Raw genomic sequence first — 72,089 nt, 5'->3', positions numbered from 1 at the left:
GTTGAGGATGCAGGGCCGGATTTGTCTGTGCCCAATGTGGATGGACTTTGGGAGTTGATTCTGGAGGAGGCCCATAGCTCGTAGTGTTCCATTCATCTGGGTGCCGCGAAGATGTATCAAGATTTGAAGTAGCACTATTGGTGGAGAAGAATGAAAAAAGATATTGTGGGATTTGTAGCTCGGTGTCTCAATTGTCAGCAGGTGAAATATGAGCATTAGAGACCGGGTGGCTTACTTCAGCAGATGGATATTCCTGAGTGGAAGTGGGAGAGGATCACTATGGACTTTGTTGTTGGACTTCCACGGACTTTGAAGAAGTTCCATGCTATTTGGGTGATTGTGGATCGGCTGACCAAATTCGCGCACTTCATTCCTGTGTGTACTACCTATTCTTCAGAGAGGTTGGCATGGATCTATATCCGAGAGATTGTTCGTTTGCATGGTGTCCCAGTCTCCATCATTTCAGATAGAGGTACTCAGTTTACTTCGTAGTTTTGGAGGGCCGTGCAGAGAGAGTTAGGTACTCAAGTAGAGTTGAGCACAACTTTTCATCCTCAGACGGACGGGCAATCCGAGCGTACTATTCAGATATTGGAAGACATGTTGCGTGCTTGTATCATTGATTTTGGAGGATCATGGGATGAGTTTCTACCGCTTGCAGAGTTTGATTATAACAACAGCTACCAGTCGAGTATTCAGATGGCTCCATATGAGGCTTTGTATGGGAGGTGGTGCAGATCTCCAGTTGGTTGGTTCGAACCCGGTGAAGCTAGGCTATTGGGGACTGATTTGGTGCAGGATGCTTTGGACAAGGTGAAGGTGATTCAGGAGAGACTTCGTATAGCGCAGTCGAGGCAAAAGAGTTATGATGATAGGAAGGTTCGAGATGTGTCCTACATGGTTGGCGAGAAGGTTCTATTGAAGGTTTCACCCATGAAGGGTGTTATGAGATTTGGGAAGAAAGGGAAATTGAGTCCTCGGTTCATTGGGAATTTTGAGGTGCTTCGGAGGATTGGGGAGGTGGCTTATGAGCTTGCTTTGCCACCCAGCTTGTCAAGTGTGCATCCGATATTTCATGTTTCTATGCTCCGAAAGTATATCGGGGATCCGTCTCATGTTTTGGACTTCATCACGGTTCAGATGGATAATGATTTGACCTTCGATGTGGAGCCAGTAGCTATTTTGGGTCGTCAGGTTTGGAAGTTGAGGTCAAAGGATATAGCTTCAGTGAAAGTGCAGTGGAGAGGTCAGCCCGTGGAGGAGGCTACCTGGGAGACCGAGCGGGAGATGTGGATCAGATATCTTTACCTATTCGAGGCTTCAGGTATGTTTCTTGACTCATTCGAGGACGAACGTTTTTTTAAGTTGGGGAGGATGTGACGACCCGGCCAGTCGTATCATGATTTACCGCTCTGTTTCCCCCATTTCAACTTTGTTATGCTTCGTTATCTGTGTTTTGTGGTATCGGGTTTGGCGGATTGAGTCCGGAATGAGTTTGGTGAAGTTTGAGACACTTAGTCTCTTTTAAGAAGGCTGAAGTTGAAAACATCAACCGGATGTTGACCTATGTGCTAGAAGGCTCAAAAATGAGTTCTGATGGTTCAGTTAGCTTTGGGAGGTGATTTGTGACTTCGGAGCGCGATCGGAATGGGTTTTGGAGTTGTAGAGAAGATTTAGGCTTAAATTGGCGAAGTTGATATGTTGGTGATTTCCGGTTGATAGGCGAGATTTTGATATAGGGGTCGGAATGGAATTCCGAGAGTGACATTAGCTTCGTTGTGTCATTTGGGATGTGTGTGCAATATTTTAGGACATTCAGACGAGATTTGATAGACTTTGATCGAAAGCATAATTTAATAGTCCTTGTAGTTCTTAGGCTTGAATCCTATGTTAAATTGGTGATTTGATGTGTTGCGAGCGTTCCGAAGTTTTGAACAAGTTTGAACGATGTCATGGGATATGTTGGTACAATTAGTTTGAGGTTCTGGGTAGGTTCCGGGATATTTTAGGCCAAAAATCATAGCTGTAGCAGGTCCAGAAGGGTTGCAGGTCTCAGAACCCACCAGCGCGGTCAGCACAAATGAAGTGCGGCCGCGGTGGGGAGCATTTCACTGGTCCTATTTCGGAAGCTCATATCTTTTAAGCCACAAGGAATTTTGAGATGATTCAAAAACAAAAGTTGTAGCCCTTCGTGTCTAGTGTCTAGAAAGGTAAAGATGTAGCCATTTGGACATCTGTAGCAAACGTTATGACCAAAATACTAAATCCTATCACTGCATTTGAAAACTTGTGCGGCCGCGGTCGTTTTTCTGCGGACCGCACTGGTTTTGTGCGGACGGCGGTTGTTTTTGTGCGGTCAGTAGAGGTGGAAATCTGTGGGGTACTCTATAAATACGAGGTTTGGGGTTTTATTTAATATTTTGACCTACAGAGCTCGGATTTTGGTGATTTTAAGGTTTTTTCAAGAAATTCATCGGGGTAAGTGATTCTAACTCAGATTTGGCTAGAATACAAGAATCTATCATTGAATTCATCATTTAATTCGTGATTTGGGATGGAATTTGGGAAGAAAAGTTGTGGAATCTTCCAAAAATATAAAATGATGATTTGAAGGACCAAATGGTACCGGAATTGGATAATTTTGGTATGGTTAGACTCGTGAGGGTATGAGGATTCTAAAAATGTAAATTTTACCCAATTCCGAGATGTGGTCCCGGGGCTTGGGTTTTGGTAATTTAGATAATCGTGTCCTTTGTTGATTGTTCTCGCTTGGGCTTTGTTCCATTAACATATTGTGACGTATTCGTTCTGATTTGGGATAGATTCGACGCGCGTGGAGGCCGATTCGAGGGGCAAAGACGTCGCGAGCTACAGTTTTAGCCGGTTCAAGGTGAGTAATGATTGTAAATGATGCCCTAAGGGTTTGAAACCCCAGATTTGCACATCGTAGTGCTATATTGAGGCGAGACACGCGCTTGATGATGAGCGTGCGGTCGTATACTATTAGGGATTGTGACTTGGTTTGTCCCGATTGATGCTTTTACCGCGTATTTGACTGAAATGTATTTGCTATCATCATGATTTGGGCTGATTGACATATTTGGGCTTCGTGCTAATTATTTGAACCCTTCGGGGATGTTTATTACTATTTCCTCACTGTTTTGACTTATTACTTGAACTCAGTCCCGTTATTTTCCACTGTTTTACTACTCAGCCATTTTTACTCAGTTTTGAGACTTAAATGATATTTTAAATGATGTTTTGGGTTGAGAAATATTGTTCTTGTGATGATTTTTGGATTGAGTAAGGCCGAGGGCCTAGTTGTGAGGATACACTGATACTGATATGAGGCCGAGGGCCTGAGATGCATATATATGACACGATGTGGCTTGATTGATATGAGGTCGAGGGCCTAGATTTGATGCCACGAGATGGCTTGATATTGCGCTTGGGCCGTAAGGGACCCATCTCGGAGTCTACATACCCTCAGTGAGCGCAGGTACCCATTGTGATGTGAGATTGAGCCCGAGGAGTGGAAATTGTTGATGTTGTGCCCGAGGGGCGAACTTCTATGTGTTTACTTTATCATAATTGTCTGTCAATTACCTGTTTATTTGTTGTAAAAGTACTTTATTTTGCTTTTCATTGGTTTACTGCTTATAAATTACCTATTTAATTGCTTTAATATAGAATACCTTGTGTATACGTGTTTTCTTACTTTCAGTCATTATTTATCTTTATTTCTCACTGGGTCGGAGTACTCACATTACTCCATGCACCTTGCGTGCAGATCCAGGTGCCCCAGAGGCCGAGTGAGAACTTTTCAGTCGTTCAGCAATTGTCGGGGATTTCGAGGTAGCTGCATATCGTCCGCAGCCTTGAATTCTCCCTTCTATCTTATTACTTTTCCGCATTCCTAGATTATCTATGTAGTAGGTTGTTCAGACTTGTATTAGAGGCTCTAGACTTGTGACACCAGATCAGTGTGGGCTGTGTAGTTTTTTTGTCTTGTTGACTTCCGCATATCTATCTTGTTGTTTTAAACACTTATTATGATAATTGGCAATTAAACCATGTTAGCAAATGATTTATTTAAAATGAAAATGGGTTGTGGTTTATAATTGGTCCGGCTTGCCTAGTAATGTAATAGGCGCCATCACGACCGGTATTTGAGGTCGTAACAACGTAAATTCCGGGATATGAATTTTTCTTTATGCCTCATTATCAAACTTGTGTAATTACGAGATCATGCAAAATGAAAGAAGATCTTAGCCTTAACATACTCGGAGTAGGGAAAATCTGTATGATATCCTTGGAAAAAGTTACACCATACTTCATTAGAACAGCAAAAATTGGATTAAGCTTCTGCTTCTTCGAATTTCTTGAATGAAACTTCAAGCTTCATGCTTGTTGAGGTACTGAGCGAATTTCTTAGATTTTGTTCTTGAAATTTTCAAATCAAGAAAGAATTGCATTCTTGCTTCTTTCAATCATTACATGACTTTGTTCTTATTTTCATAAGGAATCGTAAACAAGACTTTGGATAATCATCTATTCCTTTTAAGCCTAGGTTGCCACCTAGGCATAAGTGACTACTTAGTCACTTCTTGGTTTGTGGCTCCTTTCCACGTGTTGGGGATAATTTATAAATTTTTATCCACTTATTAGTTAATTGGGTAATGTTCTGTTACCCGGTAATTAATCAATTACCCGCATAATTTAAAAATTGCCCCAAATTACTTAAAATTCTACTTATTTTCAATATATTTTATATATAATTTATACATTATACTACTGTGGTTATATGGTACCTTTCATGGTAGTAGTTTATAATTATCGGATATTATTACTTGATCCGTATTTTATCCCAAATTGGTCATTTTCAACGAAACTCGTTTTCTCTAATTCGTGCATCCTTTATCCTTCATGACACTTATTTATCGCCTGTTATAAATAGCATAAATATGTTAACGTCAAGATGATCTCATCCCCGAGTCTACGTTAATTAACCGAAGACGAAACTTTTAGCATACGAAAACGCGAGATGTAAGAGACACCCAAAGGTAGGTTTATTTCCTATCTGAAGGCGAGGAAAATGATCGCAAAAGGGTGCATTTATCATATTGTGCGAGTTAAAGATGTGAATGCTGAGATACCTACACTTCAGTCTATTCCAGTAGTCAAAGAGTACGCAGATGTATTTCCAGATGAACTTCCAGGTATTTATCCAGAGCGAGAGATTGATTTTGGTATCTATTTGCTTCCAGCAACGCAACTAATATCCATCCCTCCGTATAGAATGGCACCTACCGAATTAAAGGAGTTGAAGGAGCAATTAAAATATTTACTGGAGAAAGGTTTCATCAGACCCAGTACCTCACCTTGGGGTGCACCGGTATAGTTTGTACGGAAGAAAGACGGCTCGCTAAGGATGTGTATTGATTATAGGCAACTAAACAAGGTAACTATTAAGAATAAGTATCCCATTCCAAGTATAGACGACTTGTTTGATCAGTTGCAGGGAGCTAGATGCTTTTCAAAGATAGATTTGAGGTCGGGGTACCACCAGGTCAGAGTTCGGGAGAAAGATATTCCCAAGACAACCCTTAGGACCCGATATGGCCACTTTGAGTTCCTTGTCATGTCCTTCGGGTTGACGAATGCACCTGCCATATTTATGGACTTGATGAATAGCCTATTCCGATCATATTTGGATATGTTCGCGATAGTCTTTATTGATGATATTCTGTTTTATTTACGCTCAGAGGATAAGCATGTGGATCACCTGCGAGCGGTACTCCAAACCCTCTGTGATAATAAATTGTATGCTAAGTTTTCTAAGTGTGAATTCTGGTTGAAGTCCGTAGCATTCTTGGGGCACATTGTATCCGACGGAGGTATAAAGGTAGACACTCAAAAGATTGAGGCTGTGAAATCCTAGCCTAGACCTACCACTCCGACATAAATTCGTAGCTTTCTAGGCTTAGCAGGATACTACCGGAGGTTCGTAGAGGGTTTTTCTTCTCTTTCAGCACCATTAACAAAGCTGACACAGAAAGCGACTAAGTTTCAGTGGACAGAGGCCTGTGAGCAGAGTTTCCAAGAGCTTAATAATAGGTTGACCTCAGCGCCAGTTCTAACACTTCCAGAAGGTCTAGATGGTTATGCCATGTATTGTGATGCCTCAGGTGTCGGGTTAGGATGTGTCCTGATGCAACATGGGAAAGTAATTCTATATGCTTCAAGGCAGTTAAGGAAGCATGAGCGGAATTATCCGACCCACGACCTCGAGTTAGCTGCGATTGTCCATGCACTTAAGATATGGCCGCATTATTTCTATGGTGTTCATATTGATATATTCACAGATCATAAAAGCCTTCAATATATCTTCAAGCAAAAAGAGTTGAATTTGCGACATAGGCAGTGGCTTGAGTTATTAAAAGACTACGATGTTAACATTCTCTACCATCTAGAGAAATCTAATGTTGTAGTAGATGCCTTAAGTCGCCGATCTATGGGTAGCTTAGCACATGTAGAGGCCGAGAAAAGACAATTAACAAGAGAGATTCATCAATTGGCTTGTTTTGGGGTTCGGTTAGTAGACTCTGGAAATGGAGGAGTTGTACTCCAAAATATTGCAAAATCATTTCTCATAGCTGAAGTAAAAGAGAGGCAGTACGAGGATCCAGAGTTAGTCAAGTTGAGAGAGCGGGTTCCACAACAGAAGAAGCCGTTGTTAAAACTCAAAGGAGATGGGGTTCTCAGATACAGGGTTCGTTTGTGTGTCCAGATGTAGTAGGGCTACGAGACAGGATTATGTCAGAGGCACATTATTCATGGTATTCCATTCACCCTGGGTCGACAAAGATGTATCATGACATTAAGGATGTGTATTGGTGGAACGATATGAAGAAGAACGTTGTTGAGTATGTCGCTCAATGCCCTAGTTACCAGCAGGTGAAAATAGAGCACCAGAAGCCCGGAGGGCTAATGCAGACTATAGAGATCCCGATATGGAAATGAGAGGTGATAAACATGGACTTTATCGCAGGTTTACCTCGTTCCCATCGTAAGTTTGATTCCATATGGGTGATAGTCGGCAGGTTCACGAAATCAGCTCATTTCCTTCCGGTCAGATCTACATATACAACAGAAGATTATGCAAAATTATATATTAAAGAGATAGTGCGACTACACGGAGTACCAGTATCTATTATATCTGATCGTGGGGACCAATTTACAGCACATTTTTGGAGGTCATTTCAAAAAGGTCTAGGAACTCAGGTGAATCTCAGCACAACTTTTCATCCACAAACGGATGGACAAGCCGAGCGCACGATTCAGACGCTCGAGGATATGTTGCGAGCATATGTGCTGGATTTTAAAAGAAGTTGGGATGAACATCTACCCCTTATCGAGTTTGCATATAATAACAGTTACCACTCCAGTATCCATATGGCTCCATATGAGGCTTTGTATGGGCGCAGGTGCAGATCTCCTATTGGGTGGCTTGATATTGGAAAATCTAGGTTACATGGGCCAGACCTAGTTCAGCAAGCCATAGAAAAAGTAAAGCTTATCCGGGAGCGACTGTTGATAGCTCAGAGTCGTCAGAAGTCATATTCTGACGTGCGGCGACAAGATTTAGAGTTCGGGATTAATGACTGGGTATTCTTAAAGGTGTCACCTATGAAAGGTGTGATGAGATTTGGAAAGAAAGTCAAGCTTAGACCACGGTATATTGGGCCTAATAGGATCATTCGGAGAGTGGGCCAAGTAGCTTATGAGTTAGAATTACCCTCGAAATTGGAGCATGTTCATCTGGTTTTTCACGTATCTACGTTACGAAAGTGCATTGACAATCCTACCCAAGTGGTGCCCACAAATGATGTACAGATTATAAAGGACTTGTCATACGAGGAAATTATGGTTTCCATCCTAGACCGACAAATCCGCAAGCTACAAAATAAGGAGATAGCATCCATAAAGGTTTTATGGAGAAGTAGGAAGGTGGAAGAGATGACGTGGGAAGCAGAGGAAGAAATGAAGTCTAAATACCCGCACCTATTTCAAACTGGATATATGGCTCGAGATTTATGTGATACCTCAGCACAACTCTATTCAGGCTAGTAGATCATCAGGTAAGCTCTCATTGACCCTCAGAATTTATGATGAACAATGGTGTGAAGCCAAGTGTTGCTATTTATAGATAGTGACCATGTGTGGCATATATAGTATGTTTTCTGGCTGCGTACAGGTTGGTTTTAGTCTAATGTACGGAAAAGACTCCGGCAAAAAAAATTCCAAAAGTATCTAAAAGTAAACATTCGAGGACGAATGCTTCTAGGGGGAAGGATGTTACATCTCGCGTTTTCGTAAAAGTTTCGTCTTCGGTTAATTGGCGTAGACTTGGGTATGAGATTATCTTGACGTTAACGTATTTATGCTATTTATAACAAGCAATAAATAAGTGTCATGAAGGATAAAGGATGCACGAATTAGAAAAAATGAATTTCGTTGAAAATGGTCAATTTGGGATAAAATACGGATCAAGTGATAATACCCGATAATTATAAACTAGTACCATAAAAGGTACCATATGACCATGGTATTATAATGTATAAAGTATATATAAAGTATTAAAATAAGTAGAATTTTAAATAATTTGGGGTAATTTATAAATTATGCGGGTAATTGATTAATTATCGGGTAATAAAATATTACCCAGTTAACTAATAAGTGGATAAAAATTTATAAATTATCCCCAACACGTGGCAAGGAGCCACAAACCAAGAAGTGACTAAGTAGTCACTTATGCTTAGGTGGCAATCTAGGCTTAAAAGGAATAGATGATTATCCAAAGTTTTTTTTACAATTCCTTATGAAAATAAGAACAAAGTAACATAGTGATTCAAAGAAGCAAGAATGCAATTCTTTCTTGATTTAAAAATTTCAAGAACAGAATCTAAGAAATTCTCTCAGTACCTCAACAAGCATGAAGCTTGAAGTTTCGTTCAAGAAATTCGAAGAAGCAAAAGCATAATCCAATTTTTGCAGTTCTAGCAAAGTACGATGTAACTTTTTCCAAGGATATCATACGGATTTTTCCTACTCCGGGTATGTTAAGGCTAAGCTCTTCTTTCATTTTGCATGATCTCGTAATTACACAAGTTTGATAACGAGGCATAAAGAAAAATTCATATCCCAAAATTTACGTATATTTTGAAGTTTCGCAAATTGCGTATATTTTTATAGTTTTGTAAGTTACAATATTCTCCTTACCAGGACTTCATATTCAATTAAGTATTTTTTTATTCCAGTCAAGAGAGTAGAGAGTTTATATATACAGTATTAAATTATTTTCATTACCATCGAGCTATAATCGATAGGCAGGACCCTATTGGGTAATCTCTGATTAGATGGTAAGTTATATACCGAGGCTGCTGCGGCTGAGCGCCTATGAGTGAGCCCAGTTGGTCGAGATATAGATCATAGTACAGTCGAGCGCCTATGAGTGAGCCTACTACGGCAGAGCAGATATATATATATACCGAGCCTTATAGGGCCGAACAGTTATTTTACTCACTATATTGAGAGAGTTAAGTCAGTATCAGCTGATGAGCACATCCTCAGATTATCTTTGATCCCCAGTTGCTTCCAGTTATTATATTATCAGTTCAATTTCAGCTTCAGTATATTGCCTTACATACTCGGTACATTATTTCGTACTGACGTCCCTTTCTTGGGGGCGCTGCATTTCATGCGTGCAGGTCCAGACAGGCAGACGGGTAGACCTTCTCAGTAGGTGTTTGCCCGAGTTTATCTTTATCGGTAAGCTCCCCGTCCTTCGGAGTTATTGGGTCTTGAAGTTTTGTGTACATCTTCTATATATATATGTAGATAGGTTATGGGTAGGTCGGGGCCCTATTTCGATCACAGTATATCTATCAGTAGAGGCTTGTAGACATATCCTGTCGGTTAGTGCAGTATGTTGGGCTTGTAGGCCCTGTACATATATTTTGTTGGCTTATCAGTTGTAGTAATTATGACGACCTTGCCAGCCCAGCTTTATGTTGACATTAGTCATCGTTAGTCTCTATTTAGATTTATATTTTGTATCGCACATTATCTTGTAATGTGGCCCATAGCCAAAGTATGACATTACATGTTCAGAGTTTCTTAGTCGCAAATAGTACGCAAGGATAGATGAGGCACTTGGTGCCGGTCTCGCCCCCGGGCTCGGGGTGTGACATAAAGTACCAAAATATAAGGTATGTAATGCACTAAAAATATTTAATTATAGCCAAACATCAACCGACAATATCCATTCCCTATTTCATGAATGGCAAGGTGATAAAATCGAGGGTAGTAGCTCCCTGGGTTGATGGATCATCGATGCATATCTATGACAACCGTCACATCTTCGTACAAAGCCTCTTGTATCTTTCTCCATGTCGGTCCAGTAATAGCCGGCCCTGATTATCTTCCGAACCAAAGACTCTGCCTCCAAATGGTTTCCACAGGTGCCCTCGTGAACTTCTCTCAGAATGTATTCGGTGTCACCTAGCTCCAAGCATATGGCGAGTGGGCCGTAGAATGTTCTTCTATACAAAGTATCCTCCAACAAACTAAAATTGGTCGCCTTCGTGCGCAGAGCCCTTGATTCTTTAGGGTCTGATGGTAACTTCCCGATCTTAAAATAATCTATATATTTATTTCTCCAGTCCCAAGTCAAACTTGTTGAGTTTATCTCAGCATGTCCTTCCTCCACTGTCACACCTCCTTTTTCTACCCGGAAGGATATAAGGGAGTTTTTTCAATTAAAGTGACAATAATCGAAATGGGATTATTTATATTTATTCAGAGTTGCCACTTGAGATAATTTATGGTGTCCCAAGTCACCGATTTAAAATCCCGAAACGAGGAAGTTTGACTCTGTTTTTACAATTTACGAAACATAGAAATCCGGGTAAGGAATTATGTTAACTCGGGAGAAGGTGTTAGGCACTCCCGAGTTCTGTGGTTTTAGCATGACCGCTTTAATCATACTTGGATTAATTAAATTGTCTAATTACTTATTTTAGAACCTATGTGCATTTACCTCTTTTAATTAAGAAATTATCCTAAAACGAGCCACGTGTACGTGCACTCATTTGCGTCAAGAATCATGTCACCCGTAAATGTCCACAATTCCTAACACTTAGTTATGCAGGAAAAGCTTGGCCAAAGTTGCGCGAATGCATACCTTGATTTTTATTTTAAAAGAATCGTAACTATATCACGCAAACGTGTACATAATCATGATGATAGATTAAGTTGCGCCTAAAGCATTTTCTATGGAAATTTGTTAACATTTTTAGATCGTCACTTTTAAGAAAAAGGAAGAAGAAGAAATTGCCAATCCATGTAATTGAGCTTCTGCAATGAATGATTAGTTTCTTGCGGTCTTTCTGTATCTCTGTGTACTTAAAGAACGCCGACTACTAATTAAAAAAATTCATCCTATGCATGATTCAGTAGTAGCTACATCATTGTAAGGCATCATGTATTATAGAACAGTGAAGCACAAAGTCATTCAATAGAACAGAGCAACGACAGACAAAATAATAAAAGCAATCGTATGATATTAGGCATAAAATTGCAGAAGAAAGGGAGAAATAGACCTCGATTGCTGCAAATTTTCATCGTACAATGAAAGAGATTCTCCAAAATTACAAACCCAAAACGATTTACGGACGAGAACTTTGCCAAACCCGGCAACCTCGAATTGGCAGGGATTTGAAGATGTAGAAGATTATTCTGTCCGTTTCCCATGTGATTGCAAGGACTTTAAAATAAATCCACTACTAAGAGTAATCTTGTCTCTCAAATCCAGTTTCATACATAATAAGTTTCCAAAAAAATGATGAACAAGAAGGAACAAAGCTGTCGAACAAGCTAAAACCGACCGCTGACATCCATATCCAGCGAGCTAACGCCGGCGAAAGCGAAGATGATAGTGGGGTGACGCACGACAGCGACTAAGAATAGGAGAGAGATAAACGAGGGGGAAAGAGAAAGGAACGAGGGTGAGACGGGGTGAATCGCTGCTAGGTTCTCTAGGGTTCTTCCATTTTTGTTCAAGGAAGATGAAGAAGCTTCAGCTGTTGCAGGTGGAAGAAGAAGATCGGCAGTGAGGGGTCCTTAATTTTGGGGGTTGAGGGTCTGTGTGTGGTTGAAGAGAGCAGGGGTCGTTGGTTGTGAAATCCAGTACATGGAACGGTTGTTTTCCTTAGAGAAGAATATGGGGGGGGGGGGGGGTTCTCTGTGTGTGTAACGGCCGATCATAAGAAAAGAGCCTCTAGTCTTTTTATGGGTTAGATCTAAGTTATTATGTGGGTTTAAGGGTATTGGGCTCGGGAAATGGGCTAAAAACTTAGGCCTTTATGATTAGATTTGCTTAAAATTAGCCTAATTAACTAAAAATCTATCCATCCAACATCAAGTCTTGCCTATTAAATAAACAAAGATAGAAATATTACCAAAAATATAAAATAATTATTAAAATAAAACTAACCGTTAAAACAAAATTATTTTTGGTATTTTCAAATATCATATTAAAATAAAAATAAGGTACTATTTTTGTATTTTTTTAGTTTTACGAAAGGTATATAAAAAAGCAACTAAAAAGAAAAAATATTTTTGTAATTTTCATTTTTGTGATAAAATAAAGTAAAGAGTCAAAACTAATTGAAATAGTGATATTAGGCCTAAACTAAATATTTAAGCTAAAAATGTGTAAAATCTTGGGGAGGGTCAAAAATTACATGTCTACATCCACTACCAATTTCATGAGTTGAATAATTGTTCCTGAGCTGAAGTCATCGTCATTAACCGAAGACCCCAAGTTAGACAGAGCATCGGCTTCACTATTTTGATCCTGGGGTACATGCTGTAGGGTCCATTCCTTGAATCGATGCAGCATTAGCTGTAATTTGTCCAAGTACCTCCGCATTCGTTCTTCTTTTACTTTGAACGTCTCATTAACTTTATTTACCACAAGGAGGGAGTGGCACTTAGCTTCGACTACTTTGGCCCCTAGGATTTTAGCCAGTTCAAAACCTACAATCATAGACTCATATTCGGCCTCATTGTTAGTCAACTTTACAGTTCTTATGGACTGCCCTACTATGTTGCCTGTAGGCGGCTTCAATACGATGTCGAGTTCGGACCCTTTTACGTTCGAGGCCCGTCCATAAAGAGGGTCCAAATTCTCGAGGAAGTCCCTGAGGTTATCAACAATTCTTTTTCGACTTCGGCTATTAAGGTTGGCATGAATTCGGCCGTGAAGTCTGCCAAAATTTGAGATTTGATGGCGGTCCGGGGGCTATATTCGATATCGTACCTGCTAATTTCTACGACCCATTTGGCCAATCGGCCTGAAAGCTCGGGTTTGTGCATTATATTTCTTAACAGGTAAGAAGTTACAACGTATGGGATGGCATTGAAAGTATGGCTTTAATTTTCTTGAGGCGCTTAGCAAAGCCAGTGCCAATTTTTCTAGGTGAGGATACCTTGTTTTGGCCTCGCCTAGGGTTCTACAAACATAATAGAGAGGGAATTGCGCACCTTCCTCTTCTGAGACTAAAACTCTATTTACCGCTATCTCAGATACCGCTAAGTGTAGGTACAGCTGATCGTCTGTCTTTGGAGTATGGAGTAGAGGTGGACTCAAAAGATACCATTTGAGTTCTTCCAAAGCCTGTTGGCACTACAAGGTCCATGAAACGTTATTCTTTTTCTTCAATAACAAGAAAAACCAATGACTCTTATCGGAGAATCTTGATATGAACCGACCCATGGCGCCTATGCGTCAGGTTAACCTTTGAACGGCCTTGACATTATCCACTATGGTGATGTCCTCTATAGATTTTATTTTGTCGGGATTGATCTTGTGATAAATTCTGTGTTTCGAGGCCTTAGAAGACTCCTTTTTCCTTGCCTTGATTTGCGTGCACGTTCCGGGCACATATCCGGAATGCTTTTTTTGTGGAAATGTGATGAAAATGTTAATTTGGCTTTTAAAATTGAATTTAAGTTGGCTTCGGTCAACATTTTGGGTAAACGGACCCGGACCTGTGATTTGATGGTCCCAGAGGGTCCGTAGGAAAATATGGGACTTGGGCGTATGCCCGAAATCCATTTCCGAGATCCCCAAGCCCGAGAAATGAATTTTTAAAGAAAATTATTTTCTGGAATATATATGAGTTTTTAGAAATGAAAAATGTTTGGAAGTTTTTGGTATTGGGCCCATATTTTGGTTCCGAAGCCCGGTACAGGTCTTATATGTGATTTAAGTCGAGCCTGTAAAATTTGGTAAGAAACGGAAGTCGTTTGATGTGATTCGGACCTGTAGTTGTGAATATTGATACTTTGAAAGTTTTGAGATTTTTCTTAGAATTCTATACTAAATTCATTGTTTAAGATGTTATTTTGGTGATTTGATCGCACGGATAAGTTCATATGATGTTTTTGAGTTGGTATGCATGTTTGGTTTGGAGCCCTGAGGGCTCGGGTGAGTTTCGGATAGGTATCGGTAGGTTTTTAAACTCAAAAATGTTGCAGGTTTTCAGTTTCTAGTGCACAGGGATTTTGTGCTTCGCGTTTGCATGGCTTCACTAGCGAACGCGGAAGGCAATATCCCTCAGGTGAAAATTGTTCTTCTTGAACGCGGAGCTTGGGACGCAAACGCGAGACTGTAGGGGGAGTACCCTTCATGGATGCATACAGGCACGCGCGAACGCGTAAGGTTAATGGCTTGGGGGAGGGGTTTCACATTTGCTCTACGCGAACGCGGCCACCCGACCGAGAACGCGAATGCTCTGGGGGCTGAAGCTCCGCGAATGCGAGGCTGTGATCGCGAACGCGATGGTCAGCTGGGCCTAACCCACCGCGAACGCGACAGGACCATCGCGAACGCGATGAAGGCCTGCCCAGTGATTTTAAAACACAGGCAAAATCTGGCAGAATCCATTTATTTTCATATTTTTAAAATTTGGGAGCATTGGGGCGATTTTTAAAGAGCAGGTTCTTCCCCATAGCATTGGTATATGAATCTAAACCTTTTTCTTTAGATTTCCCATTGCATTTCATCAATTTTCATCCTAAAATCTAAAGTTTTTATGGTAGAAATTACGAATTTGGGTAGAGTTAGGGTTTTTTGACTAATTGGGATTTAGACCTCGTTTTGGGGTCGGATTTCGAAATTAATTACATTTTCGGGCTAGTGGGTGAATAGATCGGGGCCCTATCTCGATCACAGTACATCTATCAGTAGAGACTTGTAGATATATCATGTCGGTTAGTGCAGTATGTTGGGCTTGTAGGCCCTGTACGTATATTTTGTTGGCTTGTCAGTTGTATTAATTATGATGGCCTTGTCATCCCAACTTTATGTTGACATTAGTCAGCGTTAGTCTTCATTTAGTTTTATATTTTGTATCACACATTATCTTGTAATGTGGCCCATAGCCAAAGTATGACATTACATGTTCAGAGTCTCTTAGTCGCAAGTGGTACGCAAGGATAGATGAGGCACTAGGTGCCGGTCTTGCCCCCGGGCTCGGGGCGTGACATAAAGTACCAAAATATAAGGTATGTAATGCACTAAAAATATTTAATTATAGCCAAACATCAACCGACAATGTCCATTCTCCATTTCATGAATGGCAAGGTGCTAAGATCGAGTGTAGAAGCTCCCCGGGTTGATGGATCATCGGTGCATATGTGTGACAACCATCACATCTTCGTACAAAGTCTCTTGCATCTTTATCCATGTCGGTCCAGTAATAGTCGGCCCTGATTATCTTCCGAACCAAAAACTCTGCCTCCGAATGGTTTCCACAGGTGTCCTCGTGAACTTCTCTCAAAACGTATTCGGTGTCTCCCAGCCCCAAGCATATGGTGACTGGCCGTAGAATGTTCTTCTGTACAAAGTGCCCTCCAACAAGCTAAACCTGGCTGCCTTCGTGCGCAGAGCCATTGATTCTTTAGGGTCTGATGGTAACTTCCCGGTCTTAAAATAATCTATATATTTATTTTTCCAATCCCAAGTCAAACTTGTTGAGCTTATCTCAGCATGTCCTTCCTCCACTGTCACACCTCCTTTTTCTACCCAGAAGGGTATAAGGGAGTTTTTCCAATTAAAGTGATAATAACCGAAACGGATTATTTATATTTATTCGGAGTCGCCACTTGGGATATTTATGGTGTCCCAAGTCACCGGTTTAAAATCCCGAATCGAGAAAGTTTGATTCTGTTTTACAATCTGCGAAACATAGAAATCCAGGTAAGGAATTGTGTTAACCCGGGAGAAGGTGTTAGGAACTCCCGAGTTCCGTAGGTTTAGCACGATCGCTTTAATTATACTTGAATTAAGTAAATTGTCTAATACTTATTTAGAACCTATGTGCATTTACTCTTTTAATTAAGAAATTATCCTAAAACGAGCCACGTGTACTTGTACTCATTTGCATCAAGAATCATGTCACTCGTACATGTCGACAATTCCTAACACTTAGTTATTCAGGAAAAGCTTGGCCAAAGTTGCGCGAACGCATACCTTGATTTTCATTTTAAAAGAATCGTAATTATGTCACGCGAACGTGTACACAATCACGATGATAGATTAAATCGCGCCTAAAGCATTTTCTATGGAAATTTGTTGACATTTTTAGATCGTCACTTTTAAGAAAAATGAAGAAGAAGAAATTGCCAATCCATGTAATTGAGCTTCTACAATAAATGATTAGTTTATCGCGGTCTTTCTGTATTTCTGTGTACTTAAAGAACGTCGACTACTAATTAAAAAAAATTCATCCCATGCATGATTCAGTGGTAGCTACATCATTGTAAGGTATCATGTATTACAGAAACACTCAATATATAGCTTCATATTGTTCAAATGAAACAATTAGGAACCAAGTACACTAGTAACATATATGTGAAGTAGAGCCTATGCAAAATTAAATGAAGGGTAGCCTATGAAAAAAACTTCACTCTTTATATTTCTATGACATCTTTTCTTGATAATACAACTCATAGGGCACTTCTAGTACAAATCTCCATTTTACTTAAATAGTCTGCCCTTTTTAGAGTTAATGACCAAAACAGAACAGTGAAGCACAATGTCATTCAATAGAACAGAGCAATGATAGACAACATAATAAAAGCAATCGTATGATATTAGGCATAAAATTACAGAAGAAAGGGAGAAATAGACCTCGATTGCTGCAAATTTTCACCGTACAATGAAAGAGATTCTCCAAAATTACAAACCCAAAATGATTTACGGATGAGAACTTTGCCAAACCCGGCAACCTCGAATCGGCAGGGATTTGAAGATGTAGAAGATTATTCTGTCCGTTCCCATGTGATTGCAAGGACTTAAAAACAAATCCATTATTGAGAGTAATCTTATCTCTCAAATCCAGTTTCATACATAATAAGTTTCCAAAAAATGATGAACAAGAAGGAACAAAGCTGTCGGACAAGCTAAAACCGACCGCTGGCGTCCATACCCGGCGAGCTAACGCCAGCGAAAGCGAAGAAGATAATGGGGTGACGCACGACAGCGACTAAGAATAGGAGAGAGAGAAACAAGGGGGAAAGAAAAAGGAACAAGGGTGAGACGAGGTGAATCACTACTAGGTTCTCTATGGTTCGTCCATTTTTGTTCAAGGAAGATGAAGAAGCTTCGGCTATTGCAGGTTGAATAAGAAGATCGGCAGTAAGGGGTCCTTGTTTTGGGGAGTTGCAGCTATGTGTGGTTGAAGAGAGCAGGGGGCGTTGGTTGTGAAATCCAGTACAGGAAATGACTGTTTTCCTTAGAGAAGAAGATGGGGGGTTCTCTGTGTGTGTAATAGCTGATCATAAGAAAAGAGCCCAAGGTGCCTGTGCGCCAGGTTAACCTTTGAACGGATTTGACATTATCCACTATGATGATGTCCTCTATAGATTTTATTTTGTCAGGATTGATCTTGTGATGACCCAAAAGGTCATCACTTGATTTACGAGTAAATTCTGTGTTTTGAGGTCTTAGAAGCCTCCTTTTTCCTCACCTCAATTTGCGTGCACATTCTGGGTGCATATACGGAATGCTTTTATGTAGAAATGTGATGAAAATGTTAATTTGGCCATTAAAATTGAATTTAAGTTGACTTCAGTCAATATTTTAGGTAAACAGACCCGGACCTGTGATTTGACGGTTTCGGAGGATCCGTAGGAAAATATGGGACTTGGGCGTATGCCCGAAATCAAATTCTGAGATCCCAAACCCGAGAAATGAATTTTTAAAGAAAATTGCTTCCTGGAATATATATGAGTTCTTAGAAATGAAAAATGTTTGGAAGTTGTTGGTATCGGGCTCGTATTTTGGTTCCAGAATCCGGTACAGGTCTTATTTGTGATTTAAGTCGAGCCTATAAAATTTGGTAAGAAACGGAAGTCGTTTGATGTGATTCAGACCCATAGTTGTGAATATTGATACTTTGAAAGTTTTGAGATTTTTCTTAGAATTCTATACTAAATTCGTTGTTTAAGATATTATTTTGGCGATTTGATTGCACGGATAAGTTCATATGATATTTTTGAGTTGGTATGAATGTTTGGTTTGGAGCCCCAAGGGCTCGGGTGAGTTTCTGATAGGTATCGGAAGGTTTTTAAACTCAAAAATGTTGCAGGTTTTCAGTTTCTGGTGCACAAGGATTTTGTGATTCGCATTCGCGTGGCTTCACTCGTGAACGCGGAAAGCAATATCCCACAGGTGAAAATTGTTCTTTACGAACGCGGAGCATGGGACGCGAAAGCGAGGCTGGGGGGGGGGGAGGGGGGGTACCACTCGCGAACGCGTCTAGGCACTCGCGAATGCATAAGGTTAATGGCCTAGGGGAGGGGTTTCACATTTGCTCTACGCGAACGCGGCCACCCGTCCGCAAATGCGATGGTCAGCTAGGCCTAACCCACCGCGAACACGATAGGCCCACCGCGAACACGACAGGCCCACCGCGAACATGACAGGCCCATCGCGAACGCGATGAAGGCCTACCCGGTGATTTTAAAACAGAAGCAAAATCAGGCAGAACCCATTTATTTTCATTATTTTAAAATTTGGGAGAATTTAGGTGATATTTAAAGAGTAAGTTCTTCCCCAAAGCATTGGTATATGAATCTAAACCTTTTCGTTTCGATTTCCCATTGCATTTCATCAATTTTCATCCTAAAATCTAAGGTTTTTATGGTAGAAATTAGGAATTTGGGTAGAGTTAGGGCTTTTTGATAATTGGGATTTAGATCTCATTTTGGGGTCGGATTTCGAAACTAATTACATATTCGGGCTCGTGGGTGAATGGGTGATTGGGTTTTGGTCCGAACCTTGTATTTTGACCAAGCAGGTCCGGAGTCTATTTTTGACTTTTGGGGGGAAATGATAGAAAACCTATAATTAAGCATTGGGTATGAATTCTTTAGCATTTATTGATGTTGTTAAATCAATTTGGACTAGATACAAGTTATTTGGAGGCGAATTCTAAAGGAAAAACAGTGTTTGAGGCTTGAGTTGGCCGTGAAAGTTTGAGGTAAGTGTTTGGTCTAACCTTAACTTGAGGGATTAGGAGTCGAGTCCTATTTGCTATGTGTTATTTGTTGAGTGCAACGTATAGGCATAGTGACGAGTATCTATGCGTCGTTGTCAAGCATGCCCGTGAGTCTTAAAGTGAAGTTGTTGTGTTCTTAATAAGTACTACAAATGCCTAAGTTGTTGATTCTCTGTGTTGGGAATGAATTATGATTATTCTCGTGGGAATTGCCTATGGTTGAGTATTGGTGCTAGTTGAGGTTTCTTTGTGAAGTTAAATGTTGGAACAAGTTTGGTTATAGATGATTCCCTTGCCGGGACGTATTTACTTATACTGTCAATTCCCTTGCTGGGATGTTGTTGTTCCCTTATTGTTCCCTTGTTGGGGCTCCTTTGTGATTGGTGTTGAATTATATATTGGGATCGGGTTGCACGCTGCAACAACATTATATTTGGATGGGGTTGCACGCAACAACAATATTATATTTGGATCGAGTTGCACGCCGCAACAATACTATATTTGGATCGGGTTGCACGCCACAACAATATTACATTTGGACCGGGTTGCATGCCGCAACAGTGTTTATTTATGATTTTGATCGGGTTGTGTGGCACAACAATAAAGGATAAAAGTGGTTATTGATTTGTTACATTTTCCTTATTCTTTCTGCTGCGAATTTTAAATTGTTCTTTATGCTTTTCTCCTGAGTTACTGTTGGTAAATGATATTCCCCCGCAGCATGTTTCCCGCCTCCCATTCTTAACTATATATTTCTGCTTTATTTTCTGTTGTATATGATATAATTGTACAAGTTTATTTGGTAGTCTGGTCCTAGCCTCGTCACTACTTCGCCGGGGTTAGGCTAGACACTTACCAGCACATGGGGTCGGTTGTGTTGATACTACACTCTGGTATTGTGTGCAGATCCCGGAGCAGCAGCTTTTGGACCTTAGCTTGGGTGGCTGCCTTCAGTCCATATAGAGATCCAAGGTAGTCCTGCAGGCGTCCGCAGGCCCTGGCGTCTCCCTCTGTCTTTTCTTCCTGTTACACTTATGTAATTCAGAAATAGTGTTGCATTTATTTTTCGGACCTTGTTTGTAGAATTCTTAGACCGTCTATGGAGTTGTGACACCAGTCTTGGGTAGTTTTTGATTAAGAAATCATGTTGGAATTATTTAAATGGTTTAATTGTTTCTTCCGCTGGATTTAAATTTCCACTTTTACAAACTATTGATTCACATTTGTTAAAGAATTAAAATTGAAAAAAAATAATTTGTTCAAATGGTCGGCTTGCCTAGATTTCACTAGTAGGCGTCATTACGACACCCGAGGGTAGGAAGTCTAGGTCGTGATAGATCTCGATCCCTCGGTTGGATATCATGAATTTGAGAAACTTTCTGGATCCGACCCCGAATGCGCATTACTCTGGGTTCAGCTTCATTTTGTATTTCTTCAATATGTTGAAGGTTTCTTGTAAATGTTTCAAATGGTCCTCTACTCGCAGGGACTTAACCAACATGTAATCAATGTAAACCTCCATTGATTTTCCTATTTGTTCTTCGAACATCCGGTTTACTAGGCGTTGATAAGTGGCACCAGTGTTTTTTAGTCCAAATGGCATTACGCTATAACAATAGGTGCCGAATTTAGTGATAAAGGAAGTTTTTTCTTGATCACCCGGGTCCATCCGAATTTGGTTATACCCGGAATAAGCATAGAGAAAACTGAGGGCTATTGCATCGATCATGTGATCAATGTTAGGCAGCAAAAAGAATCCTTGGGGCATGCCTTGTTCAAATCTTTGTAATCTACACACATTCTTAACTTATTTCCTTTTTAGGTACTATCACTACGTTAGCCAACCAATCCGGGTATTTAACTTCCCGAATGGAACCTATTTTAAGGAGTTTGGATACCTCGTCTTTGATGAATGCATGCTTTACTTCGGACTAAGGCCTCCTTTTCTGCTTAACCAGGTGGAAATTTGAGCCCAAGCTTAGCTTATGAGTGGTTACTTCCGATGGGATCCCTGTCATATCTAAATGGGACCAAGTAAAACAATCCATATTAGTTATAAGCAATTTAATGAGTTTTTTCCTGAGCTTGAGAGTCAACCCCGTGCCTAGGTATACCTTCCAATCGGGCAGGTGTTCGATCAATACGACTTGTTCCAGCTCCTCGACCATCAACTTGGTGGCATCGAAATCACCGGGGGCTATGAACGACCTAGGAACTCCGAGATCATCATTCTCACCCATCTCTTGCTTCTCCGATTTGGTCGAGACTGGTGTCGATGATTGCTATTTAGTTTCTTCTTTCCTGACTGACTCCAGATTCTTCGATGTCGAGAGTGCAGACACCGGGGTCATCTCATCAACCGCAAACATTTCTTTTGCGACTGGCTATTCTTCGTAAACTATCCTGATCCCTCCCGGTGTGGGGAATTTTAATATCTGGTGTAGTGTCGAAGGTATTGCCCTCATGTTGTGAATCCATGGCCTTTTGAATAAAGCGTTATATCTCATATCTCCTTCAATCATATAGAACTTTGTCTCCTGAATGTCCCCAGCAGTGTTTACCGGCAGGGTTGTCTCCCCTTTAGTAGTTTTGCATGCCATGTTGAATCCGTTCAAAACTCGGACTGCAGGCATTATTTTGTCTTGCAGACCCAACTGCTCCACGGCCCTGGATCTGATGATATTGGTCGAGCTACCTGGATCAATTAACACAAGCTTAACTCGAAATGAGTACAGATATTACCAGTGGATCATTATGTGGTTGCACAATGCCTTCGGTGTCCTCGTCGTTGAATTTCCCTTGTAATGGACACCTTAGTGTGCTTTAACATCGGCCTCTGGGGGGACGTCGACTCCATCAATGATCATGTTAATGACGTGCTGGCGTTCCTCTTGCTCGGTCTGCTTGTTGGAGTCCTTATTCCTAAAGTGGGTTTTGGCTCGATCACTTAGAAATTCTCGGAGGTGTCCGTTATTAAATAACCAGGATACTTCTTCCCTCAGTTATCGGCAGACTTCGGTTCTGTGGCCGTGAGTGCCATGATACTTACATGTTAGGTTGGGGTCCTTTTGGGTAGGATCAGACTGCAATGGTCGAGGCCATTTGGTATCTTTGATGCGTCCTATGGCGGCATCGACACTGAAGTTGTATTATGATAATATCAGTGCCTCTCTGGCCCCGAGTGGCTTGTCGAAATCGTTCTTGCTCATAAGTCCCTGACTATTGTAGCCTCGATCGTTCCTTTTTTCACTTCTCGAAGGGTTGCGTTCGGACCCATTACCCCGTCGATCTCCGTTATATGGTTGATATCGATTTCTGTTCGATCTTGGTTCATGATCGACGGCTCTTTTGGATCTGTCACTAGTTTAAACTGGTTACACGAATCCGGAAGGGGACCTGAGCTGATCATCTTCAACTCTGATTTTCGATTGGTACCTGTTATGGACGTCAGCCCAAGTTACCGCCAGGTATTATACCAAGTTTTGTTTCAACTGCTGCGAAGCCAATGAGTTTTAGGGGTTAAGTCTTTGGATGAATGCCTGAACGGCCAAATTGTCCGCAACCGGAGCCAGATCCATCCGTTCCATTTGAAACCTCGACACTAATTCCCTAAGCATGCCGTTATCTCTTTGCTTTGATTTGAAATAGTCTGACTTCCGGGTCTCGACCTTGATGGCCTTGGCGTGCGCCTTTACAAAGGCATCTGCGAGCATAGCAAACGAATCAGTAGGATTAGGGGGTAAGTTGTGATACCATATCATAGCTCTTTTCGACAAGGTTTCTCCGAACATTTTCAGCAGAATGGATTCGATTTCGTCATCTTCTAAGTCGTTCCCCTTGATGGAACACATGTAGGAGGTCACATGTTCATTTAGATCAATTGTTCCATTGGGAATTTTGGGCATACAGAACTTCTGTGGAATTGTTTTCGGAGCTGCGCTCGGAGAGAAAGGTTTTTGGACAATTTTCTTGGAATTCCGGCCTTTCAATATTGGTGGTGCTCCTGGGATCTGATCAACCCTGGAGTTATAGGTCTCTACCTTTTTGTCGTTAGCTTCGATCTTCTTTTCCGCCGATTCCACTCGCTTCGTTAGTTCCTCGAGCATCTTAATTATTTTGAGGTTGGCTCCGACTTCTGCTTCACCCAGCCTTCCGAGGTTCGTTCATTTTTTCGGGTGTTCTCCCGGGATTGTTCGAGCTCAACTATGCCGGGATCGTGACTTTGGTTCTGTAATTGGTCTATTGCCACATGTTGAGCTTGTAACATTTCAAAAATCATTCGCAAATTGATTACATCGCCTTCACCGTCGTGCATACCCCTAGTACCGACCTGTCTCCTCCACGAACTTTATTTTCTGGGTTGGTGGGCAAGTTAGCTTCGATTTCCACATGGTAGTTGGCATCGATTGTCAGCAAAGGGAACCTCATTGTTGGGCGCTATACCGTTGTTCTCGCCCTGGTGGCCAGACTCAGCATCAATGTTCAAGTGAGCGGATTGAGAGTTCGACATTCTTAAATTTATTTGAAATAAAAATCTCAAAGAACAAGAGTAAAACAGGGAGCATTATGGAAATTTGTCTCAAATTGCCACTATTATCCTTAGCCCCACGGTGGACGCCAAACTATTTACTCTCAAAAGCAGATAACAATTGAATATATATGTGTTTTTAAAGATATGCGGATTAATTCAATACAAATAATTAATAGCATTAGATTAGACAGATAAAAGACGTAATAAATTGCCAAACCAATAGTGAGAGTGATCCTAGACGCAATAATGGCTTAATGAAATGCCTACCTTCGATCTCGAGCTCACTGTAATAGAGAACTGACGAACAAAAGCATGAACGGAGAAAAATAATAGTATTTGCCTTGATGTGCATGTTACAATGCCCCTCATGAATAATTAGACTCCCCTTTATATAGTAGGGAAGTTTCACCCTAAGTACAATTCTAAAAAAGGGTAAAAATCCTTCTTCTTGCTAATCACTGATCCATTGTTGATACAAGCCGAGAATTATGCCGTGACATCCGGTTGGACACAGATATCACGACCCTTTATTAGTCGTGCGCGATTATCTGGTAATGCTTTCCGAAGTTTTGGGATTTGAATCGGACCTGGGGGTCGTAGCCCCAATTCTCCCCAGGGCGGGTATTTTGCCCGAATCTCGACACGGGGGGCTCCTTGCCCCGATTCTGATTCCTTATGGTCATGTCTCAGCTTCATTTGCTTCACCGAGAACTAAGGTGTCGAACGAGCTCGGTTTCATCTGTATACAATATTGTTAGGTAAGGATATTTATTCTAAGAGTATTTATGTAAGAGTATTTATGTCCTTAAATAATTTTTATGTTTGTATTGATAATGCACACAATTCTATTCCATATTACATTTTGCATAAAATAATGTATGTGACTTTTCTGCATAACTTGGTGCACGTATTACTTAACATCACTAACCAACCTATATTAGTTATGCGAGGGAAAAAATTTCCTACACGGCAAAAATCTTGTATTAAATTATGTGAGTATTATTTTCTCTATTTTCTTCAAACACATGACTCCGAATTACTTGTGGACACGGGGCGAATTATATGTAATCAAGGGTGGTCAACAAAATACCTTTGCCAAAAACTTACACTGTATATAGGGTGAAATATTATTTGTTACTGATAAAAAAATAAATTTTGAACACCCTTGTATAGTCCACTAACAAAAGGTATTTAAAATTTGAACGCCTTTATTAAATTTCTTGACTTAATCGGTGCGAATTAGTAATATGTTTATAAAGCATGTGATTATTGTTAACCGTCTTCTAACCTTTCTATAAAGTCTCATCTGTGCCCATAAAACTATTTTTAATTTATTGAACTATAAAAATATGTCTTTATCCAGAGGTCAATTTTAGTTAGTCATTCTCCATAAGATAGGTAATTTAGATGGGATTGTTACACAAATAAGTTAAATCTTCAATTTAGATAGACAAAACGTAAAAACCAAGGTGAATGAACATACATCTTTGGACTTGGAGCAAAAGTTAAAATTTGTGTACCACTACGTTTTAATTTTGTTTAATTTCTTTTTCTTTTTTCTTTGGGGTGATTCGTTTATTCTTCTGCTGATACCCTATGCCGAACCTTAACTTATCAACCAAAGCAGTACACGTGGCGTCTAGCAATGTTTTCCCGCGTACCAAAAAGTTTTCTTTTTCTTTTTGTATGTCACATCAATTAACAAAATCATTATTACTCCAATAAAGAGCTTGTATATACATTTTGCTTTTTAGTACTTGAACCGTCTTCATTTTATGTAATATTTTTTTAATATAAAAAAATTATTTATATTTAAATAATTTAACTTTATCTTTAGTAACATGATTTTATAGTTATGCATATCTAAAACTGTAAGTTCTAAAAGTATTTTTTTTCTTAAGCATTGTACCTATATTCAAATACCGCTACATAACTAATATTTTCTTCGGTCCAAAATAAGTGATTTTTTTAGATAGTTTCACACAGATTAAGAATCCATCTTTTAACATTAATGAGCAATGAAATTGACCATATTAACTTTTACTATCTCACATAAACACTCCTAACATATACTTTAACACTATTTACTCCAAGTACAACATAGGAAAAAAATAATTAATTTATTCTTGAAATCTAGAAAAATCACTTATTTTGGACCACAAAAAAGGCCAAAAATCACTTATTTTGGACCGGAGGGAGTACAAATGAAATAACATATTATGAGATAAGCTAACTGATTGGAGAAAATTGAGTAACTTACTAGTACTAATTTAATAAGTTAACATTGCATGAGAGTATTTGTACTAAGACTTTTTAATTACTATTCCTTCCATTTCAAATTAGATGAGTTACTTTGCTTTTTATGTTTTTTTCAAAATAATTGACACATTTATAAATTTAGAAATAATTCAACTTTAAATTCTTTTTTACTCATTTTATCCTTAATGAGAAGCTTTTATAACCACATAAATGTCATGGCCCTACAAAGTTTTTACCCCTTAAGCTTTTAAGATCACAAGTTTCAAAAATCTTCTTATTTTTTTTTAAGTTTTATATCGAATCAAACTACCTCATCTAAATTGAAATGGAGAGAGTAACATGTATAAGAAATGAGGTGTCGTTTTGTTAGTTAAAGTAATGTCTGAATGAAAAAGTAACCAAGTATTTAAATTTGAGAAATAACGCACTAAAAGAATCTGTGAAACTAATCAAACTATTTGAAAAGAACAAGTGGTGGTTTTGTTTGAAGGCGAGTTATGCTTAGATTAATTATGCTAAAATAAATTATATTGAGATTAGCTATCCGGATATTATCTCTTATTATTGATTGTTTCGTATATTGAATTAATTCTAGAATTGTCAATTTTACTGCTTTGTCCTTGGATAACTTATTCTGGAATTACTATTCTACCATCCAATAGATATTATCCCAATATTATTTTTAACCTTGAAATAATTTATTCCAAAATTAGTAACGAAACAAGAAATTAAACGATCTTAAAATTTTATCCTAAATAATTTTTCTCATCAATCATACCAAACATTCTTAAAAGTTTACTAGATTTTGTTTCTAAAGAAAGAAAGAAAAAACAATTTTCTCCATCATTTTATAATTGAAGAAATTAGAAGATGACGTACAGGAGCTTGAGGTTCTTTAAAAGAACCAACCGTAACGTATGGACGTGACACAACACCACTCCCAATATGCTGACTCTTAACTCTCTACAAAAAAGCAACAAAATTTAGCAAAAACTTCCGCCTTCACGTTCTCGAATCTTTTGACAAAGGTTTCCCTTTTCTTCTCTTCTGTTTTCTTCTTTCTTTACTTCTCCTACTATTTTCCATTTTCTTTTTTTGCAGGTTCTGTTCAAATTATCGGGTTTTAACTAACTTGAATTCGTCGAAATTTCTTAACTTGTTTGTTCAGTTTTTGAGCTTGTGTTGACTCTTTTTACAGTTTCTTTTTCTTCTGCTTCAGGTTGTTTTTGTTAACAAGTAAGTCCCACCCTTTTGCTTTCCTGTTCTCATCGTCTATTATTTGACCTTCTTTTTTGGGTGTCTCTTATTTGATTAATCTTTTTTTTTTTAGAATTTGGGCTGAAAGAATTAATCTTTTTTGTTTATCTGATCATGAGTTTTGTTTAGTTTTCTTTGAACATGTGTGGAGTGAGAGGTGTGTCTCAGTTAGGATACTGTGTGCTTTGTCAGTTACAATCATCGTTTACTTTACCTTTTTTGTGGGGGAGGAGGAGGGGTGGATAGGTTAATTTTCAGGTTGACTTTAACTATAAGCTTGAATTATTGTTTCTAACCTATAAATGAAAAAAGTATAACAACAACATCAACAACTATGCCTTAATTCCAAATAGATTGAGGTCGGTTGCTCTACGAATCTTTACATATGCATTTAAGCTCAACTCATGTCATCGTTATACCAAATAAAATTAAAATTGTAATGGATTTGGGTGTAATTACACGGTTTAACATGTTTGTCTGGCCAAGTAATTACTTGACCAGCTTGGAATTGGAGTGCAATTGAGGAAGAGCAGTTTTTTTTTTGAATTGATAACTATTGTATATATTATAAAAATCAGTACATAGGTTGCACTGAAAACCAAATTTACATTGAGAGAATTTGAAGATATTCTAATTCAAAACCTAGCAGGATCCTAGTATGTCTATGATTGTCAATGTATCTTCTGTGTACATCTGTTTGCACCAAAAACAAAATAGAAGAATACAATTGAGTTTGATCTTCTGCAGTGGATTGCTTCTGTCTTCAAAACATCTAGTGTTCCTTTCCCTCCAGACTGTCCACCAAATACATGCCGGAACAGTCCTCCATCTATCTCTGCTAGTTGCTTCAGCTCCAGCTTCTTCCCAACTATAAATGACATCTTTAATCCTGTATGGCATTGACCATGAAATACCCCTAAGATTAATAAAGATTTTCCATAGTTGGTCTGTAATCTTGCAATGTAGAAACAAATGGTTGACAGTCTCAGCATTCTCCCCACACAGAAAACATCTTGAACACAGTGATATTCCCCTTTTTATGAGATTATCCTGGGTTAAAACCGCTTCTTTTGCTAGTAGCCAAGTGAAGCAAGCTACCTTGTATGGAATCTTTGTTTTCCATATATGTTTCCAAGGCCATGTGTCTACCTGTTGATTGTCATGATTCAAAATCTTATATGCATCCTTCACTCGGTAAACCCCTCTGTTGTGCCTCTCCCACCATATTGAATCCAACCCTTCTTGTAATCCTGTAAATGCTTCCAGCTCTTTGTAGAGGTCAGTTAATCTTGTTATCTCCCAGTCATTCAGCTGCCTTCTTAGAGCTATTTCCCATCCTTGACAACTCCTCATTTCAGCTACTGTCTTATGCTGGTTTTGTGCTAACCCGAACATATCAGGGTATCTTTCCTTTAAGCTTCCAATTCCTAACCAGTTATCATTCCAAAATGATGTGTTCCTTCCGTTGTTCACTCTTATGGAGGAGTGATTGTTCATTATTGGCCAAAGTTCTCTGATGGATTTCCACACACTAACTCCCTGTGATGTTCTGACTTTTTTTGACACCCAGTTGCTTTCTTCACCATACTTTGCTTTGATCACTTTGGACCATAAAGATTGGGGTTCTTTAGAGTACTTCCATAACCATTTAATTCTGAGAGCCTTGCTTTGGTTCTTCAAATTCCTTATCCCCATTCCACCTTGTTTTTTCTCCATTGTTATCGTCTTCCAATTGACTAAATGGAAGACCTTTTTCTCCTTATTGCCTTGCCAAAGGAATGTTCTTCGGAGTTTGTCCAATCTCTGTAAAACGCCTGCTGGAATTGGGAACAAAGACATCATGTAAGTAAGTAGAGAGTCTAATACTGAGTTGATTAGAACTAGCCTACCCCCCAATGATAGGTATTGCGATTTCCATCTTGACAACTTCTTCTCACACTTTTCTATGACTGAATTCCAGATTTCTTTTGATTTGGACCTTGCACCAAGAGGCATCCCAAGGTAAACTGTTGGTAGGGACCCAACTTCTCCTCCCAATATCTGAGTCAGTTGCCCCATGTTGTCAACTTCATTAATAGGAAAAATATTGCTCTTCCTCCAGTTAATGTGTAATCCTGATACTCCCTCAAATAGGACCAAAATGATCCTTAAGAATCTAAGTTGTTCTTTTTCAGCATCACAGAAGACTAGAGTGTCATCTGCGTATTGGAGATGTGTGATCTCTAGATTGTTAGCCTCACTCCTGTTTACCTCCAATCCTTTAACCCATCCACTGACTTTAGCCGTTTTGATCATGTTGTTCAATCCTTCCATGGCTATGATGAATAGGAAAGGAGATAAAGGATCACCTTGTCTGAGACCTCTGTGTGAATGAAAATAACCTTTAGGACATCCATTTATAAGAATGGAGAATTTCACAGTCGATATGCAAAATTTCATCCATCTAATCCATTTTTGCCCAAAACCTATTTGTTCTAACATTCTTAGAAGGAAGCTCCAGTTCACATGATCATAGGCCTTCTCGATATCCAATTTGCATAAGATTCCAGGTTCTTTCTTCTTTATTCTTGAGTCCACAGCTTCATTAGCAATCATCACTGCATCAATTATTTGTCTTCCTTTGATAAACGCCATTTGTTGAGCATCGACAATTTTCCCAACCACCCTCTTAAGTCTTTCAGTTAGAACTTTTGCGAGCAGTTTGTAGAAGCTCCCTATCAGACTGATCGGTCTAAAATCTCTCAATTCTTTCGCACCTGTCTTCTTTGGAATCAAAGCTATATATGTTGCATTGAAGCTTTTCTCAAACATCTCCTGACAATGGAAGTTGTTAAAAGCCGCCATGATATCTTCCTTCAAAATGTCCCAGCATTTTCTGAAAAAACCCATTGTGTATCCATCTGGCCCTGGAGCCTTGTCACTTGCACACATCTTCAGACTGCTCAGCACTTCTTGTTCCTCAAAATTACTCTGTAAAGACTCCCTTTCTGATTCAGTAATGCTTGAACTATTTTCGAAATTGATTGTTGGTCTCCGCTGTTCAGGTTCTGTGTAAAGCTCCTTGTAGAATTCAATGATCTCGGCCTCTATTCTTCCTGGATCCTCGATTACTTCATGTCGAATCATTATTTGGTCAATGTTGTTTCTCTTGCGTGCATTTGCAGTCCGATGGAAAAATTTTGTATTCCTATCCCCTTCTTTGAGCCACAAAGCTCTTGATTTTTGTCTCCATGCCGATTCTTCATTCTTGAGTTGCACCTCAATCTCCATTAGAGTGGCTGCTTTCCTGACTGATTCCTCCTCTGTCAACGCTCTTAGTTGTTGCGTTATCTCGAAATCTGCTAGTTTACTTAGCAAATTTGATTTCTGCATTCCCAAATTGCCTTCGTAGCTTCTGCTCCATCCTTTTAGCTTGCCCTTGAGAGCTTTTAACTTGCAAGCTAAAATGTAATCAGGTCTTCCTGAGAATTCAAAAGATCCCCACCACTCTCTAATTCTGTCCTCAAAGCCTTCCACATTCAGCCACCAATTTTCAAACTTAAAGTATGATTTAGCTTGTTCCCACGCTCCACAGTCTAGAGCCACAGGTGAATGATCCGAAATCAACCTTTGTTGGATAGATTGCTTGATGTTTCTGAACCTTGCATCCCATTCTTCTGAGATGAGAAATCTATCGATTCTTGACGCCGCTGTATGATTGTCCCCTTTGAACCAAGTATAGTTTCCTCCTTCAAGTCGTAGATCTATCAACTCCATATCTTCTATACAATCCGAAAGCTCCACCATCGCTCTGGACCTCCTTGAACATTCCCGTTTTTCAGAAGGGTACCTTGTAACGTTAAAATCGCCACAAACCGCCCAAGGACCTTCCATCAATCCCCTCACTGCACCAATTTCTCTCCATACTTTTTTCCTTTCTATTCTACAATTTGGAGCATACACTCCTGTTATGTGACATTGAAAGTTCTGTAGAAGAGCATCAAACTTGCACGTCAAAGTGTATGCACCAGTCTGTAACACCTCCCCTTTCCATACTCTGCAATCCCATAACACCAAAATCCCCCCTCTCGTGCCGCTTGCTTCTAAACATGCATACCTCACCCATCTACCACCCCATATTTGCCTGACTATTTCCTCGATATCCCCCTCGACTTTTGTTTCTTGCAAGCAAATAATGTCTGCCCTCCAATTCTGCACTTGACTTTTTATTATCTCCCTTTTCTTCTTATCGTTTAATCCCCTTACATTCCAGGAAATTACTTTGATCATCATATAGAAATGATTGATAGATCCCTTCCCCTACTCCTTTTCCCATCACTCTTGAATTTGACATCGAAAGAAGTTAACCCTTTTAATTCCAGTGATCCTTTGAATCTTTGTTTCTTCACCTCCAAATCTGTCTCCACCCTTCTTACCTTTCTACAGCTGTCAATTTGCATTAGCAACTCCAGTGCTTCTTCTTCATGTCCTTGAAAATCTACTCCAAACATTTTCCCCAATTTGATCATATTTTGATGGACCCATATTGTTGCATCCATGTCTTTATCCAGTGATGGAATGTGCTGCTGAACCGCTATAGGATTCACCTCCTCGATTTCCCACTCTTGAATAGAGCTAAGTTGCTTTAGGTGTTCCACAGTACTTCCCACCTGATCATTCCCCATCTCTGAGTTTATGCTTCGCTCCCCTTCCTTCTGTTCCAATCTTGCCAAAACTGCTCCTCCTTCTGACTGATTGCAACTGGTAATTGTTTCCTTTTGCATACTTTCTAGATTCACATTAATGATTTGGTCCCCTGGAGAGTACTCTTTTGCCCCCGAGTAAGAGGGTCCTCCCATTTCCTCAGTAAAAGGCTTCAGCCCCGTATCATCAGATATCTCACACGAGAGGTCATTAAAAATGACTTGTGCAGCCATATCGGGGTCATAGGATTTCAGCTTGTCTTTTGACACTTTACTTCCCTGATTCATCGAGGTTGAGCCTTGTGTAAATTGTCCACTTGCCTTTCCTTTACTAGTGTTAAGCTCATACCGTGTCTTTCTTTCAGCCCAGATTGGGATGAAAAATTTGGTACCGTTTCTTTCAATCCCCACCTCATTGGGAGTCTTTCTGCCATCACCAACAATTTTGATTCTTGCCCACTTAAGATGGTTTTTGAGATCAGTTTCTTCTTCTGTAGCTAACCATCCCCCGCAGAGATCTCCTATTTCTTTGAAGATCTTTTGTGACCATAGATGTAAAGGAATCCCCATGGCTCTAATCCAGCATGTTTCCTCAATTTGTGAGTTTGGAATGCAACCGGCATTATGATTCCACCATTCCAGATGAAGCTTGAATTTTTTCCATCTCCATTCTCCTTGCACAATCTGCTCTGCCATGAATCTGTTTGGAAATTCGAAAAGAAACATGTTTCCTGTCATTTCATATATATTAACACCGTATGCTTTGTTCCATGAAGCACTCGCCCATCGCCTTATGTCTGCTAAAGTGGGTCTCTCATTGATTTCTTTCCCAAAAGACCCGATAATGCATCTTTTTAGTAGGCCTGTATCCTCTCCTCCAGTAGGTTCCATAACAGAGATTTCCCCGTTGTTCGTGTTGACCCTTGCCTCTCGAAGTGTATTGGACTGCCATTTACTCTCCTTAACTACTTGTGCATACGGGAGATTTTCCACATTGTTTCTGGGTGGTGCTATGGAAATCTGCCTGGTGGTCTGATAGATGAATCTTTCTATCTTCGCTGCTATGTCTTTCCAGCCAGAGTTCAGAGTTAACTCTGGGAGTATTATCACTGACCTCCCTTCTCCCTTCAGTGACAGAATACTCATATATCTTCCATGAGCGTTATATTTCCTAGTACAGAAATGTTCTGTCATTTGTTCCTTGTACTTCCATCTCTTCACTAGATTGTTTTGATCTGTCGAGGCTTCATTAAGTGCAAAGCAGATCCATTCCATTGCCTTTCTGCCCATGGATGATCTTCTCATCATGTTGCGACTTCTCTCAACCCATTCAAACCATGTGTCTTTGTTAAAGTTCCATCTGGTGATGTCAAAGGATTTGAATCCTGCGTTGAAATATATCCTGTTGTCTCCCATATTGTACTAAACCAACTGCTCAGCTTATGAAAGTTAAAGTTTGTTTGGAAGTTATCCCAGTGAGCTAGAAAAACTCGGAAATGAAAGAGGAAAAAACCAGAGACAGAAATCTGGAAGGTTCCTACCAACCGGAAAAATAAAAGTTGTCGGAATTCAGAAAGGATTATATGGTTGTGGTCGGAATTCCCCAGTGAGTGTGTTGTCTGAATGAAATTTTTTGAAAAAGTGGCCGGAAAAGTGCTCACGCGCCGGCGCGTGGCATTGTCCTCGCCGGTGACATGCTGCGCGTGGGGGCGCGTGGGTGTGATTTACCGGAGCTATTTTCAGGGGAGTGGTCGGAATTTGAACGGCGCTTTAATGGTGTATATGGATTCACAGAATACCTTGTTCTCAGGCTCCTCGGGGAGTGTGCCTGAGAGCTTTAAGAAAGGAGAGAGAAATTTTTTTATCTCTGCTTCACTTTCTTGATTGCACTGGTTTGTTGTTGTTGTTTGAAGAAAAGAACACCATGGAAACAAGGTACCCCAATAGGAGGTACCAACTAGCTGGAGAAAAGGTTACTATTATTGGCACACTTACATGTCCAATGGTAGAGAGGAGTCTCTTAAGTTTGGTGAAATTGTATGACAACGTAGGGGAAGGAGTGAAATTTAGACCATTCTGATTTTTAGAGAATCTCTATATTGTCCAAAAGGACGAAGTGCGGTGTAGTGGAATAAATGGACCCAAATGGAATAGAGTGGATATAGATTCATATATCTGTCAAGTAGTTTTAGATTGAACGATAGCTGTTGTCAAATGCTATGAGGAATTCTTAATGTGAACACTGGCTAAATGCTTCAGAAGTGGAAAAATAAATACTGAAGGAGTGTATTTGGTATTTCTCTGCAATTGCCTGAGTTGACCTTTATCTCGTGCATCCAAGAACTGCTAGAGTCTAGAAAAAAGAGGGCAGCCCGGTGCATTAAGCTCCCGCTATGCGCGGGATCCAAGGAGGGTCGGACCACGTTGGGTCTTATATGCGCAGCTTTACCTTGTATTCTTCAAGAGGCTGTTTCCGCTCACATGGCGGCAACTTTTACCATTGTGCCAAGGCTCCCCTTCTATTAAAGTGTAGAGTGAGGGAAAAATTAGGTTGTTTAAAGTTTCAACATGCACCAAAAAGAAAAGAGAGGTTATATGAGAGCTGCTTTACTGGTTGAGCATCTTCCACTATAAGATTTTATATAGTAGATATGTAGTTGCTTGCCCTACTGTAGTACAGGTTTGACCTTTGTTATGTGATTGTATTATGTATATCTCTTCCAGAAATTACTATTTGATCCCTTTGACGAGATGATCTCTAACTTAATATATATGGAGCTTCAGTTTACTCCTGTGGTGGTTTCCTATGTGCCTTCTTTTCATGAATTCCTATCTTCAGAAAATAAGACTTCTTATTACAGGAGAATGGCTGGGAAAGCTGTGGTTAAGCAGCCAATATCTGCATTCGACTTTGAGATTGTTGAAGGTGTTTCCGATAACCTTACAACTGTTGTGGCATCTTCTAGCCAGAGTAGCCCATGGATTGACCCTGCAACTATTAAACTTAGACATAGAATTGGAAGGGGTCTATTTGGGGATGTTTGGTTAGCAACTCGTCACCAAACCACTGCAGATTATGACGAGTATCATGAAGTAGCTGTGAAGATGTTGCATCCTATGAAGGAGGAGAACATCAATGTTGTCTTAGATCGGCTGGGAAATTTGTTTACTCAGTGTCAAGAACTAAAACATATTTGCTGGCTTCAGGGGCTGTCTGTGATAAATGGAAAGGTGAATATTTTCTCGCGGTGCTGTTAATGCGAAAGTTTCTACTACCTTTCTGAAATACTTTAAACATTCCTGCAGCTATGCATTGTTATGAAGTTCTATGAAGGTTCTGTTGGTGATAAAATGGCTCGTGCAAAAGAAGGAAAGCTGTCCTTGCGAGATGTTATAAGGTGATATTGGTGTAGTTTTTATTGAGAATTGAGTTTCAGTCCATATGGGAAAATATGATATAATGATATATTCATTCTGGTGATCGTAACAGGTATGGGACTGATCTTGCTCGTGGGATAATGGAGCTACACTCGAAGGAGATCTTGATTCTTAACCTTAAACCTTATAATTTCCTTTTGAATGAAAATGATCATGCAATTTTGGGGGATATTGGGATTCCTTATCTGCTTCTTGGAGTTCCTTTGTTGAGTTCAGATATGTCAACAAGACTTGGCACCCCAAATTACATGGCTCCAGAACAATGGCAGCCAGAAGTTAGGGGTCCCATATCTTTTGAGACAGATTCATGGGGATTCGGTTGCAGCATTGTGGAGATGCTGACTGGTTCTCAGCCATGGAGTGGTAAATCAGTTGATGAAATATTTAAATCTATTGTAAAGAGACAAGAGAAACCACATATTCCTGGAGGCCTCCCTCCTGCGGTTGAAAGTGTCATAGTTGGTTGTTTTGAGTATGATTTCAGGAATCGCCCTCTGATGGGAGACATATTGCATGCATTTCTAAGGTATCTAATTTATTTTACTTTTGGAAGGCAATTGACATGAACCATTTTCTCTCCGTTGTCTTTTAGCTTTGTTGTATGTTCCATTTTCTAGAAGAATCAAGTTACAGAACTGGCTGTTTTAGGGGTTTGATATCTGCTACGGTCATACGGCCACTAGAATTTGCTTAAAAGAAACAAAAGAAGTAACAGCATGTTTTGCTTAAAGTTCTACAGCCTGTAGTAAGCTCTAACTTGAACCTTTCTCTTCTATTTTCTTGTTTTTTTTTTTTTTTGGGGGGGGGGGGGGGGAATCCCAAGGAACGCGGCTTACTAATAGCTTAAGGTATTTTCATCTGTAATAAGGTTCTGTATTGTACAGTATGGAACTGTGAAAGGTATTCTTGCCCTTGGCTAGAAAAAGATTGTGCTTATCAAAATCATCATATTTTATCTCCAAAGCAGATTAGTTAACCATAAACAGAATGGGTAATTGTTCATCCATGTAGCAGAACTAGTTAACGGATCCTCCCCGTGCCTTTTTGGGTTTTGGGAAAGCTACTAAATGTCACATATTTGATTCTTGGGAAAGCTGCTAAATGTCACATATTTGATTCTACATCCTCAGTTTCTATGAGGTGCTCATAAAATATTTATCTGAAGTATGTTCTGCTCCATGCTCGATTTGTCCAGCATGGACGTTAAACATTTTTTTTGAGAATTTTAACTAGTTTTATTAGGATTCTATTCTGCTCCATGCTCGATTTGTCCAGTATGGACGTTAGACAATTTTTTGAGAAGTTAAACTAGTTTTAATAGGATAAGAGGACTTGACAGTTGACGTGAGCATGGATTTGAGTCCTATGGAAAAACATAGATAGTTGTATATTAAGGCCAATCATGGACTTGAACTTGAGTAAGATCACAATACTGGACGATTTGACAGGTACCTTAAGTATCACTTGCTTATAATGAACCAACAACTGTGGAACTTATTGGCTAGTTAGTGGCTTCTCTGTGACAAAAACAATGATAAGGATGGTGCAGTTTAAATGTTATTATTAACTGATTATGGATATAAAACTCATATTAAATGTCTCTGGTATCATTTTGTGATGCTGAAAACAAATATAAGAAAATCTAGTAACCTCTAAGCTGTTGGATAGCCTCAAAGCTACACACAGAGTAGTTAAAGAAAATTCAATGAAGGTAACTTACGCACGAGTAGTTAAAAAAATGCAGTGAAGGCTTGATAAGAAAATCTTTGGAATTGGCTCATACTTCTTTACTCTGGAATGGCATAGACTAATCATTCAGAATTATAATGTTTGCTGTTAAAAATATACAAGGAAAGTTACTGTTACCTTACTTTACAAAAAATTAAAAGGGAAGTAGTAGTTATTAAACTTTGCCAGATTCCATCTGCAATCAACTCTCTAATAATTAGTATTCTTGCTAGGGAACTCTTATGAATATAAGGAGCATTAATCATAAAGGTTATAGATTTACCATTATTTACATAAAATATTAACCATATATTCTACTTGTATGGAAAAAGAATGCTAGAAATCTCATATGCTGAAATTCTTTTTTGTTTCCTCTATGGTAAGAAAACATTTAGTATTGTTGATGCTACAACTTCATAGTATGATTATATAACCAAGAACACTATGATATCCATTTGCACAAACTCATCTAACGCTCCTCTCTATTAACTGATACTCAAAGGATTTTCTTTAAAAGGTTATTTAGATGTTAGAAGTTTTTGACTTAGGTAGTTGGAACGATGTTTGGCTAGTAAATTCATCAACTTTCAGATATAATTAACTTATGATATATTAAGTAATAGAGAGCTGGCGTGAACAGCCGATATACATGCGCAAATGAAATTTTTGGAGCGCTGTAAAGAATTTACCAAGGAATTGGTGTACATTTCAGGCATTCGCGTAGTACATATCAATAAAAGCTCATTTTACTACGTATAATAATTTTTTACGCTATCAGTGTAGGTTAATCTTTAATAGTGGGTTAGTTACCATTTTTACTAAGTTACTATTTAATGCTTATCATAGTAATATACCTATAATTATCTTATAAGTGACCTAATGGTGTAACAAAATTTTACACCATCAGTGCATAGAACTTAAACTCATTAATAAGCACTAAATACAGGAATGTCAAGAATGTGATTATTGGGGTAGAAATGAGCATTGAAGAAGGGAAGAAATTGGAGGGGAAGTGCCTAGTGGCCAATTCTAATTTTGGGAGAAATAGTTCGGTTTGAGCATATGGTTGAAGTATCTCCTGTTCTCGTCTTGGGGCACAAATCAATCAATTCGTTTAAGCTTTCCCCTTTAAAATGCTGCAGGTTTTTTTTTATAATCTTATCTAATGAAGTTGCATATCTTATTCAAACGTATGGTTATCATAGTTAGATGCCAATACTAAAGTAAAATTTAACGTGTTCTATAATATCTTATCTGAAGAAGAAGTTGCATATCTTATTCAAACGCTTGTTCAAACCATGTGGAGGTGTTTAAAACATGTGTTTTGGCCTACTAGAGGTGCTTTGTTGGGACAACTCTCAACTCTGGTGGCCAGCTTTGCAAAACCGTGCATGTAAAGGCGTCAATTATGTATTACTCGTAAAATATAACCCTGAAACTTACTGAAATTGCCTAAATCTGACTGGAAGCTTAAAAGGAATGAGAGTGATGCATAAATTTGATGACGAAAAAACACTTGAACATGTGCTAATAGTTTGTCCGGGCTATTTGAGGCGGGAATGAATTCATATCATTAGCTTTGTTAAATTTTGTCATTTATCTTGAAGGTGGTAATGGCATAACCTTCATGGCATGATGCAGAATGAATGCTAGTTTGATCTTTATCGTTAACATCTAGATTTTTAGATGGGCAGGTCTCTTGCTTAATGCATGAAAATCGGATTATTTTATTACTTGAAAGTTCCTTCTACGGTAAGTGTTTATAGTTACATTTTCTTACATTGCATTTCTATGCTTTATTTTTCTTCCTTGGTGCTTTTTTCCGCTAAAACCTACAATTTAATTGCGCTTTGCGCTTAAAGCTCCAACAGACTTTGGCGCTTTTTGCTTTGACTACTCTATTAATGCTTAGCTGAAACTTAAATTTATTCAATCTACTCTGCAGTTCACAGGAAGCAGCTTATGGCGATGAGGGATGGAGAGACCCGGGGAGTCGGGTTAACTTGGACAAATTAAGTGGAAGTGGCTATAGCAAGTGGTTGGTCCTAAAGGATCAGCTTCAAATTGGAGACACTGTGAGATCCAGGAAGCCACCAAACTCATGTAAACCTGAAAACATGGAGGTACCAGGCGGTACCATTGTTGGCATGGAACGAGATACGGAACGAAATGGATTTGTGCTGGTGAGGGTGCATGGAATCCATGATCCTCTTAGAGTTCATGGATCGACATTGGAGCGGGTGACATTTGGCTTGGCTGCAGGAGATTGGGTACGTTTGAAGGCGAACGGTAAGAAACATTCATCGGTAGGCATCCTTCACTCCATTGATCGTGATGGAAGTGTAGCTGTTGCATTCATAGGTTTGGAGACCTTTTGGAAGGGTAACTGCTCCGAGCTTCAGATGGCAGAAGCTTACTGTGCTGGACAGTTTGTAAGGCTGAAGCCTGATATCTTCAGTCCGCGCTTTGAATGGCCCCGAAAGAGAGGTGGTGACTGGGCAACAGGTAGAATTTGTCAGGTGCTACCTAATGGGTGTCTTCTTGTGAACTTTCCTGGTATGCTGGTGTTTGGTGATGAAAATAGCAGCTTTTTGGCTGATCCAGCGGAAGTTGAAATCGTTTCTTTTAACGCTTGCCCTGGTATTGTGAAGAAGTATCAACACCTTGAGGACTTCCACTGGGCTGTTAGACCACTGTTGATTGCGTTAGGCCTATTTACTGCTATGAAGCTTGGCCTTTTTGTTGGCAAGAAAGTCAGGAGATCAAAGGTGAAGACGGGACGCAACCCGGTGATACCCTTTGAAGGTCAACAAGGGGATGCTCAAAATGCTAGCAATGCAGCATGGCTTCCGCCAAAGGTGGCAAATATCATATTCAGAGAAGGGGCTAGTGTAACAACCACCTCTAGGTAGTTCTTAGTCTCTACCAATGCCAAGCTAAGAGGATTGCACTAACATCTACTGGAAGTTGGATGACCTATTTGCGACCTTGGCTTTAGAGAATGCAAAAATTCTATGATAAACAAGTGTTTAAAGATCTGTAAATAGATGGATGGCTGTAAATACACTTTTACTGTTTATGTATATATATATATTTCCTCCATTATATGACAGTTGTCGGAAGGGGAGCATTGACATAACTGGTAAAATTGTTGTCATGTGACCAGGAGGTCACGGGTTCGAACAGTAGAAATATCCTCTTGCAGAAATGCAGGGTAAGATTGCGTACAATAAATCCTTGTGGTTCGGCCTTCTGCGGACCCTGCACATAGCGGAAGCTTGGTGCACTGGGCTGCCTTTTATATGGCAGTTGTGAGTATGCCTTGTTTAAGCCCTCGAATCATCAGTATATCCATGACAAGAACTCATTGTAAAGGCTAGTTTGAACACTTATTTGTAAATCCATCTAATTTGTGACAACCGAATAGTCTGGGGTTCTGGCCCTTGCTAATGAATTCTTTTAGCAAGGATCACTAAAAATGTGCAAGTTCTTTTTGATGATAATACACTAAATAAAGTTGTTAAGTTAAACAGTAGAGTGGTGGTAATTGCAAAATCTTTTTGGTAGTTCTAAAGGAATTACCAAACAACTTGTGCAGAAGCATATTCAAGTGGTCCTGTTTGACCTAAAATGACCAGTTGCTTTAGGTGCACTTGCCATGGTTCTTGATTTTTACCTAAAGAACCAACTCAAATTGTTCTACGTTTCTTTTTGTTTTTTGGGTTTTACTGTAGTGCAATTTCTTCACGTTCCACTAATCAAAGTGAAAAGGAAAAGAAAAAGTTACTAGTAATTCGATTCCCCCTATTCTTTGTCTTCGCAAGTTATGCCACAATTGCTGGAATGTATTACACCAGATGAAATTGGTTACACTAGTTGTATTATGGGGTTTTTCTCATTGCACATGGATAAACTTTTGTATCCAGCCCGGCTAAGGATCAACTCCTCTGAAGTTCCTAAAATTCAGTGTAATTTCAAATATTAATTTTAAATCTTAAAAATAAATTTTACATGTTTAAACAAACTAGATAAAAATATATACATCACATGATCACAATTTTAATGAAAAAATTGGAGTCAATTTAAAAAGTTGGCCAACTCTCCAATTAGTAACATTTTTTCTTCATTTTGTTGTTGAATAGGAGTATTATGTTACTCTTTCAATGGCTTTTCATGAGAAGGTAACTCCTTAGAAAAACCCATATCCTGATCCAAAAAATTACAAGCTGAAACTATTTCTCCCTCCACTTCTCCATATGAATTTACCAAAAGAAGCATCAAGCACAAAAGGCACTAGAATAAGATGTTTTCTCTGAATTCTCACTATCATCACAAAGGAGAAACAAAACAAAGTATCACCAATGTTCCAGCAAGGCACAATAAAAAACTTGTATTTGGGACGTAATCCAACGTACAAAAGAGCTAAAATAACAAACAAATTTTGTAAGCTCATCCGCGACTATAGCAAGCAAATGGTTAGAGGCATGTATAGAGAATTGTCATTAATTTCATGAAACTTTATTGGGGGCATAAAAGGCCAGCTTCTTTCACCAGCTGCTCAGTCAACGCTGAAAGCCGGGCCAATTCCGTGTAGACTTCAGCAAGACACTCACCACTGCTAGCAACGTTTGCTGCAGTTCCCGGGCTATCACCCAACAAAAGGCTGCTATTGTAGTCAGCCTCGACGCTCAATCTAGCTTTATTCAAAAGCTCACGGCTCAGTTCAGCGAGTTTCTGGAGAGCAGTAGTTGCAGCTTCAACTTCCAATTGAGCTGCCTCGAGTTGGAGCTTTTCAATTGCCAGATCCCCAGTACTCTTTTCACCTATTCTTTCCTGTACCAAAGCATAAAGTTGCCTCAGGTCATCTGCATCTCGAGTCATTTCCTTCATTTTATTTATTTCTTCCTCCCTATCATCTAATTTTTGACGAACCATTTTGAGCTCCTCCTCTTTGAGTTTTAGAGCCCTTTGGGCTGCAAGAGCTTCCATTTCTCTACTCCTCAGGCTTTCTCTGGTTAACTCGAGTTCATTTTCAAGCTGGTTCTTTTGCCACCTAAAAGTATCAGTTGATTTCTCCACCAGCTGAGATGACCACGTTTCATCAGCATGACTGAGTGGGCTCAACACATCATCCTTAACAGAGATAACCAGTTTGTTAGTCAGGTCTACTATACGTTCCACAACGGTCTCAGCTTCTGAATATTTCATTTTTGTATCATTTAACTCATCTTGCATTGTCTGCGTGGATTCGTCTTTTTCTTTCAACATAGTTGTTGCCTGAATAAGTTGCACTTCTTGACTGCTCATGAGCACCCTCAGCTCAGCTATTTCCTGATTTAGTTCATCTAACGTCTTTCTTGAATCCAGAAGTTCCTTGTCTTTTTCTTCCAACATCAGCTGAAGAGAAGAGCACTCAGACTTCAAGTGCTGAATCTCTAATCTAGCATCTACTAGCTCTGACTCTTTAACCTGAAGAAGATCCTGTGTTTCTCCAAACTCTGCCCTCTTACGGTCAAGCTCCTCTTGGAGAGTAGATTTTTCCTTCAAAGCTGCTAGCAGAGAAGACTTCTCATTATTCAATTCATTCTGCAATTCCTCAATGAGCTCCTTTTCCATGGATAAATCCCTTTCAAGTTCTCTGTTTCGAGCCTCAGCAACCGTAAGTTTCACTTTCTCACTCTCTACCTCAATTTGAGCTTCTTTCAAACTTGTCATGTAAGCCATAACACTTCTTCTTTGCTCTTCAAGCTCTCTGAGACGCTCTTCTAATAGATTTTCCTGCTCCTCCATTTTCTCTCTAGAGGATGTCAAAGCTCTCTGAGATGAGGTTAACTCGGACCTTACATCGGCAAGTAGCTTCTTCACTCTTCTGAAATCCTCAAGGGTCTCATTTGCTTCGCCGCCATATTTAGATGTTTCCTCTTCCAATTTCTTCATTTCTTTCTTTGCTACGAGCCAATCCATTGCCTGCTTCTCCAAGTTGGATTTGACAACTTTAAGTTTCTCTTCTTCAGTTTTCTGCATCATCAAGAAGTCTTCTAGCTCTTTCTCTTTCTCTTGAATTTTGCTTCGGAGATTTTGTAGTTCCACCTCCTGTCTTTGAACTACTTCATTTGCAGCATCAAGTAGCTCAGCCTTGGTTCTGAGTTCTGATTCAATGTTAGCAGCTTCATTGCTTTTAGTCTTCAACTCGTCCTTCATTTTATTTATTTCATCTGCTTTTGAATCTAGGGCTGTTTGTGCAGCAGATATCTCTTGATCTCTCTCCTTGAGACAAAACTTTAGATCCTCAATTTCAGCAGCTTGAGATGCTAAGGTAAGATTAGCCTGCCTTAGCTTGTCTTCCAGTTTTTCCTGCCTAGAACTAGCAGCTGCAATCTCTTCCTCACGTTGCTCCAATTCCAATTTTGCATGGTTTACTTCATTGTATTCTATCAAGACTTTTCTCTCCGTATCTTGAAGATCTTCTTCCTTCTTCTTCAAGGCTGCAAGAGCATCCAGCAAATCAGACTCCAGTTCGCCAAGATCCAGTCCCAGCTCAGCGACCTGAGGAAGATAAGGATTTCTGCCTATCTGTTCTTCTAGTTTCTGGGTCTGGGCAAACAACCTCTCAAGAAGAACCCTTGCAGGCTCAGTTGCTCCATTACCGTTGATATTTGATTTCCTGTTATCCAAGACTGACCTGACAATTCTGGAGGAAGGACCCCGTCCACAATGAGCTGTCATAAGCACTAATCTCTTCTTCTTCCATTTGGGCCTCACAAAGCAGAACTGTACACAAACACAAGTCAGTAATTACACCATAATATCATCATCCACAGAGCTTCCTACTTTTTTTTAAATAAAAAAAATGACAAACCCCTCATCTATTCCTTCATGCCCAGTACAATTCATATAGTACATACTGACCAGTGATAAGCAAGAGATGATGTAAAAGACCAAGGCATGATAGGATAAGAGTTCCAACGCAGCAATTCAATTTTATAGTATCATACAGGTAAAATAACTGAATCAATTTTACTCCTTGGCACAGTGAATCACTCCAGTACATTGCACAATGACTAGTCAACTTCTATGATATGCAAGCAAGAGGCTCACATTTATATCTTAATTTTCTTTTTTTAGCTTCTCCTCTTTTTCCTTTTGTAAGATGAGGTGAAATTCATCAACAAGGAAAGGAGTTGATTATTTCATTTTTCAACCCTCATCCATCCCCACAACTCTGGGTAAAAAATTAAGAGTGAGAGACGTCTCGTATACTCTCCTTATGATTTCTTGCATCCTTTTTATTCTTTTTTATAAGGTAAGGTCTGGTTTCTGGCGTCCCATGATCATAACAATCTGCCACTGCCTTGTTCAAACTTTATTTTAACTTTTATTCATACAACAATTGGCCATGGATAGAGCATAAAGGATATAGAGGATTCATATAGTTGACACCCAACTAATTTGGATTGAGGTCCGGTTGATTGGTTCATTGATTTCATCCATATACTCACTGAAAGAAATTGATAGGGAACATTGATTCCCCAGCAAACTTCAATAGACAAAACAAGATCCATTTAAATATGCAATTGTATACTTTCCCATTCTGAACAAGTGAACCTTGTTTCAACCTCCAAGCAAATTCTAAAGATGTACTTAATAAGTAAATGGAATCCTATGCACACATTTAATGACCATATCAGCCGCAGTCCTACTATGCCCGATAATTAAGATCTGTCCTTTGGAGTTTACATCACTCAGACCCATCTTAAGAACCAAAAATAGTAGTGCCAAAATGATAGATGCCAAGAAAAACAAAATCCTTGGACGCATAATGGATCTTCAAGTACTGTTTTTGCATCTACATGACCAAATCCTCCTACTATGCAATATTTCTCTCTAGATTCAAATAGTAGCACAATAAATTTCACTCTTCTCAACTCAACCATTAATTGTTCTAATCCTTATTGTCATTTACAAACTTTCACAACAATTTCAATCTCAGTTACTTTTGGTTGCATGAAATGTCTATTTAACAAACAAAAAAATTAATCGAAACTATCGATATCTTATTATGATTGTCTATTGGTGCATTATTCATATTAAGACGTAATTATTTCAATAATTGATAAATAAAAGAGTAATACACAACAAAGAGAGTTCTATAATATTGCTAGCTGCAGTAAATTCCTTTCTGTTTTTTGTTTCTTTTATCCTTTTTTTAATTATTACCTAAAACCGTAGCAAACTTCGGCAAATACCTTCACAAAAATAGGTATTCATGATCCCATCTTTATTTTTCCCAACATTAACAATTTCAGTAGAAAAAATTAAAATGTAAAATCGTTAAGCAGCATAAGCAATACAAAAAGTCAAGTGCAAAAATAAGGAGAAAACAAAAAAAAAAAAAAAAAGAAGAAGAGATTTTCACCTCCGTTTGCTGGTGAATAGAGGAAAACGATAAAGAGGCGCGCAACGCCATAATTCACCTCGAAAGCACATCTGCTTGCTGACAAAACTTCACTAATATATAAAAATTCATAAATGATAGGGATATGATGTGTTGTTGGTATATATGAAGCTCGAAGTCGAGGTAATGTAACAATGGCGGAGTTGCAGAAGAGGAAAAAAGAGAAGGCTCACATTAGCAGAATAAGTCGTTCAATGGTAAGTTGCGCCGTGTAATAAGGATCATATTGTTATTCATGTGCTTGCTCTATACTTTATTAGAAGAAAGAAAAAGAAAAAAAAAAAAAAAGAAGAGGATTTTACGTGTGAAGTGTGTGAACTAGTGGTGCTAGAGATTCCATCTCATTTTCTTTTATAATTTTCCTAAAACTTTCTTTTTGGAGGTCGGCCAAGTCAGAAATAAGTACTAAATTATCTTAAATGCATAATAATTAATACTATTTGTTTTTACGTACTATATTATACACTACCTTCATTTCAATTTATTTAAACTTATTTGATTCAAAATTTAAGAAAAAATAGAAGACTTTTAAACTTGCAATATAAAGTGAGGCACATATATTTTATGTGGTTATAAATTATTTTCAAATATGAAAATAGATCATTTTTTGGCACAGACTAAAAAAAAGTTCATATAAATTAAAATTGAGAGAGTAATCATTTACAGTTAATAATTAATACTCCATGTATTATCATTTCAATCGATCACTTAATAGTGGTAAATAAGTACTCAAATTATTTATCTACATTTTTCTTTTATATGCCCCTTAAAAAATATGAATTAGAAGGGATTCTGAACTATTTTATATTTATTTATATCTTAAGATATAAATTCTCATCATTGGATATTTATTTTATTTATGTATTATCTTTATTTTCAAGAACAAGTACTATTAAGGATAAAATATGAAGAAAAAAATAATTTTATCTTGAACTTTTAAAATGATAAATAATTTGACATAATTATTTTTAGAAATTAATGACAGATAATTTGAGATGGATCGATGGAATATAATCGATCACTTAGTGGGGTCAATTGGGCGATCTAAAAGTGAATAGCCTGTTATATTAATTAATCTTTTTTTGTTAAAGAGTTATATTAAACAGTAGAAAATATGATTAAAGAAAGAGTAGATGATTCTGGAAATAGAAGATGATATGAAAAGATGGGTTCTGGATAATGCATTTGGAACTTCTAACTGTCCGATGGTTGGTTCTTAGTTCACAATTTGAAAACTACTATTTGTGGGATTTGAATTGGGAATTTTTGTAATGTAGCTAAAAATAATGAATTTGCTTATATTGGAAAGAAGCAAATAATGGGATGAAGTTGAATTGTGGTCGAGGCCGACTCATGTTTACTGACACGTGGAATTGCTTATTGCCACTTCTCATATATACTACGAAAAGACAAAGGTTAATGAAAAGTGTTAATAACATTTAGTGGTGACTCTCTTCTTGATGTTTATGTCACATGATTGCTGGGACCTTCTTTATCATGAGAGCTTAGGGGTCATTTGGTGGTTGGGATAAGCGATCATAATTTCGGTATAAAATACAGAATTATTTTGTCCCACATTAAGTTATATGTATTAATTAGTTTCAAAAACTGTTTTATACCGAAATGATCGGATCAGCTATTTCATATAGAAGGTGAAATAACCTTGAAATACCCTTGTTTATCCCATTCCACCAACCAAATGATCTCTCAGAGAAGAAGAAAGCAAACAATTGTCACTGATGTATGGGTGAAAATTTTCATTTTATGTGTTTGACCTGGTCAACAGCAATAAAGCCTTTGAAGTCTGAGGCGAGTCAACCTGACCCTAAAAGGTCAAGATCAGGTTAGAAAGATAAATCATAGTCGAGGTCGAGATGGCTTAGCAGAAGACAAGGACAAGACGAGCACCCGATTTCAGTACCAAGTGACGACCAATTTAGGATTTAGATTCCCTAAGGAATACTCCACCGAATAATCCTTTCTGTTATCTTATCTAGGGTTTTGTGGCCCATGTATCCTTATAAATAGGAAGAGATATAGTTCAAGAAGGGGATCGAACATTTTGTAAAGAATATCATTGACATTCTTTGTGCAAGATTCTCTCTTTACTGAATAGAAACAATGCCTAACTTTACCCTTCTTTTCTTTTACCATTCTCTCCCGATCCAAGAAGAATCGGAATATTCAACTGCTTATCACCATCCATCATTGTAAGAAAGCATATTGAAAAATCTCACCATTGTCGAATGAACTTTATCTCATTTATTACTTAAAAGTCATTTATTATCATTCATTATTGCCCTTTAGGTGTATAAGCTTTTATTGCTCATCATTGTTTCAAGATAATATTGCCTAATACTACACATTAAATATTCGCTCTAAAAGTGATAGATCTGCTACTGAATATTGATATTGACTATGATTAACCCTATTTTTTTTTTTATAAATCTAACTGCATTAAAGCCTAGATCTAATTTTTTTGGGTCATATAGTTTGGCACTGTCTGTGAGGATTTTATAGTCAAACCATCAGTTTTCATTCAGATCTACAATATTCAATAACTTTTTAACCTAACGTACTGTAAAGCTATCCTTTTTTCTTTACATACAAAGAATGCATGGCAAGTAACCAGGGAAGGATCGACCAAGTAAATGGAACAAGAGCAATGGACAACGTCCCACTCAACCTAACGAGTGCCATCGACGAATGGTTCGAAACTCAAGATGAAGGAGTAAACCCTACGGTATCCCCCAGGTTAGGGAAGTCATTGACACCTTTCTATAGCACAACCAAACCAAACGAAAAAGTGGCTTTCACATCCGCAAAAGAAGGAGCACCACCCACTATGAAAAAAGCTTCTAAAGGCTTGGCTAACCGACATTTTGGTCAATGTGATGAGCAAGCAAGCCCCGTGTACGAATGAGGAAACCTCAAGGATCCCTGTAGCACAGCGTAAAAATGGACGAGACGACTAACCGAACCCTCATACTTCAGGTAATATCCAAACAATAGCTTATAGTGCAAGTGATAGCGTCCTCACAGCCGTGTTAAACAGAATGGAAGAAATGGAGAACGAGAACATAGCTCTCAAGGAACAAATGAAGGAGCACCAAGAGCGGGTAGCAAGATACTAGGTGCCCCCAAATTGATACCAAAAAGAGATGCCGGCAGGTTCGTGGAATAGCCGTACAGGAAAGAAGCAACTCCTCATGTCATACCAAAAACTTTCAAAATACTCATGTACCTCAGAATCTATGATGGGCAACTGATCCTGAGGACCATGTGATCCATTACGTCACCACAATGAAAGGCAACTACCTCACAAAATAACATGCGTCTTCCATCTTATTAAAAAAGTTCGGTGAAACCCTCACATTAGGGGAATTTACATGGTATTCGCAGTTGCTGGCTTATTTCATAGAAACATTCAAAGAGATGGCGGGCAAGTTCGTAATGGCAGATGCTTGGGCCAAGAAAGTTGAAACAAGGGTAAATGATAGCTTCGCCATCAGACAATCCCCAGGGGAAGGACTGAGGGACTTCTTATCTCAATTCAACAAGGTGAGGATGACCTTACCAAATGTCTCCGAAGGGATGGCCGTAGCAGCCTTCCAGAATGCGATGAATAGAGAAGGTTCAAAGGCGACTAGAAAGCTACTAAGCCGATTGATAAAGTATCCACCAGCTACCTGGGATGAGATCTATAATGCCTATTGTGTCGAGATCGGGGAAGATGATGAAGACCTCAATAGGTCAACCCGGCGACTCATCTCAGTGCAATCCGAACCTTGGAGGGAACATAGGGACAACACAAGGAGAGACCCTCCAATGCCGCGATCAGGCATATATCAATATCAACCTTATATCAGGCCACTCGTCCCCAACTTCCGCAGCGAAAATGGGCCCCTCTAGGCTAGGGTTAGACGTCCACAAAAACGACCGAGTTATGGTCCCCTTACTATCTATCCGTAAGTTTTATGTGTTACCTACAGACGTGGTTTACGCACTCGAGAAGCTTGGATCAAAGGTGAAATGGCCACCAAAGATGAGGTCCGACCCAAGCACCAGGAAGTCCGACGCCTTCTGTGAGTTCCACAAAGATCGTGGACACAAAACAGAAGACTGCCACGCTTTAAGGTTAGAAGTGGCGAACCTGCTGCAACAAGGACACCTCAAAGAGTTTCTGAGCGACAAAGGCAGGAATACCTTAGCAAAAGGCCGAGAACGTCCAGACTCGCCAAAGCCTCCCTCTCCCGCTCGCACCATCAACATGATTATTGAGGGTAGTGACGACGCCTTCATCAAAAACATCAAATTCACTGCCACTCACAAATTCAAGAGATCAATCACCCCACGAACGGTATGATGGCCTTGAAGAGAGTATCATCTTCGATGAGTCAGATGACGACTGTTTGACTTTCCCTCACAATGATGCTTGTCATATTTTAAGAATTCTTGATACTGACATTAGGAGAATTATGGTAGACAATGGAAGCGGGGCGTGCATTATCTATCCTCGAGTCCTCGTACAGATGCAACTTGAGGATAAGATAGTGACACTCTGCATTACACTAATCAATTTTAATAATGCAGTTGAACAAACTTCGGGCGAGATCCCCTCGTCCTCAATGGTGGGGTGATGCTGGAGATGACGTTTCATATCATGGATCAGGATACGACATACAACACATCGTAGGTCATCCATAGATACACCCTATAAGGGCAGTCTCCTCCAGCATGAACCAAGTGACCAAGTTCCCAACCCCCTAAGGAATATTCAACATACAAGGGGAACAATGCACATCCCAAGAATATTATCAGATCGCCTTCGACATCACAACTACTCAACAAAAGAAAGAAAAAGAAAATAAAGCATAGCAATCAGTAGGGCCGGGGTCCCTATAGGTCGAAGATAAGGTGACCATTATGGATCCAGAAACGGGCGAAGATGCAGGATTAGACCATAGAGGACCACAATCCCGTTCACCTATATCAGAGAGATCCTAGTAAAAAGGCCTACATCGGTTGCAAACTCAAAGACCCAAGTAAATTTAGTCAATTCTTAATAGCTAATGCAGATTTGTTTGCCTTTAGCCATGCAGATATGCCAGGCATCCCCAAAGAGATAGCCACACATAGGTTAAATGTTGACCCCTACTACCCCCAGTAAAGCAGGTTCACCGAAAGCTCAACCTGCCATCTATGAGGCTGACGATAGGCTATAATTTTGTATTTTAGTCGCTTATTACACTCTAATTTACTGCACTTTAATTGAGTTTGAGCTTTAATCGCTAGTGTTTTGCACTAAATTGTGTATTTTATGCCTTGTAGGAGTGATTCCGAGCTATGTAGATATTATGGAATGAATTCAAGTGATTTGGAGCTTTGAAGTCTGAGTAAAAGCCCAAGGAATTAAGCCGGGATCGTGTTCGGGGATCAACGGATGATCCGCGACGGGTGCCCGAGTCCTACCTGTCAAACACCCCTAAGCATGCGTCTAAGATATAAACCTAAATAATATCTGCTGACTTATGAGAATAATATACATGAAGGAAACCTACCCAACAAGGCATACATACATATACGTGCAACATACGTAGGGCGAGCCGACAAGGTTGCTATAGACAACTATACATATCGAAACTGGAAGCCGGCAAGGCCACATACTATCTAACTAGACATACTGTCTATAGACTTCTAATAGAAATATAACTGTACAAAGACGGTAGTGAGCCACGCTATATATATATATATATATATACAAACATATTGTACCAAAATCAAAAGTAGCTCTGGATTAAGTGGAGCACGCCTACTCTCGCTGATCAAGGATCCTAAGTAGGGGGACCGTCAGCTTGCCTACCTGCACCTACGGGCATGAAACGCAAGCACCGTGAAATAGGGCGTCAGTACAAAAAATATACTGAGTATGTAAGGCATAAAAATTAGTACGTAAAAGGCATAGATAAAACATGGAATAAAGAAATCCATCTGTAAATCTGAATAACTTTGTAAATTCTGAAACCTTTATAATGTCATGCACGTGCATACAAATGTCGTGTCATGCATAGGTATGGGTGTGCATATTATCATCAAGCCACTGATGGCAACATCATCAATATATACCAACTGATCAGGTGGTGGTGCGTATATAACACCGTAACCTTTTTTCCATATACTATATACATAAATATATACATATAAATACGCGTATATAACGCCGTCTGCTCATGGGTCAATGTCTATGCATAAATGAATAAAATGCATGGAAATATGTTAAAAATCTCAATATTATTTTCGGATAAACTTTATCAAGTGCATATCATTTTGAGACCCATGAACAGAAGATATTGTCACATGGGGAATCAAGAACACAGAGACCCCTAGTACTTCTATAAAATAGAGTAATTTATGGAAACTTTACGTTTGCTCGTTTCTTCTGTATAATTTGGACCATGCCAAAAGAAAGAAAGAATGGCCTTAACATACCCAGAGTAGGGAAAACTTCATATAATATTCCGTTGAAAACCTTCGTGGATTGAACTTAGAACCCTAAAAATCGGATTAAGCTTCTGCTTTTTGAAATTGTTGAACGATTTAGCTTCTGCTTCTTTGAACCAAATGAACGAAAATAGGCTTATTTTAGTTGAAGAATTGAAATTGGAAAGGCGGAGTATGTTTCTTGTTTTGGATTTGAACATTCTTTGTTCTGTTTTTGTGCAAGATCATGGAATAAGACCAATTTTCTTATTAAATTCAAGTGATTCCTCGATAGCCACCTAGGACTTGTATGACTACTTAGTCATTTCCTTGATTTGTGGATTCTTGCCACATTTTGGAGGGGTAATTTATAAATTTGTATATACTTATTAGTTAACTGGGTTATCCGGTATTTAATCAATTACCCGCATAATTTAAAAATTGCCATAAATTACTTAAAATTCTACTTATTTTTAATATACTTTATACATCACTTTATCATGGACATATGGTACCTTGCATCGTACTAGTTCATAATTATTGGGTATTATCGCTCTACCCGTATTTTATCATAGTTTGGCCACTTTTAACGAAACTCGTTTTTTTAATTCGTATACCCTTTTGTCCTCCATGACACTTATTTATCGCTTGTTATAAATAGCGTAAATACGTTAACCTCAAGATAATTTCATCCCCGATTCTATGTCAATTAACTGAAGACAAAACTTTTAACGTACGAAAACGCGAGATGTAACATCCTTCTCCCCTTAGAAACATTCGTCCTCGAATGTTCAACTCATCTATATAACTTTGGCAGGGTTGCCTTTGTAACAACACTACTACCAACTCTCTTCTTAGAAGCTTAATAACCTAATGCCACATATGACCATAATTATAAATAACGACAATGGCCTCACATGACCAACGATAATAACCAACACAAGAATTTATACACGTACCTTATGTTTTGACGTTTTAGTCGGACCCTTCTCTGGAGGAGGAAATAAGTAGGGATATCTAGACTTCATGTCTTTCTCGGCCTACCAAATCATTTCTTCCACATCGTTGTTCCTCTAAAGTACTTTCACCGAAGCTACCTCCTTATTCCCTAGCTTGCGAATTTGTCGGTCTAGAATGGCAATCGGAATTTCCTCGTATGAAAAGTCCTATGTAATCTGTATATCATCCGTGGGCAACACTCGGGTACGTAGGATCGCCAATGCACTTCCATAACATAGATACCTGAAAAACTGGATGGACAGACTCCACCTCCGAGGGCAATTCTAACTCATAAGCTACTTGGTCCTCTCTCTGAATGATCCTATAAGGCCCAATATACCGTGGGCTAAGTTTTCCTTTCTTGCCAAACCTCATCACATCCTTCATAGGTGATACCTTTAAGAATACCCAATCATCAACCCCAAACTCTAAATCTTGTTGTCGCACGTCAGAATATGACTTCTGACGACTTTGAGCTGTCAACAGTCGATCCCAGATAAGCTTTACTTTTTTTATGGCTTGCTGAACCAGGTCTGGCCCATGTAACCCAGATTTTCCAACATCAAACCACCCTATAGGTGACCTATACTTCCGCCCGTAAAGAGCTTCGTATGGAGCCATCTGAATATTGGAATGGTAGCTATTATTATATGCAAACCCAATAAGCGGCAGATGATCATCCCAGCTACCTTTGAAGTCTATTACACAAGCTTGTAACATATCCTCCAGCGTCTATATAGTACGCTCAGCCTGCCCATCTGTCTGGGAATGAAATACGGTACTAATACTTACTTGGGTTCCCAATCCCCTTTGGAAGGACCTCCATAAGTTAGTTGTACATTGAGCTCCTCTATCCGAGATAACAGATATCGGGACACCATGTAGTCGTACTATCTCCTTAATCTAAAGCCTTGCATAATCCTCTGAGGAATATGTAGTTCTAACGGGCAGAAAATGGGTTGACTTTGTAAGCCTATCAACAACCACCCATATCGAATCGAACTTATGTTGGGTACGAGGTAAGCCTACGATGAAGTCCATATTGATTACTTCCCATTTCCAAGTCGGAATCTCCATAGCTTGCAATAACTCACTGGGTTTTTGATGCTCAATCTTAACTTGCTGATAGTTAGGACACTGAGCAACAAATTTTTCTATATCCTTTTTCATTTCGTCCCACCATTATACTTCCCTGATATCTTGATACATCTTTGTTGCTCCTGGATGGATAGAATAACAAGAATAGTGAGTTTCTCCCATAACCTGCCGATGCAGCCCTGCAACATTAGGAACATATAATCGCCTTTGATGTCTTTTGTAATTTCAAACGGTGTCTTCTCCTTCTGAAGAGTGGTATCCCTATAATAAACTAACACAAGATCCTCATACTGGCGTTCCTTTACTTCAGTTACTAAAAATGATGTTGTCGTATCTTGAATAGTAATTCAATATCACCTGAATCCAATAACTGAACTCCAAGACGAGCTAGATGACGAACCTCATGGTCTATTCCCCTCTTTTCTGGCTGTAAATACGACAAGCTACCCATAGATTTACGGCTAAGGTCGTCGGCTACTACGTTCGCCTTCCCCGGATGGTATAAAATATCAACATCATAGTTTTTAAGTAGCTCCAACCATCTCCTTTGGTGTAGATTAAATTCATTTTGCTTGAAGATATACTGGAGGCTGTTATGATCTGTATAGATATCAACATAAATGCCATACAAGTAGTGCCTTCACATCTTTAGTGCATGAATCACCGCGGCTAACTCTACATCGTGGGTCGGGTCGTTCTTCTCGTGCTTTCTTAGTTGTCTAGAAGCATAAGCCACAACCTTACCATTCTGCATCAGCACACAACCTAATCCAACGCCTGAAGCATCGCAATAGATAACATAACCATCAGTTCCTTTTTGGGAGCGTTAGAATTGGTGCTGAATTTAATCTGTCCTTTAACGCCTGGAAACTCTGTTCGCAAGCGTCAGTTCATTTAAACTTTGCTCCCTTCTGAGTCAACTTTGTTAAAGGTGCTGAAAAGGAAGAAAATCCCTCTACAAATCTCCTGTAATAACCTGCCAAACCAACAAAGCCACGAACCTTCGTCGGTGTTGTGGGTCTAGGCCAAGTTTTTACTACCTCAATCTTTTGTGTATCCACCCGGATGCCCTCACCCGAAATGACATGCCCAAGGAAAGCTACAGAGTTTAACCAGAATTCACATTTAGAAAATTTTGCATACAACTTCCCTTCTTATAGAACTCTGAGCACAGTACGCAGATGATCAGCATGCTCAGCCTTTGAACGAGAATACACCAATATATCGTCAATAAATACAATTACAAACAGATCTAAAAAGGGTTTGAACACACGGTTCATCAAATCCATGAATACTGCTAGGGCATTGGTCAAACCGAACGACATAACACGAAACTAAAAGTGCCCATATTTGGTCCTAAATGTTGTCTTCAAAATATCTTTCTCCTTAACCCTTACCTGATGGTACCCGGACCTCTAGTCTATTTTTGAAAAATACTTGGCAGTTTGCAACTGATCAAATAAATCGTCAATCCTAGGGAGCGGGTACTTATTCTTGATCGTCACCTTATTAAACTGTCTATAATCAATACACATCTGTAAGGAACCATCTTTCTTCCTGACAAACAACACAGGTGCTCCCCATGGTGATGTGCTAGGTCTGATAAAGCCTTTTTCAAGCAAGTCCCTTAGTTGTTCCTTTAACTCTTTCAGCTATGCGGGGGCCATTTTATAGGGAGGAATAGATATTGGAGGAGTATATAGTAGTAGGTCAATAACAAACTCAATTTCTCGCTCTGGCGGATGACCTGGAAGCTCATCCAAAAAAACATCAAAAAACTCATTAACCACAGGGATGGACTGAATGGTTGGTGACTCCACTTCCACATCCTGAACCCGAACTAAGTGATAAATACAACCCTTTCTAATCATCTTCCTTGCCTTGAGATAGGAAATAAATCTACCTCTCGGCGATGCCGTATTACCCTTCCACTCTAAAACAGGCTCCCCTGGAAACTGAAATCGGACTATCTTTGCTCTACAATCAATGTTGGCATAATAAGAAACCAACCAATCCATACCCATTATAACATCAAATTCTACCATATCTAACTCGATTAGATCTACTACGGTAGATCGACCATGAACTACTATTATACAACCCCTATATACTTGCTTAGCTATCACTAAGTCCCCAACAGGTGTAAAAACCTCAAACGGTTTAACCAATTCAGGTTTTATTTCAAACTTACTAGCAACTAACGGAGTAACGTATGATAAGGTGGAACCTAGATCAATCAGTGCATATACATCATATGAGGAGACTGATAATATACCTGTAACAACATCAGGCGATGACTCCTGCTCTTGTCATCCCGTCAACGTATAAATACGGTTTTAAGGACTGCTTGAGCTAGAGCTCCACCTCTGCCTCTACCACGACTTATTGGTGCTTGTGGACCTTGCCCAGAGAGGCGTACTGATGATGACGAACCAGCTACAAATCCCGCTGGCTGAGCTATGCTTGCATCACCTCTCATCGGACAATCCCTCATAACGTGGCCTGGATAACCACAAGTATAACAAACACTTAATTTCATACGACACTGCCCGGTATGCTTCTTACCATATTAAGCACATCGTGGAAAGAGCGACCTTATTGGGTTTGACTCACCCCTATACTATGAACCTGAGGCCCTGAAATTCTGACCAGACCCTGAATATGAGGAACAATAAAATCTCATACCACCAAACTGAAAGTGTACGCTAGCCGATGGATGGGCTAGATACCTCGGGTACTACTGCCTCTGACCACCTCGAAACTCACCAGAAAGACTCGAAGACCTCGCTATCTTATTTTGGGCCCTATCATGCTTACGATTGGCCTTCTGTTTCTATTTACGCTCCTCTACACCCTGAGCATATGCCTAAATACGAGAAATATCCATGTCTGGCTGAAGTGAGACCGACATACAATCGTTAAGCAAGTGAGGCTCTAATCACATCACAAACCGGTGCACCTGATCCTCCATCTTAGATACAATAATGGGAGCATACCTAGCCAACGAATCAAACTGAAGGTTGTACTCCCCTACACTCATGTTACCTTGTCTAAGGGTCAAGAACCTATCAACTCTGGCCCTTCTAAGCTCTGGTGGCAGATAATGACGAAGAAAAGCCTCGGTAAACTCCTGCCATACTGTTGGAGGGGCATCCTTACCTCTGGAAAATTGCCAAGACTCCTACCAATTAACTGCAATATCTCAGAGTCTATAAGAAGCTAGCTCAACTGACTGAGTCGCAGTGGCCTTCATTACCCATAACGTCATCTGCACTCTATCAATAAATACCTGAGGGTACTCATTCGGATCTGCCCCAGTGAATACCGGAGGGTCTAAATTAATGAAGTTACGAACCCTAGCACGGACGGACCTATCTGCATGACCAATACCTATTTCTTGACACCGAGCCTGCGCGGCTACTAATCGGGTTAATAGCTGAATAACATCTCTCACCTCTTGACCTGGTGTATCTGGCTGAGGTACTGAATGTACAGGGGCGGGCACGGGGGCTGGTGCCCCTCAGAGCTCTTCTAGAAAGGGCAGGGCATGTGAAGTCTGAGATGGAACCTCACTATGAGACTCTCCTTGAGCCCTGGTAACTCGTGGCGCTCGACTAGTTAGTCTCACCAGCCACGGACTTTCCCTTTTGGGCGGTCGTACTCTTTGAAGGCATCGCTGAAAATATAACATATCGTTAGGAACATGAATTCTTGTATCATACGATCTGAGATAAAAAGAGAGGATAACGTCATATATGTCATGTAGCATTCTGTCTATAAGTGTAGTGCACAACATACCCATAAACAAGACTCTACTAGACACGATCTGTAGACAACCCTAGGACAGAACTGCTCTGATACCACTTTTGTCACAACCCAAATCGATGGGCCGCGACTGGTGCCCGAGTCCTACCTATCAAACGCCCCGAAGCATGCGTCTAAGATATAAACCTAAATAACATCTGCTGACTTACAAGAATAATATACATTAAGGAAACCTGCCCAAAAAGGCATACATACATATACGTGTATCATACGTAGGGCGAATTGACAAGGCTGCAATAGACAACTATACATCTCGAAACTGGAAGACGGCAAGGCCACATACTATCCAACTAGACATACTGTCTATAGACCTCTAATAGAAATATAACTGTACACAGACGGGAGTGAGCCACACCATACCCATATATATATAATCAAAAGTAGCTCCAGATCAAGTGGAGCACGCCAACTCTCACTGATCAAGGATTCTAAGGAGGGGGACCATCACCTTGCCTACCTGCACCTGAGGGCATGAAATGCAGGCCCCGTGAAATATGGCGTTAGTACAAAAAATGTACTAAGTATGTAAGGCATGAAAATTAGTACGTAAAAGGCATAGACGAAACATGGAATAAAGAAATCCATCTGTAAATCTGAATAACTTTGTAAATTCTGAAACATTTATAATGTCATGCATGTACGTACAAATGTCGTGTCATGCATAGGTATGGGTGTACATAATATCATCAAGCCATTGAGGGCATCCCACCATATCATCTCGGCCATTGTGGGCAACATCATCAACATATACCAACTGAACAGGTGGTGGTGCGTATATAACGCCGTAACCTTTTTCTCATATCCCATATACATAAATATATACATATAAATTCGCGTATATAATGTCGTCTGGTCATGGGTCAATGTATATGCATAAATGAATAAAATGCATAGAAATATGTTAAAAATCTCAATATTCTTTTCGGATAAACTTTATCAACTGTGTATCATTTTGAGACCCATGAACAGAAGATATAATAATATGTCACATGGGAATCAAGAACACAGAGATCTCTAATACTTCTATGAAATAGAGTAATTTATGAGGGATCAATACGGAGGATTTAAAAGTGTGATTAGGGATAACGAAATCTTGGTGCGATCCGAGTGAGCTGTACTAAATGCTAGCTAGCGTAATTTAGGAGAATATGTCTAGTAAATTGTGGTAGTTACTCGAGAGAGAATTATGACACTGAGAGAGCTCATGATTGGTATAGAAGACTTAGACAAATTATAGAAAATGTAGCAGAAAGGATTCTGACAATAGGGGAAATCATAACTTTAGACCTCCTTAATCATGTCTCCAATCTTTATCCTTGTTAATTGATAGTTTTACTGCTTTTTAGTATTTGTTAGTTAATTAGATAAAAATAAAAATTATAATCTTTATAATTAGCAATATTGCACAGTTGTAGCTGAGCCTTAGTTCTCTATGGAATTTGACTCTGGACTTATAAACTAGATTATATTTGCAGCGACCACTTAGTCCTTTTTATAAGGCATAGTTGGGCGTGATCAAATTTTGATGCCATTGTTGGGGAACTAACGGTGTAGCTGTAGGTGTACATATTTCTAGGTTTCAAGTTTGAACTTTTGTTTTATTTTTTTTAGTATTTGATTTTTTATTTTTTCATTTTTAGTTTTATTTGTTTATTTGAGAAACTTGGCATCATGGATTTATGAAAGTTTTGATGTTGGTAATCCTAATTTTGATCCTCCTTATGCATAATGAGGACGAAAGCACTCATGGCAAAATTATCAAAGTATTCCCGAGAGTGAGTTATGTGCACCAACTCAATCTTATGTGTGGAATGTGTGTGATATGTGTGGTGGTCAAGAAAGTCACTTTCATGGTTGTGCATATATTTCTTATCCTCTCTTAAACCCTTATTATGATGGTTCTACTTTTTCTTGTGATGTTAACAAGAATAAAGAACCCGGGGAAGCTGACCTAAAAGAGATCAAAGATATGTTAAAGTACCTCATGGAATGAAGTAATGAGAAACAACTGCAAATACAAAGTCTAGGGGATACTAACCGAAGACAATGGGATACTATCCAACGGCAAGAGGAAACTATTCTTAGCCTGGAGGCACAAGTGAGGCAATTGGTTGAGGCTTTAAATGCTCAACAAGATAATATTATAAATAGTATCCAAGAGTAGTGTGCATTAGAGACTGAAATTGAGGGGCTAATGGAGGAGGTCAGAGTAGAACACCAACAATCAATCAAACTAGAATTTGAGGATGCCGATATTGTAGAAGATATACTAGTGTCAACCAAGGATATTGAGGATACATATTTAGTTGGCTCTAGTATCATTGGTGTTGAGGATGTTGACAGTCACAATGTTTATGCAGTTGAGCACATTGGTCCACACTCCAAGCATTTTTTTCACATTGTGTTTGGATGATGATATAGAAATAGAGTCATCCGAGCCACTTGAGGAGTGAAGGAATGAGGAACAAGGTGCCTACATTCTGAACTTCTTCTTGCCAGAAAGTCGGGATTACACACCTCATCTATAAGCCAAGAAGTGCAGAATACTATATTATTTTATTAGGTCAGTCAGATTTGTTCCACCACCCCAGGAGCATGATCATAGAGCAGAATCAAAACTTGGGGTCCAATTCATAAGTTCTAAGTGAAGGCAGAAAGTGATTCACGTCGTGTCACAATGTTAAATCAAGCGTTTGTTGCGAGGCAACCCAGCTTTACTGCTTTCTTTCATTTTTTTTAATTGTATTATTTTTGTAGTGTCAATTTTTTCTTTCTAGGAGCATGGAAAGTAAAGCTATTGGAAGGATGCAACAGCAAACCAGATGGTTGGAACTAAGTGTGAGGTACCCACATGAAGGACCAGGCCTGGGAGAAGTCTGAGTACCCCCATGAGCTGGTAATGCTTTGGCCTTTGGCCTATCAGGGAGTTTCTTTTACCCTCTTATTAGTTATGATGTGCATTGGGGATAATGCACAATTTTAAGTATGGGGTGAGGAGATTGTATGGGTGACTTTCTATGCTACTTTAGTTGCGTTAGTTTAATTGAATAATTTTAAAACAAAAATTGGACTTTTCCCGACGGTGGATCTATTAGACAATTTTCTTAAGGGATTTAAGTCTAAATAAGGACAAAAAAATTTTCTTTATAGATAGTGTAGCAACCCCCTCCTCTTTGTTCCACGGTTCTTTTCCAAGGATTTTATTTAAACCGGGTGTAGTTAGTTTTATTTTGTTTAGGAATAGGATCCATTATGTTGTGTTTTGAATTGAAGCAATATCTCTAGACTTTGTTATGCCTTGAGAATAGTGAGTACTTTGGCTATGAGCTTAGGCTTAGTTTTTGACTCTTGTAGAAGTACCTTAAATTATATAATCTTAACTTTGCTTAAGTGCTTTGACTAGAGTGTCTTGATGAGTCCAATCATGAGTGAGTTATATGTCATGTGTGTGTAAGGTTTTGTGTTATTGTATGCATAGCATTTGATGTCTAGAACTTGCCCCGTGTGTTTTCAAAGTGAAATAGTAGTTTTGTTCAGTCTTGGAAGTGATATAGGCATTTCTTTATTAAGAGAGATATGTATAGTTTACCCACCTAATTGATATGTAACGTAGTTAACTCTTTTGAGCCTGTAATCCTATTTCTTTGGCAACTACATTACAAGTCTTACCACTTTGTTTGAATTAACCATCTATTTGAACCTTGTCGCCTCTCATGAGCACTTCAATTGTTATGAACTGTGTAAAAGTTAAAGTGTGGGATGGTGGTTTGGCCTTTGAGTGGAACTAATAAAATAAGGAGAAAGGTGCATTGTGTTGAAAAAAAAATAAAAGCCACTTGAATTGATAAAGAAAGAAAAAAAATAGGTGTATTGTTGCGAAGAATATTCCTTGATGGTGGTGGTTTTTGATGTAGTTGTGCTTAAAGAAGTGGGGAGCTAATATATATTGATGTGAAGGTGGAGTCATTGTTTGACATAAGTGTAGGGTTTTAAATGTTAAAGTGTATGTATTAAAGTGCTTAGGGAGGTGTAGTCACTCTTATATCTAAATGTATCATACCCGACCCGTAGCCTACATTACAACCAATTAAAGTCCTACTTGACCCTAGACTGAATGAGCTCAATTAGTAGAGTAGTACATTACGGGCAAGCCTATGGTGCTTTTTCTATGGCATATTAATGTTATTTCTGAAAGTGAGTGAATTCTTTCTATCTTGAGTTCCAAGTGTTCTTAAATTTTATTGTGTAAAACTACTCTCTTTTGTTGTGTAGGGCACTTGATTCATGAAGGAAAGGTAATTTCAATTACCTCTATGCTAGAGTAAGTGGGTGAGTTATGAATAATGTGTGGTACTTGTGAGTCAAATCTTAAGGTGAAGATGTTCACTCTTGTGCTTAGTCTATTTTAAATATTCTTGGTGTGATGAGTTAGGAGAATTATTTAAAAAGGTTATGTCTATATAAAGTGTAGTTTGATTGCTCGAGTACGAGCAATGGTTTAAGTGAGGGTGTTGATGATAGGATATTATTATATATTTTAGTCGCTTACTATACTCTAATTTACTGCACTTTAATTGAGTTTGAGCTTTAATCGCTAGTGTTTTGCAATAAATTATGTATTTTATGCCTAGGAGTGATTTTGAGCTAAGTAGATATTATGGAATGAATTCAAGTAATTTGGAGCTTTAAAGTCTGAGTAAAAGCCCAAGGAATTAAGTCGGGATCGTGTTCGAGGATAAACGGATGATACTTAAGAACGAAACGAGAATCGAGCGGGCATACGACGCATTATCTAGTAAAATGCACATAACTTTTCACTTGAAACTCTGTTTGGGCTCCACAATATATTGTTGGAATTAAAAGAGCTACAACTTTCATGTTATATATTTTTCTTAATTCCCACTACCGCGGCGTGAGGCACGCCTCGCCTGTGGAAATTTCTTGCAGCCTGTCAGAATCAGCGGTCTAAAATTTCCCGCTACTGCCCCGTAGGCGCGTTGCCCCATGCAGTGAGGTAGTGCAAATTTTACAGAGTGATTGTCCTATTTCACGGGGGAGAAGGTGTTTTTGTCTAGGTCCAACCCTACTTGGTATAAATACATGTAAAATGCTATTTTGAGGACTTTTGACACATTTTATACCTAGGGAGAGCGCGTAGCCGCCGTGGAGACCAGAGATTGGACCTAAGGAGGCAAGACCACACTAGGATCAAGGCGGAGAATTCTTCTACGAGTTTTTCACTTCTTTCTTCCTATTTCCATTATTGAATGAATTCTAGTATTGTAGTTATGCATACTATTATGAATAGCTAAATTGTTATCTAGAGTTTTGATGGAACCTATTGGAGGATAATTTTTCTTTTTACCTAAATATAGATTTGTCGTAGTATTTTCTCTATTTGTTCAACTACGTTATTATTGTGGTTGGTTGAAGAGCTCTCAATCGACTGTGCCTATTTAGTTTGTATTACTCGGGAGAGAGTGCATATTTAGGCAGTTGTTGAACAACATCACTCCTAATGTATATGAGTGATTAATACGGAGGGTTTAAAGGTGGGATTAGGGATAACGAAACCTTAGTGTGATCCGAGTGAGCCGTACTTAATGTCAGCTAGCGTAATTTGGGAGAATATATCTAGTAAATTGTGATAGTTACTCGGGAGCGAATTATGACACTCAGAGTGCTCATGATCGGTAGATAAGACCTAGGCAAATTTATAGAAAACATAGCGGAAAGGATTCCGATAATAGGGGAAATCATAACTCTAGACCTCTTTAATCGTGTCTCCAATCCTTATCCTTGTTAATTGATAGTTTTACTGCTTTCTAGTATTTGTTAGTTAATTAGATAAAAATAAATATTATTATCTTTATAATTAGGAAATTGTTTGGACTTGTGTTTCTTAGCAATATTGAACAGTTGTAGCTAAGCCTTAGTTCTCTGTGGGATTTGACTCTAAACTTGTAAACTGCATCATATTTGCAGTGACCACTTAGTCCTTTTTATAAGGCATAGTTAGGGGGGATCAGAGGCCATCCACGATAAAGTGGAGAAATTATTGGTCAATGGCTCTATTAGGGAGTTGAAGTGCCCTCAAATGGATTGCTAACGTGGTAATGGTAAAAAAGAAGAACGGGAAGTGGAGAATGTGTGTGAACTTCAATGATCTGAACAATGCTTGTCTGAAGGTTTCATTCCCATTACCACACATCGATCAGCTCATTGACGCCACAACAGGACATGAGCTTCTAAGCGTCCTAGACGATTACTCAGGCAACAATTAGATACTTATGGAAAAAGATGACCAGAAGAAAAACACATTCATCACTCATAGGGGAACGTACTGCTACATGGTATCTTCACCTCGAGAAATTGGCCTTGGCCCTTGTCGTAGTTTCAAGAAAGCTCAGGCCATACTTCTAGTGCCATCCGATCTCGGTTGTCACCACATTTCCTTTAAAGAGCATATTTCACAATCTCGAGCTATCAGGGAGGCTGGCCAAATGGGCAATCGAATTGAGTCAGCATAACATCACTTGCCAGCCTCGTACAGTTATAAAATCACAAGTGCACGCTGACTTTGTCACAGACTTTATTGCCAAGGTAATGGCCGAGGCTGAGAAGGAAGCCACTCGAGCTTTTCACCTAATGCATGACCTCCGGGTCATGTATACTGACGATACATCCAATACATGCAGATCTAGATTGGGACTCGTACTCGAAGTCCCTACTGGCAAAGTCGTTCGCCAATCTATAAGGTGCCCAAATATGACTAACAATCAGGCCGAGGATTAAGCTTTAATTGTAGGATTGAGGCTAGCACTCTAATATAGGGCAAGGGGCCTAAGGTTATACTGCAACTCCTAGCTCGTCGTCAACCAAGTTACTGGTACTTTCCAGATCAAAGAGCAAAGAATGCAGAAGTATAAGCCCGAGATATGCAAATTGTTACCCAAATTTGATGAATATCAGTTCGATCAGATTCCCGAACTCGCAACATCTAGGCAGAAGGCCTCGCAAAATTGGCCGATGTAATAAAAATCATAACTCCTGGGGACAGGAGCGTGGTGCATCTCTTTAGCTCAGCCCTAGATCATGTCAAGGTAATATCTGTAAACCTAACATGGGACTGGCACAACTGCATTATAAACTATTTGCAGGATGGTATTCTCCCAAATGATAAAAAAGAGCTAGGAAGCTGAGAATGCAAGCGGCAAGGTACAACCTCCTTAGCAACGAGTTGAATAAGAGAACATATGGTAGCCCCTTAGCAAAGTGCTTAGGACCAAACTAGGCACAACACGTCCTCGAGGAAGTCCACGAAGGCCATTGCGACAGTCACTCTAGGGATCGAACACTTGTCAGGTGCCTCTTACAGGAAGGATACTATTGGCCCACTATGAAGAAAGACGCCTTGGAATGTGTAAAGAAGTATGAATAGTGCTTGAAGTACACACCAATAATCCACCAAGTGGAACACCTCCATTTTGTCATTTCGCCATGGCTGTTTATCAAATGAGGGATGGACATTGTGAGGCCGCTTTCGTTGGGGCGAGGTAATGTTAAATTCCTTTTAGTTTTGACTGACTACTTCTTTAAATGGGTGGAAGTAGGCGCATTTGCCTAAATTCGTGAATAAGAAGTAATCACTTTCATATGAAAGAACATCATCTGTCGATTTGGCCTGCCTTAAAGGAATAAGCTGCGACAATGGACCCAATTCAGGGGAATAAAAACCATCCAGTTTTTTGAAAAATGGAACATTAAAAGGATACTCTCAACCCCTTACCACCCAGCTGGCAACTAGCAAGCAAAATCTTCCAACAAATCAATCTTGAACATCATGAAGAAGAGACTCGAAAATGCTAAGAGGTCTGTGGCCGGAGACACTCCCAGGAGTATTGTGGGCACTTAGGATGACCCCAAAAACAAGCCAGGGGAAACACCCTATGCCTTAGTCTACAGGACTAAATCAGTCATATCGGTTGAAGTAGGAGAACCCAACCTAACATACACCAACGAGAGCGGCAATGACTGATCACGCCCAACTATGCCTTATAAAAAGGACACGCGGACCTTGCAAATATAATCTGAGTATTTAGCCCAGAGTCGAATCCACAAGAAATTAACCTATCAATTACTCTCGTTAGATTTACGAAATTCTACGTAATCAACTTCCCAAACGTTCTGAATAACAATTGAGGATGTTTCTACTAACTAAGAATGAAAGTAAATTAGCAACCGAAAACTAACTATGATTAAGTTGTAAACAATTCAGAGAAGGTTCTAAGGTTATGATTTTCCCTATTGATGGAATCCCTTCCGGTTATGTTTCACATAGATTCACCTAATCGTCTCTATCAATCATGAGCACTCTTATTACCGTAAATCTCTCCCGAGTAATCACGATAATTTACTAGATGCACTCTCCCGAGTTACGCTAGCTGGCTTTGTTTATTACAGCTCACACTTTAGATTGCACCCAAGGCTTTGTTATCCCTAATCCCGCCTTTAAACCCTCGGTTATTTATCTCTTATATACTTTGGCAGTGGTGTTGTTCAAAAATTACCTAAATATGCACTCTCTCCCAAGTTATGCACACTAAATAGGCATAGCTAATTGAGGATCCTATCAATTAACTACAACAAGCACATAGTTTAACAAATAGAGATTAAATTGGGAAAACTATATTAACATAACAAGAAGTTCAACCTTCAATAGGTTCCATCAAAACCTTAGACTAAATATTTAGCCACTCATAGTAGTGTTTATCATAACAATAGTCAAATTCATCACAAATAGTAAAACACAAATGGAAGAAAGGAAGAACTCGATGTTGAATTATCCTCATTGCCTCCCCTTTTCTTGAACTAAGCTATGAAAACCTTAATAATGTTCCCTTGTGCGAGCTGGACCTTCTATAGGTTAAGTTGATTTACCCTCAAACTTCCAAGTTTACCCTTGAAGTTTATTTTTCCGGAACTGGGCTAGCGCGGTCGCGCTAGTGAACGCGCTAATGACCGCGCATATGGTCTATCATTCTGTCTCGAATTCCTGGGCTAGCGCGGTCGTGTTAGTGGACGCGCTAATCACCGTGCTAGTCTGGGTCTTCATTTCAGCTATTCTTTCTTGTGTCTTCCCACGTACTCAGCTCCTAGGGGATTCTCTTGCTTCGATTTAGCTCCAATTATAGTTTTAAGTCCTCATACATGCAACTCGCTCCTACAAATCATGAAATTCACAATTAGAGCCAATTTATCATCATTTACTATCTTATAACAGCGAAACATAGTCAAGCTGGGGCATAAACACTCGCCAAATTACATAAATCTAGCCTATTATCAATGACCATGAATAGAATAGAAAACAATACCTCGACGAAGTCGAGGAGCGAAGATACATGGCATATATAAGAATGGTCGCACAGAAACAACAAGAAGGACGCTACTACAACAAAGATGCCAAGGTACGGTCTTAAGATGGGGAACTACGTGCTCAAAGCCAAAACCCAAGTAGGAACAGATCCCCGAGAAGGCAAATTAGGAGCCAATTGGGATGGACCGTACAAAATCATAGCCAAGGGAGACAAGAGTTCGTTCCAACTAGAGACATTTGAAGGAAAGCTCTTACCAAACAATTGGAACATCAGCCACCTCAAGTACTTAAACTTCTGAAAAATAAGGAGTGCTCCGTAAGTTGTACTCTTTTTCCCTCAGTTGAGTTTTGTGCCAACATGATTTTTTTCAAGGAGTTTTTTAACGAGGCAATGAATGGGACATTTTGAGTTAGAGTACACAAGAACAGCCATATTTCATTACCCGACTTCTCAAGAATCTCCGAGTCAAATAATGAATGGACTAGATATACTGGGAGGGGGACTGGGACTAGAATGCCATCCAGCACCCAAAAATTATAATTTCATCAAAATGCCTCAGGGCGAAACTATGCAATTGATACAATGTTGTTGAAATTAATGAGATGCTTGTTTATTGAAACTGCTCTCCTATGTCTCTCAACTAAGAGGTATGATTCGACTAGCTCGAATAAAACTCCTCGGTGAAACTCCTCGTCCCTTGGCCACATCTCAACTTAGAGATACATTCGACTAGCTCAAACAAAACTCCTCGGCCCTTAGCCATTCCTCCACTAAGTGGTATGAGTCGACTAGCTCGAATAAAACTCCTTGGCCCCCGGCCATATCTCAACTTAGAGATACGTTCGACTAGCTCGAACAAAACACTCATCGGCCACTAGCCATATCTCAACTTAGAGATATGTTTGACTAGCTCGAACAACACTCCCCAGCCCTTGGACACAACTCAACTTAGAGATACAGTCGACTAGATCAAACAACACCCATTGGCCCTTGGCCACATCTTGACTAAGAGGTATGTTCGACTAGGTCGAACAAAAACCTTTGGCCCTTGTCCACGTCATAACTAAAAGGTACGATCAACAACTCGAACAAAACCCTTGTCCCTTGGCCACATCTCAACTAAGAGGTATGTTCGACTAGCTCGAACAAAACTCCTCGGCCCTAGGCTACACTTTAACTAAAAAGATGGACCTTCGAATAATTCAAACAAAAACTCTTCTGCCCATGGCCACTCAACCCCACAACTATCGCAACAACAAAGGAAATAAGTACATAATCAAAACACACAAGTACAGATACAAAACATGAAAAGATAGGAAAAGGTGCGTATAAAACAAAAGCCAACTTTGATATTCAGATAAAGAGTCTTTAAAAAGGCGCACGAAGACGCCAACAAAAAGACGAGAAAAGTACAAAAATGTTTTAAAAAAAACAAAGGCAAAATATCTAGTAAACATCACCACCTTGGTATCCGCCACCTTCCTCATATTCGCCTCGGATATAAGAAGAGTTGAACCAAGCACTATCTTCGATCTCGGAGAGGCCTCCTTTATTATCATCCTCTATGTCAGGCCAAGGCATGTCAGAGTCGTAACCGCAGGCTAACCAAGCTCCATGAGCTTTAGCTCGACCCTCCTAAAAGTTGTCTCAAAGATGAAACATGTCTGACCCAGTTCCCGAACCACCTCTACTCGAGCATCAGCAAAGATGCATTCCTCATACTTCTCCTGTGGAATACCCAGAAACGAAAAGGCATGAGAAGTGGAGGGTTGTTCCAGCAATTAGCATTCTCACCCTCGACAGTAGAAACCTGATCTTGTAGCTTGGCGTTCTCTTTCTCTAACTCGCTAATCCTCTCTTTGAGCCTAGCCTCCTTAGCCTCAGTCATCGACCGAACATTGTCCCAGTCAGCACGAAGTCTTTTATTCGCCAACTATAAAAGACCTTCCCTTTTCCAAGTTTCCCAATGGGAGAACTTCGCTTCTCGATCAACTGATGTTTACCAGCTACCTCTTCCCTGATCCCGTCCACTTCGAACTGGCACTCATTTAGATGGTCTTACAGTCAATCGACCTGACTTTGGAGATTGCGACGTTAAGCTTCTACGCCCCTGCTCAACTCAAGCTCCTCCTTTTTTTATTCAATGCCCTTCGAGAGCGCTGAAACGCTTCATGGACATAAGCAATTCTTTATTTTTCTTTCTAGGATCCTACCTTAGACCCCTTACGGAGCCTCCTCTCAGCCTCCTTATACCTCCCTAACTCCTCATACTTCTTCCGCAACTTATGATAGATATCCTTTTGCTTCTTCTCTATCCACACACTCTTAATTTCCAGGATAACGGTCTGCAAATAAAAGAAAGGAAAGTAAGTAAAGTAAGACGCGAAAGTGAACCAAAGCAAAGAAGAGAGAGTGAGAAAGGAAGGAAATGATTTACCCTAAGAGCGATACCGGTGATGCTCTTGGAAAGAGTGTTGTCATTCATCTCCCCAAGAGTTCGGTGCTCGGCATTTGAGAAGAAAGGACCAAACGCATGAATCACATCTTCAGTGTTCTTGATCAAGTCATGGTTCACTAGGATCGTGATAGTCCTCGATACCCCCTCCACACTGACTTCAATTTGAGTTATCCCATGTGAATCATCTAGTGATCCTCGAGGTCGAGGTCGAAGTCACACTCATTGTTAATAAGTCCAGCCCTCTCATCATCCTGCTCAGTGGGCATCTTATTTTTCCCCTTGTCAGTAAGGGAAGCTTCCAGAAATGGTTCGGAGGATGAAGCCTCCCCGCACCCGGGATAAGCAAGACCATCATCAGAGGTATTCACAACGGCCTCTTCCTCTCCATCTCGCAAAGAAGTAGAAACTCTAATTTCTTCCAACCTGGGCACCTTTAAGGCTACCCCAATGCCTCCCTCAATTAGTATCGTCATGATCTCTTGCACCACGACCTCATCCTCGAACAAGTCAACCGTCGTTGGCGCACCGGCTCCCATGTCTACAGCCTTCCTCTTTTGGGGCCTCAGGTCTGCACCACACGAAGAAATATCCTCATCCTCAACATGGAACAGAGCCAAGGGAAGAGCGGGCGCAGTAATCGAAATAGAGGCATGAGTAGAGGAAGTAGCACCCCTTCTCCTCCTGAAAGAAGACGTCGGCGCCAAGTTCCTTTTAGAAATATCCTTGATAGAGCCTAGAAATAAGTATAAAGATGAGCACAGAAAGATCACGAGTAAAGACATAAACCCATCTAAAGACAATGTACCGATATTACCTTTTAGAGGGAGAGTTGATTTTCACTTCTGCCAAAAGCTTGATCAATATCAAATTCCTACAGTACATGAAAGGACCTACTTGACCCGATCAGCAAGGTGAGTTACCAACTGAAGAGGCTAAGCAGTGGCTACAAAACAAGAAGAATTAACTCACGAGCTCGGGTTATACGGTTACATGCAAGGACGAAAATAAGTACAAATACTTACAAGCACGGTTCCAAGCTTCTAGGAAATTCACCCCATTGATCACGATGAGCATGGTCTTAACAAAAAATAAGTCAAGTCAGAATTGTTGACTACCCTTGTCGTCCATCCTAAAGACCAGGGATTTGCTTATGCAATGTCGAATGTTCAACATCGTGCCCCCGTAGAAGTTAGGCATGAACAGGTGCACCAATGCCGCAGAGTAATATCAACGCCAGCCAGCTCAATAAACTTGGACAACATCTTGATCACCTTGTAGACCAAGGGCGCGAGTTGAGCCAGACATACCCGGCAATAGCGGAAAAATTTCTCTACCGAAGAGGGAAGAGGAAACGAGTAACCAACGGTAAAGGAATAGGCAAAAAGAGCATAGTACCCTAGACGATGAGTGTACACTTCATCATCATCGGCGGGTACGAGATTTACTTGGTTAGGAAGGCCATGCGCAGCCTTGAACTCCGCTAAATGCTTGGTCACTAGAGAGGATCGGAAAACCTCAGCAACCACCTCGCCGTTGCAAATTCGATTTCGCGTCGGGGTTGCGGGAAATAATTTCTTCTGCTGAGGGAAGAGCCTCCGCTTCAATGACGGAGATGGCGTCTCCTCCACGAATGGAGGCTGCAACAGCTAGTGGAGTAGCTTGAATCTCCACCACGAACATCAAAAAGCAAGTTAGACATTGTCACAACCCCAATTTCCTCCGAAGTCGTGATGGAACCTAGTTCTTAAGACTAGGTAAGCCCAACACTTGTTGATTAAATAGTAAATTTCTAACCAATTAACTATTAAATATAAAATAGAAGTTTCTATAATAAGGCAATAATCTCAACATGATACAATATTCCAAAATTG

At 39.5% G+C, this 72,089-nt stretch overlaps 3 protein-coding genes across 7 annotated transcripts; 2 read left to right on the top strand and 1 right to left on the bottom strand.

Annotated features, from left to right (window-relative positions):
• The first annotated feature begins 27,326 nt into the window (after nt 1-27,326).
• LOC107814781 (protein KINASE OF THE OUTER CHLOROPLAST MEMBRANE 1-like) lies at nt 27,327-40,628 on the top strand. 5 transcript variants are annotated; one of them, XM_075250238.1, is made up of 6 exons: nt 27,347-27,449; nt 27,620-27,657; nt 35,222-35,591; nt 35,667-35,758; nt 35,851-36,324; nt 39,472-40,628. In XM_075250238.1, exons 3-6 carry the CDS (start codon nt 35,226-35,228, stop codon nt 40,436-40,438), a joined length of 1,899 nt encoding a protein of 632 aa, XP_075106339.1. In that variant the 5' UTR covers nt 27,347-27,449; nt 27,620-27,657; nt 35,222-35,225; the 3' UTR covers nt 40,439-40,628. The 5 variants fall into 5 exon arrangements, with proteins under 5 accessions (XP_075106336.1, XP_075106339.1, XP_075106343.1 ...); XM_075250239.1 differs by having other exon boundaries at nt 27,355-27,449; nt 27,641-27,657; XM_075250235.1 differs by lacking the exon at nt 27,620-27,657 and having other exon boundaries at nt 27,327-27,449.
• A 1,204-nt stretch (nt 40,629-41,832) lies between these two features.
• LOC107814782 (protein involved in starch initiation 1-like) lies at nt 41,833-46,240 on the bottom strand. Its single transcript, XM_075250224.1, has 2 exons — nt 45,943-46,240; nt 41,833-44,297 (listed from the first exon to the last, which is right to left on the bottom strand). Exons 1-2 carry the CDS (start codon nt 45,991-45,993, stop codon nt 42,045-42,047), a joined length of 2,304 nt encoding a protein of 767 aa, XP_075106325.1. The 5' UTR covers nt 45,994-46,240; the 3' UTR covers nt 41,833-42,044.
• LOC107764322 (uncharacterized) lies at nt 46,116-50,688 on the top strand. Its single transcript, XM_016582881.2, has 4 exons — nt 46,116-46,178; nt 49,384-49,822; nt 49,974-50,341; nt 50,575-50,688. Exons 1-4 carry the CDS (start codon nt 46,116-46,118, stop codon nt 50,686-50,688), a joined length of 984 nt encoding a protein of 327 aa, XP_016438367.2.
• Nucleotides 50,689-72,089: the final 21,401 nt, after the last annotated feature.

Source organism: Nicotiana tabacum, chromosome 1 (genome assembly GCF_000715075.1).
Source record: "Nicotiana tabacum cultivar K326 chromosome 1, ASM71507v2, whole genome shotgun sequence".
In the NCBI taxonomy this organism is placed as follows: Eukaryota; Viridiplantae; Streptophyta; class Magnoliopsida; order Solanales; family Solanaceae; genus Nicotiana; species Nicotiana tabacum.
This window is presented reverse-complemented; position numbering and strand designations above follow the sequence as displayed.

Excerpts from the sequence above, each read along its gene's own strand:
- LOC107764322 (XM_016582881.2), top strand. The coding sequence starts at position 46,116 with ATGGCGGAGTTGCAGAAGAGGAAAAAAGAGAAGGCTCACATTAGCAGA. Across the intron at positions 46,179-49,383 it reads GCAGAATAAGTCGTTCAATG|TTGCTGGCTTATTTCATAGA; the intron begins GTAAGTTGCGCC and ends TGGTATTCGCAG. Across the intron at positions 50,342-50,574 it reads GATCAATCACCCCACGAACG|TTGAACAAACTTCGGGCGAG; the intron begins GTATGATGGCCT and ends TTAATAATGCAG.
- LOC107814782 (XM_075250224.1), bottom strand. The coding sequence starts at position 45,993 with ATGGCGTTGCGCGCCTCTTTATCGTTTTCCTCTATTCACCAGCAAACG. Across the intron at positions 44,298-45,942 it reads CTATTCACCAGCAAACGGAG|TTCTGCTTTGTGAGGCCCAA; the intron begins GTGAAAATCTCT and ends GTTTGTGTACAG.
- LOC107814781 (XM_075250235.1), top strand. The coding sequence starts at position 35,226 with ATGGCTGGGAAAGCTGTGGTTAAGCAGCCAATATCTGCATTCGACTTT. Across the intron at positions 35,759-35,850 it reads TCCTTGCGAGATGTTATAAG|GTATGGGACTGATCTTGCTC; the intron begins GTGATATTGGTG and ends TGATCGTAACAG. Across the intron at positions 36,325-39,471 it reads ATATTGCATGCATTTCTAAG|TTCACAGGAAGCAGCTTATG; the intron begins GTATCTAATTTA and ends TCTACTCTGCAG.